At 38.5% G+C, this 72,089-nt stretch overlaps 2 protein-coding genes across 2 annotated transcripts; one reads left to right on the forward strand and one right to left on the reverse strand.

Moving 5' to 3' along the window:
- Window positions 1–16,046: 16,046 nt before the first annotated feature.
- Window positions 16,047–17,662, reverse strand: LOC110901466. Its single transcript, XM_035982312.1, has 3 exons — window positions 17,601–17,662; window positions 17,040–17,120; window positions 16,047–16,366 (listed from the first exon to the last, which is right to left on the reverse strand). Exons 1-3 carry the CDS (start codon window positions 17,660–17,662, stop codon window positions 16,126–16,128), a joined length of 384 nt encoding a protein of 127 aa, XP_035838205.1. The 3' UTR covers window positions 16,047–16,125.
- Window positions 17,663–21,554: 3,892 nt separating this feature from the next.
- LOC110898929 (putative multidrug resistance protein) lies at window positions 21,555–30,046 on the forward strand. Its single transcript, XM_022145777.2, has 7 exons — window positions 21,555–21,897; window positions 22,143–22,197; window positions 22,751–22,938; window positions 24,930–25,387; window positions 26,050–26,590; window positions 27,146–29,085; window positions 29,536–30,046. The coding sequence occupies exons 1-7, from the start codon at window positions 21,700–21,702 to the stop codon at window positions 29,906–29,908; spliced, it is 3,753 nt and encodes a 1,250-aa protein (XP_022001469.1). The 5' UTR covers window positions 21,555–21,699; the 3' UTR covers window positions 29,909–30,046.
- Window positions 30,047–72,089: the final 42,043 nt, after the last annotated feature.

The following is a 72,089-nucleotide window of genomic DNA, read 5'->3' on the forward strand; positions in this document are numbered from 1 at the left end:
TAGGACGAATTCCATTTCGATTCATTACTTTCTTGTTATTTTTCTGATTAGCCCTTGCATGGGCAAGTCATGTTCTTAAGAAGTCCCGTTTAGGGCAACCATATACTTATTTTAAAATTTTTAAAAAGGAACGATTATGTTAAGATATCATTCCTATATTATATAAGATCTACCATTATAATAAGATGGCAAAATCTAAAAAGGACAAGACCTAGCTCATGTGTCATTTTAAGGCAGGGCCAAGATGGTAGTTCCATAATTAGATTCAGATCCTCGTTAACATTCCAATTAAGGATTGTTCTACGTTAATTATTAAATAAAGAATCTTAAGAGTGAAACCTAGCCAGGTGTCATTATAAGACCCGGCCAAGATGGTAAGACCTGATTAAAAGATTCAGATTTCCCAGTTAACCTCTGTAAACATGTTAACGTCTTGGCAGATGTGATTCGTTAAAATCGCACGCGTCATTCTTATATAAGAATCCTTTTAAGGATTCCAAAGCCCAAATTAATGATTTATAAATCATGGGTTAAATCGTCAATAAAGATGATCATTTATTAAACATCCATTAGCGATGTAGTGCCTACGGGCCAAATTTATTAAACATCCATTAGCGATGTAGTGCCTACGGGCCAAATTTATTAAACATCCATTAGCGATGTAGTGCCTACGGGCCAAATTTGTTAAACATCCATTAGCGATGTAGTGCCTACGGGCCAAACTTATTAAACATCCATTAGTGGTGTAGTGCCTACGGGCCATACTTATTGTCATATAAGACTAAAGGCAGTTGTAGTCTATGACTCCCTGTCAAGAAAAGGTATTGCACTTTGATTCGAACCTTAATGCCTCGATTCTCCGAAATCATGGCTTGTAAATTAAACTTGTCTACGTGACTAGGCCTTTTGTGCCAGTATTAACTTATAACATAGGATTATGATAAAGATCCTGAACAATTTTATACTTAACAAATTAACCAAAATGTGTATTAAAAGCATGGTTAATAAATCGTCTAAGAACGATAGTACTGAAAGGGCTTATAAATAAACTTTGCCCTATCTTCTTTTTGTAGCAACGAAGACTACATGGCTGACTCTGATGAGATAAACAGTCATCCTTTGGAAAACCCCCATGATAATGAAAGGGTTAATATAACCAAAAGAGAGCTTCGTTCACTGATTAACACAGCTGTATCTAAAGCTGTGGAAGAACAATTTAAGGAGTATAGTGAGACGCATAGTCGAGCCTCATCTGTACCCCGCTCTAAATCTGTCCCAAAAACTCATTCAGAGCCTCATAACAAGCCGCCCTCTAAAAATGAAGGACCAAAGAAGGATGACGATCGTCATTCATCAAATGAACACAGTGTCCCATCCAAGAAGCCAGTGTTCGATAATGAATCACGTACCAAGTCTTGTACCTATAAGTACTTTGTTTCCTATAAACCCTAAGATTTCACTGGGGAAAAGGGAGCAGTAGATTGTATGACCTGGTTGAATGAAATGGACACGGTGGTGGACATCAGCGGTTGTGCTGAAAGGGATGTAGTAAAGTATGTATCCCAATCGTTCAAAGGAGAGGCATTGGCATGGTGGAAGTCTCTCATTCAAGCTTCTGGGAAGATCCCGCTCTTCAACATGACATGGGAGCAGTTTGTTACTCTCATTATGGAGAACTACTGCCCTCAACATGAGGTCGAAAGAATTGAATCTGACTTCTTGTCATTGGTGATGACAAACTTAGATTGTCAAGCCTATCTTACCAGTTTTAATACCCTGTCCAGACTGGTTCCTTACCTAGTAACACCAGAGCCCAAGCGAATTGCTCGCTTCATTGGGGGTTTAGCCCAGAAATCAAGGCCAGTGTTAAGGCTTCAAGACCTGCTACATTTAGGTCAACAGCTGATCTCTCCTTATCCCTTACCTTAGATGCGGTTAAGTTAAGATCGCTAAAGAAATCTGAAGAAAGTAAGAGGAAGCGTGAGGATGATAACTCACGAGGGTCAGAGAAGAAGCACAAGGGAAACACTGATTCTAAGAAGTTTGGGTCTGGAAGGAACAGTCAGCAGACAGAGGAAAAACCAAAGTGCATGAATTGCCAGAGGCGCCACTTTGGAAAATGCAGACTTAAATCCAATTCTAATTCGGGAGCACCTGCATGTGGGATATGCAAGTCTAAAGAGCACAAGTCGATAGACTGCAAGAAGATAAAAGATGCCACATGCTACAACTGCAATGAGAAAGGGCATATCAAAACCAACTGCCCTAAGTACGCCAAGAAACCTGAAGAGGTCAAGAAGACAAATGCTAGAGTCTTTCGATTGGATGCCAAAGAAGCGATTCTAGACGATATCGTGATCACAGGTACTTTCCTTGTAAATGATGTCTTTGCAAGAGTACTTTTTGATCCAGGCGCTGATAAGTCTTTCGTAGATCATAAATTTTGCAAACTGCTGAATATGCCTGTCAAAACCTTAAATGTAAATTATGAGGTAGAGCTAGATGGCACCATAGAAACCGTCTCCACTGTGTTAGATGGATGTGTGATATCCATTAAGAACCACTCATTTCCTCTATCTCTACTTCCCTTTAAATTAGCCGGTTTTGACATAGTATTGGGTATGGACTGGTTATCTCACAATCAGGCCCAAATCGTCTGCAACAGAAAGCAAGTGGTGATAAAGACTCCGTCTGGTGAATCGCTTACCATTCGGGGAGATACCCAGTACGGACTGCCTGAGCAAGTGACTATGCTCAAGGCTTCAAAATGTTTAAATAAGGGTTGTGTCATCTACATGGCACAAGTCATTATTGAAGAACCAAAACCGAAGATAGAAGACATTCCCGTCATTTCGGAATATCCAGAAGTTTTCCCGGAAGATCTACCTGGTTTGCCACCAGATAGGCAAGTGGAATTCAGGATTGATATCATCCCTGGAGCAGCACCTGTTGCTAGAGCACCGTACAGGTTAGCACCAACCGAAATGAAGGAGTTAAGGACACAACTGGATGAACTGCTAGCTAAAGGTTTCATCAAACCTAGTTCGTCTCCCTGGGGAGCACCAGTCCTGTTTGTCAAGAAGAAAGACGGATCGATGCGTCTGTGCATCGATTATCGCGAGCTTAATAAAGTCACGATAAAGAATAGATATCCTTTGCTGAGGATCGACGATTTGTTCGATCAGTTACAAGGGGCAAGTTATTTCTCGAAAATTGACTTGAGGTCAGGCTACCATCAACTGAAAGTCAGAGATGAAGACGTACATAAAACCGCATTTAGGAATCGTTATGGTCATTATGAGTTCCTAGTGATGCCTTTTGGGCTCACTAATGCACCGGCCGCATTCATGGATCTCATGAATCGCGTTTGCAAGCCATACTTAGACAAATTCATCATCGTTTTCATCAACGATATTCTTATCTACTCTAAGAACCAAGCTGACCATGAGAAACACCTTCGCTGTATTCTCGAACTCCTGCATCATGAGAAACTCTATGCCAAATTCTCTAAGTGCGAATTCTGGCATCAAGAAGTCCAATTCCTAGGACATGTTGTCAGTAAGCGTGGTATCCAAGTGGATCCCGCTAAAGTAGAAGCTGTCATGAATTGGCAAGAGCCAAAGACGCCTACAGAGATTCGTAGTTTCCTGGGGTTAGCAGGATATTACAGGCGTTTCATTGAAAATTTTTCAAGGATTGTTGCGCCCTTAACTTCCTTGACCAAGAAGAAAGTAAAGTTCGTTTGGGGCCCTAAGCAGCAAGAGTCCTTTGATATTCTGAAGCAAAAGCTGAGCAACGCCCCTGTGCTGACATTACCTGAAGGTACCGAAGAGTTTGTAGTTTACTGCGATGCATCACACACTGGCATGGGGTGTGTGCTTATGCAGAAAGGCAAGGTTATTGCCTATGCTTCAAGACAGTTAAAGGTGCATGAAAAGAATTACACCACCCATGACTTGGAGCTGGGTGCCGTTGTGTTCGCACTAAAACAGTGGAGGCATTATCTGTATGGTATCAAGTTTGTGATCTATTCTGATCATAAGAGCCTTCAACATCTGTTTAATCAGAAGGAATTAAACATGAGGCAGCGCCGTTGGATGGAGACTTTAAATGATTATGATTGTGAAATCAGATATCATCCCGGCAAGGCGAATGTAGTCGCTGATGCCTTGAGTCGAAAGGAAAGGGTGAAACCCATCCGAATCAATGCCAAGAGCATTGAAGTGAAGAATAATTTAATTGAAAGGTTGTTAGCTGCACAGAGAGAAGCTGTGTTGGAAGCTAACTATCCTAAAGAAAAGCTAGGAGTAACCGAGGAGCAGTTAACTCTTAGCAAGGACGGAATTTTACAATTAAATGGACGAATATGGGTTCCAATTTATGGAGGACTACGAGATGTTATCCTCCAGGAAGCCCATAGTTCCAAATATTATGTTCACCCTGTAGCTGATAAGATGTATCAGGATCTAAAGGCAAATTATTGGTGGATAGGCTTGAACAAGTCTGTAGCCGCCTATGTAGCCAAATGCTTGACTAGTGCGCAAGTCAAGGCTGAGCATCAAAAGCCGTCAGGCTTTGCTACAACAGCCTGAACTTCCTGAATGGAAGTGGGAATGTGTAACTATGGATTTTATTACCAAGTTACCCAAGACGAAAAAAGGAAATGATACAATATGGGTTATAGTTGATAGACTGACTAAGTCAGCACATTTCTTACCCATCAAGGAGACTTATAGCTCCGATATGTTAGCCCAGTTATACGTTGATAAGATTGTAGCCTTACATGGCATACCTGTGTCTATTATCTCTGACCGAGATACTAGATACACGTCTCATTTCTGGAAAAGCTTCCAGCAATCTTTGGGCACACGTTTGAATTTTAGTACGGCTTACCATCCTCAGATAGACGGTCAGAGTGAGCGTACTATTCAGACGTTGGAAGACATGCTACGTGCATGTGCTATCGATTTGGGTGGTAGTTGGGATAAGAACCTACCATTAATCGAATTCTCCTACAACAATAGCTACCATACCAGCATTAAGGCTGCGCCCTTCGAGGCATTATACGGTAGAAAGTGTAGATCGCCTGTTTGTTGGGCGGAAGTTGGAGATGTCCAATTATCAGGACCAGAGATAGTCTTCGAAACGACGGACAAGATTGTCCAGATTCGAGACCGTCTCAAGGCTGCCCGAGATAGGCAGAAAAGTTACGCAAATCCAAAGCGTAAAGATTTTCATTTCGAAGTAGGTGAAAAAGTGTTGCTTAAGGTATCACCCTGGAAGGGGGTGATGCGTTTCGGTAAGAAAGACAAACTAAGCCCGAGATACATAGGACCTTTCGAGGTTATCGAACGTGTCGGGTCAGTTGCCTACAAGTTAAACTTACCGGAGGAGCTCAATGGAATTCACAATGTGTTCCACATCTGCAATCTAAAGAAGTGCTTTGCTGATGAATCACTGGTAATACCACATACAGATGTGCATATAGATGAGAGCTTAAAATTTGTGGAAAAACCTTTGTCGATTGAAGATCGACAGGTAAAGAAGCTTCGAAGGAAGCATGTACCTATAGTAAAGGTCAAATGGGATGCCCGTAGAGGTCCCGAATTCACGTGGGAGGTTGAATCCACGATGAAAGAAAAATACCCTTATTTATTTCAGTAAATCTCGGGTCGAGATTTATTTTAAGGGGGTGAGGATGTAACACCTCGAAATTTTGTGTCCAATAATGTGTTGACACGTGTCATGAGTTTACACGTGGTATTAAATACTAAATAAAGGACTAAAGTTGACAAACCTTGAAAGTATGTAAATTCGAGGGTTAAAAATGTCAACGAGGGGTAAATATACTGTATAATAGCCCTAAGTGATGCTCGTACCTTCAAACGAATAAATCATGGATCGTACGGAGCGAAACGCGGAAGAAAGTGAGAGATTACAAGCTACAGGGGTTAATTGTGTCAACATGTTTAATTTATACCTCTGAGTGACCCTTTGACGAACCCGAGGCTTTGTAACAGTAAAATACGCTCACTAGAATATACGATATAAATTTCGCGAAGTTCCGTTTTAAAACGAGAAAGTTATGATCAAATTCATATGCGAGGGGTTAAAAGCGTCAACAATAAAAGTTAAGGCCTTCCGGATAGTAATTAAACTAACCGGGGACTTAACAATGCGGGTAAAAGTCACGAGGCCCTTATTCGTAAATAATCGAGGGCCAAATTGCAAAGTTACCCCTTCGAAACCGAAAGGTCAGGCTCATCATGGCAAAAAATTTGAAAATCTTGATTTACAGGCCTCAGGCGGGCCGCGTTCATGAAACTAGTAAACTAATGCAGGCCGCGAGCCACCTGAGGATTCGTTTTCTGACTTAAGGATTCAGGCGGCCCGCGTCTGAGCTGCTTGATCCTTAATGCGGGCCGCGTGAAGGTCACAGATGCAGAAAAATGTTTAACTTGCCTGATCAACCTTCTAAGCGTCATGAAATGCATTTAAAACCTTCCAAGTGACCCCTAAACAACCCCTAAGCATTAGGGAAACATGTTGATGAGTTGTGGTCAGTGGTAGAGTTGTGTGTCAACTTCTTATGGTGAGAAATTCACTATAAAAGGCCATAAGTTGCAATCCATTGATTCACACCTTCATCTGCATTCTTGGATCACTTCTGGAGCTCAAACCTTCTCTCAAGTGGTCACATTTCCTGCATAGGACTTCAGTAAGTGTTCTACTCCTTTCTTATTTGAGTTATCACTTAGTTTTAGCTTAGAAGTCACACCGTCGTAACTAACGGTTGACTTTGCGATAAATCACAAATGGTCCAATGGTTTATCGAATCAAAGGTAGTTATGTGTTGGTAATCATGTGGGCATTAAACCCCTAAAAGGGCACCCTCTGATTCCCACTCTAACTAGTCCGAATGTCGAGTCAAACGTGCATAGAAAAAGTCAACATAAATGCTATTTTGCGATATTATGCATAATCAGTAATGTAGATGGCGTGCAACCTGTTTTGACACTCATAAAACATGATAACAAGTATATTAACTAGTCTAAGCTTGTTTGATCCGACCATTTACCGTTTTGACCCGGTTCGGAGCCGAAAGTCGCAAAAACTTTGACTTTTGCTTTGACTTCAGTTCTGACCTGTTAAAGTATGATTTAGATATGCCTTAGCACTCTCTTAGGACCAGGTTACATGATGGTATAACCCTCTGTGACCGGTTCGTTGTTTGTCCGAGTCTTTTACACATTTCCGTTAAATGCTTAAAAGTTGACCGTAACGCCCTTTTTAATTTAAAACGAGAATTTCGGACATGTGAAAGGACCATAACCTTAGTTACTGATTTCTAAGCATGTCCCTAAAATTTCACGTCAATCCGAGGTCCAGAATAGGAGTTATGCTAAATAGCGCAAATTACGGAAACTTAGTAATTAAATAGCGCAATTAGCATAACGCCTATCTAAACCCGGATTTCGACACCAAACCTTTTACACACTGATGTAAACTAATATTTTGGGATTTTTAAAGATTTTTAATTATTTTTAACCTGCTGATAACCTGCGGTTATGGCAACGGTTCGGTAAATACCGAATATACCCTTTTCGACCATAACTTGAGTTCTACAAGGTCTTTTGACCCGATTCTAGTTGCTACTAATTTAAAATAATAAATAAAGCATTTTGGACTTTATTAACTATTCGAGAAACTCAGATTTCCTGTAGAACTCAGAAACCTCTTTTATAATCTTTAAAAAGACCGAAATACCCCTACGGGGCATAAAATGGATTTAAACTCGTTACGGGCATTATGGAAGGTATCCTACTGATACCACAACCTCTTTAAGGCATATTGACTTAGGGAACTTGTGTAGGACTCCTACGGATTAACCGTTACGCCTTTTGCGCGCACGGTTCGGCTTATGTAACTAGTTTACATAAACTAGCCGAAACGGGTCAAACCATATTGTTTTGACCCCAAAATCCAGAGTGTGGTTACATTACCCACATAAAACAAGTCTTCAAACTTGTTGGGTCCAAATCACATTCCATTCCCGGTTTTCGCCTTTCACGCGATTAAACCATAGTTATCCTTTGAAACTGACTGGTCTAAGCTAAGGCTAAATTAAAGACCCGTTAGGATTTTAATAGGTTATTATAAACCTTCGTTCCAGATTAGGAGCCCAGTAAAAGTACTTGCATTTGCTGTATTTGATTGATACTTTGCTCAGGTAAATACTCTTAACTTATTTCCCTATACGGGCTTGGGATACGGTACTATAAAAGTACCGCTTGGTCGGGTATGTAGTCATTTAAATCGGATTGTGATTAATGTATTTACATGACCCGCTTTGTTCTGTATTATTTGATGTATGGCCCTTGGGGTTAAATGACCATGTCCCGGATATCCTTGGCATCATTTTACGAAATGGCCACGACCTAAGCACGGGGTGTAGGCGTACACCTGACAGATGCATTATGAAAAAAAACTGGTAATCCACTAAAGGAATCTACCTTGTGGGCATTATACCGGTGGCGTGTCAGATAACTTAAACCGGCTCTTCTAACCGGTACTAATGGACGGCAAATAAGTAAATCTGTATACAAGATTATATACAAATAATTGTCCCAAGTTATAAAGATAGTTTTGCCGAAGTGCATTCAAATCAATTTACAAACTCTTTTCAAAACGAGTCAGTTGAGTTGTATTTACCAGTGTAAACTGACGTATTTTCCAAAAAGGTTAAGTGCAGGTGCTAGACGTAATAGGCTGGCTACTCCAGACATCATTACTCAAGTTTCGCAAGCTCTAGATGTCAAAGTCTGTTGAACTATTGTTTCTGTTTTATTACCGACCCGCCTGTGGATCTTTTACTCTCCGTTGTAATACTGGATATTACTTATATTCGAATTGTAATATATTTTACCTTTTGCTTCCGCTGTGCATTCATATAATTGTGTTGTTTGACTATTATGTTGCCAACCACGTCACGGTAATCCCCCACCGGGCCCACCGGTGAGACACGTGGAAATCGGGGTGTGGCATTTTCTTACAAAACTTTTTCTAAAATTTGATCAAAACCTTTGTGTAAAATGAGATTATCTTGTAACGATGGTGTGACAATCGACTTAAGTTACTGCCGCGTGACGAGAAAATTTCGTAAAACGAGCTTTAAACACCATAAAATCTTTTATTAACTTGATAAAACCTCACTCATAGCGCTGGTGTGAACATCGAAACAGTTTGACACCGTGCTGTGGGAAGACTTTTCATAAACAAATTTCTTCAAACCTTTTCAAATTAATCAACTTTTCGAGAATTCATATACTTTTGGATCGCTTTCCTTGTGTTGCCATCTTTTGTGTTTGAATCATCTTACTCGCTGCCATCGCCAGTCATCGCAATGCTCTTCCTCGTCAATCTTCAACCGATCGCTCGCTTATTCTTGACGCATTTAATCGTTACTCCCACTCGCATCGATCCTCGCAACCCTTCTTATGGATTAATTTCGGGACGAAATTTCCTAAAGCAGGGGAGACTGTAATCATGAAGTTCTTATGAACTTCAAGTGTTGGCCTCATTCCACCAAGAACAACTCAGATCCGAAGGATTTCCACAAGAATAAACAACGTTTTCACACAAGATCTACACATAATCATGAACAAAAGGATTGAAAGATGGTTTTCCAACTTTCTTTCAACTCTTTTACACTCAATGCACTCAAGATCGACAGAATCGGAGCTTGTACCGACCTTCTACTCATTCTTAGTGTCGTGTTGGCTCAAGATCTGGTTTCTAACAAAGAGACGACCGATTTCGGGTTAACCAAGAACTACCGTCACGAATCAATAAACCGGTCAGATTTGGGTGATTCCTGTCCGATCGGGTCCCTTGGTCTGAGATGGGGTTTCTCTTGTTTAGCACGTCACAACACCGTCTCGATCAAAACCGCCAAAAACCTTCAAAGTTAGTCAAGTGCCAAGGACGACTAGATCGCTTGGACGGATTGCCGTCCGATCAGACAGTCATCCAATCGGACAGGCAGTCATCCGAACGGACATGACATCCATCCGATCGGATAACCATCCAACGCTTGGTTCACTCGCCACCATTTAACCATCCAATGTTGTCGGATTTGTATTGTTCGAGAGGATAAGAAATATGTGATGACTTATGTGAATGTATTATTTTCTAGTATGGTATAACAAGTGCAATAAATACTGTCGCAATTTAGTTGTTATGGATTCTCTTGAGCAATCTGATTCGCCTAGTGCCGCGCCCCGATGATTCCGCCATCGGTTGGGGTGTGACAGAAAGGTTGTGGAAGGATTAGTGATTGTGGATTGGATGATGATGATGATAATGTTGGTAGATTAGGGTTAGGATCGAGGTCGATGATAGTGGATGATTTGGAGAGGTTAGAGGTGAAGAGGGTTCTCCAAAAAGGCTCCAAGAATGTTGTGTGATCTTCAAGTTGCGTCAGTCCCCGTGTACCCGATTGATCCTGATCGCTCCGTAAAGCTCCCGAATAACTCCCACTACAAGAAAATGGGGCTAATGCAATCCCTATAAAAAGTTGCATCAGGCCATAAAAAAATTGCATTAGGCCTAATGCAACCTTTTATCGAAGGCTGCATTAGACGCAGTTGCATTAGGCTAATTACAACCTTTTAAAGGCCTAATGCAACTTTTCTTAAAAGTGTTGCATTTACTATTCAAATGCAACCTTTTTAATAACAACATTTTTACATTCTAATGCAACTTTTTCTCTTTTGAAATGCAACTTTTTAAATACTCAAATGCAACGTTTATTACAAATTAGTTACAAAATCCCAACTTCCCTCCAATTCATCCTAAAAATTCAATTTTGCCTCAAAATTCAATTTCTAACTCTAACTCTATCTACCCGCTAATCTCCAGATCACGAGCACAATCAAGACCTCTTTTTCCTCCAACCTAAGAAGTTTAGATTTCCCTCTCAATCCCGAACACAATTAGACCATCTCCCTCACCAGAATGATCACCTCCTCCAATTACCCCAAAGAAAAGGTAAAAACGAATGGACGTTCAATCCATACATCCAATTTACAAGCTACTCAATTCTTCGTTTCGCTCTTTGTCTTTTTTTATATCTTAATTTAGTGGTATGGTATGTATATTGATCAATCTAAAACTTGTTCAAGGAATAACAAATTTTATTTTGTGCTGCTTATTGCATCCACTTATGATTCGTTTTTATTTTGCTGATTACGATAGGGATTTGTTTATTTCTTCTTATAGTTCAATTGCAAAGAGAGATGTATTATTAGTTTATAGTCATTAAATGCGCGAGTGTTTTTTCTCCCGTCTGGCTTATACGTGTGATATTCAACAAGATATGATACATATTCAAGAAGTGAATTCTATTAAGAAATTTGATCCATTTGATTTAGATGATTAGTTATCGTGATTAACTGATCTAGACAACTTTTTGGTAACTAGTTTTAAAGAAGAATAATCAGGTAACTAGTTAACTTACACCTTGATTTGATATCTTCATGGAATAATCAGGTAACTTGTTAACTTAAACCTTAGATTAAAATAATAGTTGCATCTAACTTCTAACATTGCAACATTTAATAAAAGGAGTTCCTATTTAACTTTTGACAATGCAACCTTTTAAAACAAGAGTTGCAAATTATAATAAGATTTGCAACCATTTCAAGAAAAAGGTTGAAAATTTTATTTTATTACTATAAAGAAGCAACAAATATAGGCATCAAGAGTTGTAACTTGTGCTTAGGGCATTTTTCAAAAAAAAACTTGAATTTTTACTTTTAACCCAAAAGGTTTTTACCTTTTTCATTTTAACCCTACATAATTTGTTTTTTTAACTTTAACCCAAAACTTTTCATTATTTGCAATTTAACTTCAAAACTTTTGTTACTTATACTTTTCATCTTTCGCAGATTTTCGTTTTGCGTATAGTTCTAAATTTTTCGAGTTAATACGACGCAACGTGCATGTGTGGTTCAACGTTTTTACCTCTATTTTTCCATGTTTGATAGGTTCGTCGCAACACGCATATCCTAGGTCGAGTCAGTGTTGGTGGTCGATGACGGTTTTTGACACCGTTTTACGCCCCGCCGCAACGCGGGGTGTGCTTTGGGGGTTTTTCAAAGAAAAAATGGTTATGCATATGGTTGTCGTAATGTTGGCTTTAGGAGTTTTAAAAAAAATTGATTTTTTTTACTTTTTACCAAAAAGTATTTAATAAATTATACTTTTAACCCAAAACTATTTGTTTGTTTACTTTTAACCCAAAACTTTTTATCTTTTGCAATCTATTCTCATAACTTTTTTTACTTTCAACTTTGGTCCTTTATAGTTTTCATTTTACGCAAATTTTTCGCTATATGCTTGGTTCTAAATTTTGTGACTTAACACATCGCAACGTGCGTATTTGGTTTAACGTTTTTACGTTTCGTTCTAAATTTTGCGAGTTAACATGACGCAACGTGTGTGTGTAGGTGAACGTTTTTTACATCGTCTTTTTTCCCCGTTTGACAGGTTTAACATAACGTGCGGGTCCGAGATCGACTTAGTTATAACTAAAGAATCCCCGCCGCATTGCGGCGGGTCTCAATCCTAGTTCAATATTAATTTGCAACCTTTTATGAAAAAGGTTGCATTAGAAGTTCTAATGCAACCTTTATGTTCAAGGGAATTGCATAAGAGGCAAATGCAACTAATTTGAAAAAGGTTGCTTCTAAAGGTTGCATTAGGCTTATTTTCTAGTAGTGTCCTTAAACTCCGTTAGACCTGCAAAATACAATTCTAATCAAAGTAGGCTATTCGAAACCAAAATTTACGTTAAAACATACACTTAAAACGATAAAGTAATGGGTTTTCAACCACGTATCATGTATATAGTCAATTTTTAAATTATACATATGTGTATATTATGAAAAATATATCCTTAACCTAAGAAGTGTAGGAACGGGGTTAAACGAAAGCCGGTTGAGCTCATTCCAGCGGCATTGAGTCTGGCTCGTCGAACACTAACCAAAAACTATAAACCCTAAACACTAAGGCTAAACCCTATGCTCAAACCTAAAAACTAAACGCTAAAGCTAAACTCTAAAGCTAAAGCCTAAACCTAAACCCTAAAATACTAATGCTAAACACTAAAACTGAACCCTAATACTAATGCTAAACACTAAGACTAATCCCTAATGCTAAAACCAAAACACTACTGATAAACCCTAAAGCTAAAACTAAATCATTCCCCTTAATCATAGATGTACAATACTCATTTTTCAATTTTAAACACGTATATACATATATGTATAGTTAAAAGAATGAAAATATACACGTGTATAAATCCCTAAAAAACTTGAAAGAAAAGCTCCGCTTTTTCAAAAAAAAAAAAAAAAAATACTTGCATTTTTGCTTAGTGAAAATGTGTGATTCAAAATATTTCTTAAGTTTCTCAATTAGCCTATTGCTTCTTCCTAACCCTACATATACACACACATCGTTGTATTCGAGACTTGAACTAAAATGTCTCTTTTTATATGTATCGACGGAACTACTAACAGTTTGCTTACAGTGAAATTTTACCGTGTAAGTTTGTTTGTTCGTTCGGTTGCTTGTATCGATAAAATGAGAGCCATATAAAACTTTTTTAGGATAACCGGATAATTTTGTGGGCCCAAATTAAGGAGACTTAACAACCATACATAATAATAATAATAATAATAATAATAATAATAATAATAATAATAATAATAATAATAATAATAATAATAATAATAATAATAATAATAATAATAATAATAATAATAATAATAATAATATCGATTTTGATAAGAGACAATTTATTATGAAAAAGAGAATTGATAATGATCCTTAATGTGTTTGAGAAACATGGCAACAAATTCCTTTGTAGAACCTTTCCACGTTTGACACCTCTCCTCTTTTTCTTTTAGCAAATATAAGAATTGCAAGTAATAGAAGTCCCACTTGATAAACTATCGGTTTAACGTTTGGTGGGTTCGGGAACCATTTCTGGCTTCTTTATAAACCTTTTTTCAATCACAATCTTCCCCCGTTTTAACATGACCAAGTAGTAGTAGCATCGGAGGTGTTAGAACTGTAAGGGATGAGCACGGTACCTGGTCAGTACCGAACCGGTACTAGTACCGAAAGTACCGGTACTGAAAAACGGGAAAAGTAGGTATTGGTACCGAATACACCGGTACGGTACCAATATTTATCGGCGTTTTACTCGTAAATACCGGTACGGTACCGAAAAACGGGGAAAGTGAGTACCGGTACCGAATATACCTGGTACGATTCAGCACCGATACGGTAACGGTACCCGAAACCAAATGCTCATCCCTAGTTAGAAGGGTAGAATAGAAGCTAAATCGTGTGAAATGATATCCTTTATCATTTTCGTACACGCTTGTCAAAAATCTTGATGAGGTGCATATTTTTCTTGAACTTGACAAGTATTAAAGATTTGAGTATTTTTTTTAATTTAAAAGAAAAACATGTCATTTTTTAATAACTTGATTTAAATAATGGAAACTTTTTATTCAAGTAGATGAAAACCTTCTAATATAAATTCATAATCTAAAAAAAAGATGACTTAAGGTATCAAAAAGAATAACATGTCATTTTTAATAACTTGATAACAACATGGTAACAAAATTCGATCAGTATGGTATAGTTCAATATCGATATTTTTCGGTATGAGTACTGAATAACTCATCCCTAAATTCCATCTTCAAGTATAATATATGTTCTTGTTTTTGGTAGATGTTACCTATTTTAGTGCTAAAAAGATACGTAGGAAAGGCCTAGGTTTTCTTTATATGTAGTCCCGCCTAAAAATATATAACCTATAAAATTACAAAACATGTCAAAGTAACAGTTACATCATTTCTTGTCTCGAGAAAGATGAATGAAATACAAAAACACCTTTCACTCTAATAATTTTTAACGGTAAGAGTGTCAAACGAATACATATTATCCGTTCTTAATACATATGAATGCACCTTTGTGTGAAGCCTAAACACGGTAAAACAAGAGGTTCTCACATGAACTAATCACTCTCCCCTCAACTGTTTGATAGTTTTAGCTAGCGTTTCACTCATTTGTCGTTCCAAGGAACCGAGTTCCACATACTTACATAAGGTATTAGTCATCGACACAGGTCAAATGATCCTTACGAAAGGTCGTAACGTGAAACGGGTGGGATAACGAATGGGCTAATTTTGGGTTCAAAACAATGATCATAACTTTTATCCTATCAAGTAATTTATTATTCTTTCTCAAGGCTTTAAAACAGCCAATTTCATGGAAAGGTTGGTGAAATGAAGTATCAAGTCAAGCGTAGAATTGAATGAACCATATTGTTAGGTTACTTGTTTCAAGAATTTTATATAACTATGTGATTTACTGATTAGGTAGTTGCATAAGTGAATTCAAACACAACATAGAAACATGCTAAGTTAAAAATGCAGTACATTATTTAAATAATCATAGATTTATATTTACTTTTTTTGTCTCTTTATATTTTTGATAGATTTTTATGTCTCTTTATATAACACACATATCACGTATTATTCTATATCAGATACATAAATGTATACATGCACGTAAATAATGTAAAGACATCATTTAAAGTATTATACATATATAGAGTATATTGTCATTTTAGTCCCTCTGATTTGGTCAGAAATGTCACTTTAGTCTAAGGTGCTGTTTGTTTTTTCAGAGGTAAAATGTCTGCAGTCTGCGGACCACATCTGCAAACATCTGTAGCAGAAGAGGTGGACCAAACCTCTGCAGTCTGCAAGAAGAAGACTGTTTGTTTTTTAAGTTCTGCAAACTGCTGAACATAATAGGCACAAATAATAAAAAAAATCTTGTAATGAACATCAAGCAATCCTAATAATCATTATATCAAAACATCTTGTAAACAAACAACAAATAATCATAACCATTTAAGCGTAATGAACACCTTAATTCAAATAATCTTGTAATGAACACCATTACAAGAAACGCATTAACAACAAGTATGGCGTTTCGGTCTTGTGCGCATGTATACAGCATAAGAAACACATTTCGTTTAGCCTATTGATCAGCTTCGGTTGTTAACATTTTCTCGATCATTTCGGGTGCATCAACCAAAAGGTTATCCCCTTGCGGAAGCTTGTAAATCGCATTAACAGCAAGTATGGCGTTTCGCCTTACGTATGGAGCATCATCATTTGAAGCATCATCGTTTCCTTCGAGAGCTTCTTTATCTCGTTGGCTAGTGTTGGTGTTCCTTTGTCGAAATGAATAAGTAGAGAGCAAGATTTCTCCATATTTTCTGTTTCAAATAACCAGATTTCTTTTGGTTAAGATCATATGTTGAAAATTTTTAAAGTTCAGCAACATGATTTGTAATTTTCTCTATTATCTCAATTAGGATTTCCCATATTCATTTCTAGTATTCTAAAGTATCCAATTTTTGGTCTCTAAATGTGCCTCCTTTGCGATAATCACAGTTGAGATGAATAAGTTCATAATTATATTAAGTTGTTAATGTTAATGTTAATATCCAGTGAAGAACAACAAAGCCATGAAATTCCATGTCAGTATCCTAGTTGTTACATACCATCTGACTGATATGCAATTCAATAAGAAATCTGACTTTGAGAATTCACAATCAGATGATCAGATCTATGCCAGAAAGCGGGTGTACAAAACACAAACATAGTCCTAAATCATGATATCAGTCACTTGCAAAAAAAAAAAAAAAAAAGAAACAATGGAGAAGCAATAGCTTTCTGGCACAACATCATAATAATCAACAATAAGATTATTACAAAAAAGCCTAGAGCCCTAGAATAATCAAGAGACCTTTGGCACAATATTACCAACCGAATTTAATATTCAACTCAGTTGATCAAACTCATATAACAAACAATCTCTAATCGAACAACACACATCTCAATTGTAAAAATAAATAGCAGATCTCAAACTGAAAAAAATAAATTCACCTGATATGCGGCTGAGTCACCGTTTGATGTGTCGGCAATAGGGATCCGGCGGGGAAGGGTGGCCGGAGTTGTTGGTGGCGGCTGGGAGGAGGATTGGGTTTGAGGAGAAGGGTGGCTCTAGGGTTTTGTCATTTTGAGATGGAGGGGAGAAGGGAGAAGGAGAAGAAACGATGAGAAGAGGTTTGAAGACATGAGTCCACATCTGTTCCAGGAAGAGGACGCGTAAACCTTTTTTAATGAAAGGTCTTCGAGAAAACAAACAGTCTTCAGACCCAAATGTCTGCGCGTGGTCTGCGCGGCGGGAAGCACTTCTTGAGAAAAACAAACAGCCCCTAAATAGTTTTCTTTTTCTCATTTGGGTCGCTGATGTTTGCATATTTCTTTTGTCATTTTCGTCCAACCCATACTACGTAAAAAAATGTCATTTAACTAAGAGATATTTTGGTCAGATTACATATATGTTTTTGTTTTTATCATTTCCATCCAAAACTCTTTTTACATTTTTCTTTTTTTAAATCCATTTATATATTGTGGTTGTTGTTGTATGACATATGAACACACATGCTACACACCATTGCACATATTCCTTCACCAAGCTCCTCTCCCTCAACCACCACTGCCATCACCAACATGAGCCACCACCTCTACCAACCACTGCCATAACCACCTCTCACCACCACTTTCCCCACCAATCGACCACCATCACCACCTGCCACCACCAATCAACCACAATTTTAGATCTGATGACGAAGAAGACCATGAATAGAGGATGCCGGGGAAGGTAAGGTGATTCGGGTTTCAAAGGCTCCGGAGCTGACTCGTAGTGGTCACAGGTAGCCAAATCTAGGTTGTAACCAAGGTCTACTGGTTGGACTTCACGGCTGGTAAGGGGTGGGTCAAGCGACAAAGGGTAGGGAGAAGTTAGGGAGTGAGAGTTTGTATAGGCGGTCGTTGTTGCAGGTGAGGCCTAATAAAGAACTTGTATGGTTGAAAGCTTTTTTGGAGGAGTTAGGGAAGAATCAAGCTGACTACTCGCTATATTGTGACAATGAAAACAATAAAACTTGCAAAGAATCTTGTTTATCATAGGAAGACGAAGCACATATGGATGAGGTATCATTCTATCAGAGGATTGATCAGTGAAGGATCAATCTGTTTGAAGAACGTTCCAGGTGCTAAGAATCCATCAAATATGTTTACCAAGGTTGTGGTGTTGGATAAGCTGAAGCTATAGCTTCAGCTGGCCTTCAGGAATAATGTTGAGGCGGGGTAACTAGGGAGATTTGAAGATCAGGGGGATTTTCATTTTCAGAAGTACAGAAGAGATGGTAAAGTTCGAGGTCCGAAGACACCAAGTGGGAGATTTTTGGAGATGTTGTCTTCAGCCCAGCCCATTAAGACTTGCTAAGAATTAGAGAGAGGAAGGGAAAGAGTTCGGTCGGCCCTAACCCTCATGGGCTCTAAGTGTTTTAGGCCCAGATGTTTAGTTTCTTGTTTAGCAAGGGACTAACCCTCATTCTAGCCTATAAATATATCTCTTGTACTTGTAATCATTATCACTAAATAAAATACAAACCCTAGTTATCCCCGTGGACGTAGGTTACACACTGTGACCGAACCACGTAAATCTCGTGTCTACTTTTCTTATTGCTTTCATTTATTGATCGTGTGTGTGCTCTAAATCCTAACACCTTATATAGGAGACATGGGCTACCCTAACCTCAACAGGCCAGACTCAGTTAGGGGTTGTCTCTACAAGCCCACAACCTAGTGTAGTGTAAACTACAACGCGCTAGGCTTCACGGGTTAGTACGCAATAATAAATATAATAATGAAATGTGATAAAGGAAATGACAGTTGTTTGAGTCGGGTCCAATACCATACCTTTACAAGTCCCTCCGTCTAGTGGTGCTCCCACGTGCAAGCGCTAGGAGGAGTACTAGACTTATTAGGAATGCCAAGAAGTGATTATTAATTCTAGGCTTACCTATCGCCGAGGCGTTGGAGCTTTGCTGGCCTTGCTTGTTGCGTCTGTCTTCAACTGTGAATGGAGATCACGTAGCGGTGAGAAGAGCACAATTGTTCATCGTGGTAATTGGCTGGGCAGATGTTGGTTGCTGCCTTTTTTACTGGCTCACTCTCATTAGCTGTCAGCGTTACGCGTATGCGTATTTGTCCCGCACATGGACCTTGAAATAGGCGCTGAGTGTTTTGTCCGTTGAGTGTGGGTATGGCCATACGCGCATATGGCTTGCGCGACATTTGGAACCATACATCTTTACATGACACGATTATTACAATAAATCTAACCACATCAATAAAACAAGAACGTGCATACGTTTGTCTAAAAGCTCATGCATAAATAAACAACTAGGCATTTGCCTAAGCATATGCTACTTTTGAATTTCCTTATGTTCTTTCGAGGTGTTGATGTCGACTAATTTACAATGAGTTGGTGATGAGTAAGTTTTATTTAATTTAGTTAAAAAAACATAGATCAAAAGAAGTCAAACTAAAGTTAATTTCACGCCTACAAGGCTAGCTACAACTTTCAACCTAAACTGATGATACAAAAAATCACATGACTGTTAAATAATATTATACCTTTTTAAATTATATCTAAAACACTAGCTCATGTTTAAAAAAAAGATTACAAGAATGAATAATTTTGTTGTTGCCGACTTGCCGGCCAAAGGATTTTTGTACGTCATGATATAGGGCTTGGATATGCACCTGATCAATGATGGCAAGTAGAGTAAGTAGGGGAACACCATCATATTGCCAAACCGATATATATATATGTATATTAATCTTTATGCAACTTTTTATGATTATAAACCACACTAAAAAATTTCTTTTTTATTTGGGATGTTTCTATTTGTATGACAAAAATCAAAGTGGTCTGTGTATCATGTCAATGAGATAGATATGTGTATAACCGTAAGCTTCGATTGTTGATGGTTTTTAATCACGGTTTTTTGTCATGTGATAACACCTCCAAGAGAGTTGATCCAGTGACAAAAGATGGGTTAAAACCGCCTAATGACCAATATTATTGAGCAGTGTTTTCGCAATCATTGAAAACAGTTAAAAGATCAATATTAATAAACTTGGATGGTCCCTAAGATAATGAAACTTGATGACATATTATCCATAACGATCATAATCTTGAATTAGTCGAACCTGAATCAGTCATGCATACATGTCATGATAATTTCCAATTATGTTAACTAAATCACAATCATCTGTTTGTTTTATGCCATTTGGCATGTTTACATGTCCTGGAGTTGGTCAAAAGAATGATAATGCGACATTGGAATATAAAACTACACTAAAAAATAAGACATGATTTATTGGTTTATTTTAATTTACTATAATATAGTTTTTAATTCCAACAAGTACAATCAATAGTTTATTCTTAATAATACAAATATCAATGCTTCATTTAGAATCACACAAGTTTATATATATAATAACGATTTTTGGCTGAAATGTTCGGCCCCAAAAGTTTGAAATTTATATTGACCTAGGTAGCAATTATTCTAATTTCTAAGACCCATTCTAAATTACCATATACATGTTTAAAAATAAATAGGAATAGACCCGAAAGTCTATGGTACGAAACTCATACACGAGATGAAAAATCATAGTAAACATGGTATAAACGGCCAAGCAGGCTACTTAAAGATATGGTATAACTTGAATTATGTATAGAGTAATGGCCATATGTGGTTGACAAAACCGTCCTTACAATGCGACTCTCAATTGTCAAACAACGATTCATCATTTTCGAGTCCTGATATCAACATTGATGATTTTCTAAAAAACTAGGGATTTTTATTATATTGTTTTTAACGTAAAAACAACTGAATCTATGAATTGATCAACTCTAATGTTATTACCCTAAAAACACTTGAATTTGTGAATTTATCAACTCACATGTTTATTTACACTTAATTTCAATCATAGACTGTCAGTTTTGAATATCAAGGTCTCGTCAAATCTATCAAAAGTAATTTTCCTGAACATAACGTAAGAGTGGAAAACATTCTATAATATTTTAATTTTCCTCTTAAAGAGCTATTTTATTTTGTTATGTTTTCGATTTAACGTCACTTTACATATTTCATATTTCATATTTGTGCAACATGTATTAAAGACCTGTATTATGGTGTAGTACGATATAATACATCTTTTTTACATCTTTTTGTACACCGTAAGTAAACATGTAACTTTTTTTAAGATGAAAACATGTTAGCAAAGGTAAACTTTGTTTGTAGTGATTTGTAAGACTTTGTTTCTAGCCATTCATTAGACGGTAAGATTCGATTAAAAGTTTAAGACAACAATCCAAATAATAAAGGACAACTGCCAACATGTCTCTCATATAAAAAGACATATACATACATGCATAACATATTGCAAGAAAATATTAAACAGAGAGACGTTTCAATCGAGGATAAAGTTGAGATATTAACTAAGATCCAATAGCACCAATTACACCATTATCAGCCAATGCCGGCTTTCAACATGAGTACAAGACAGAATGGGATATACCATCGTTACTAGCAACTCATATATTTCCTTATTTAACATCCACAACATTCTTTTTAAATCCTTGTGATCTAAGTTAAACAACTCATTCGGGTGGAATCGAAAAATGGAAGAGAGTGGTGGAGATAAGAAAGATGGGCTTTTTAGATATGCCGAAGGGTACGATAAGCTTCTTATGTTTTTTGGGACGTTAGGGAGCATCGGAGATGGGTTGCAGATCCCGTTAATGATGTATGTGCTTAGCGATGTCATTAACATTTATGGAAACCGGGATGCCAAGGTCACTAACTCTACCGTTGATAAGGTAACTAACGACAACATCGTCACTTCACTATGTATTTTTAGCGATATATATCAAAGATAAAATAACTAGTATTTTTTGTAAATATCTCTAGAAGATATGATTTAATTAGTTTTTTTCTCTTAGAAAACAGGCTCCAACCCTGAGTTTTATTAACGTAAACAAATTCAAACCAATATATATATCTAATATGTATCAAGTATCAACTCATGGTTATTAAATCTATCCATTTGTTCTTTTTATTTCAGTATTCTCTCAGGTTGCTCTATGTTGCAATATTAGTTGGCCTATCTGCTTTTGTTGGTAAGTTTATTATTATCATTTCTTGGATGATTCTTGGCATGATAATTTCAAGATTTTTAGTTAGAACAAATAAAAAAATAATTAACTAAATGGTAAATATAATTAGAAGTCCTTAGAAGTTTATTTTGTATGTATACAACATATTGAAATTGTTTCTTCTTACAGTCACAATTTCAATAGTAGTAACTAAGTTTGTTTCTTCTTACTACAGTCACAACTTTAATAGTAGTAACTAAGTTTGTTTCTTCTTACGCCGGATTCTGATCCCAACTAAACCAGCTTTGATCATGTTTCCTAACCTTCCTATTTTGTCATCATATTGTTATGGATTTACATGCATGTTTTATTAGTATCTGATTTCGATGCCATAAACCAAAAAAACCTAGTGTTTGGCTGATACTATGTCAAAATGTGAAATCTTACCACAACTCTAGTAATAACTTGTATTTATATGAACAATATTACAAAGTAAATACAAGAGAAATAAACAATTACAATAAATACACCAAAGCTTAGTTTGTTGTAATATTTGTGTCTGTGTTTGTGTTTGCAGAAGGACTATGTTGGGCTAGGACCGCCGAGAGACAAACTTCTCGAATGAGATTAGAGTACCTGAAATCTGTCCTTAAACAAGATGTAGCTTTCTTTGACACCCAAGAAGCTGGATCATCTACAACATACCAAGTTGTTTCAACTATCTCAGCTGATTCCAACACAATCCAAATCACAATTGGAGAAAAGGTTTTAGTTTCACTAACTTACTAGGCCTTTATAATGCAACAATCATAATCAATTTCAGACATTTTGTGAGTAATATGATTACGCCTTAATACATTACCAATAGCGATTAAGCGTGTCGCGATTTATTAAACATTCACAAAATGTTCCACTTAAGTCACTCAAAGTTTTTTTTTAAATTACTAAAATAGACATTTGACCCATCAAAATTACCAAAATAGTCAAACACAAGCTAAGCCATCAAATTTGGGGTAAGCCGGAAAAAAAAAAAACACAGGTTAAGCTTCAATCAATGTCTATTTTGTAAAGTGATGGTGAATTTTGCCTATTTCTTTAATTTTTAGTTTTTTTTTACTCTAAAGTCAATCAACTTCCATTAGTTGTTTCAATTTTGAATTTTTTTAAGTATTAGATTCGAAAAATTAAGTAACCTAAATGGAATATATATGAATCATAATTACTATTTTTTAAAAAAACTAAATTGAAGTAGGAGGTAATTAGTAGTGAAAATCATCAATAAAGAATAACCTAGTTTCATAATTATTTAGTTTAAATATTTATTTGGAAACTAAATGAAAAAAAAGCCACTAACCAAGATTCACATATGCTCCGATTACCTATATATTAAAAACATAAGCAAATAAATAGTAACACCATATAGGGATAACTAAATGGTACTGGTACCGGTACCAGATTTACCAAACTGGGTATATTTTCGGTACCGATTCGGTACCGACTTTTGACATTTTTGATACTAGTTTTTACTCTCAAATACCGGTGTCGTACCAGGTATATTCGGTACCGGTACCCAATTTTGGGGGTTTTCGCTACCGAGCTCATCCCTAACATCACCTTTGAGCTCATGCCACGTAGCAACACAAGTAATTGCATCGTTTAGATTGCTTTTCATACACGTGGTAAGTAAATTGTATTTCGTTTGAATGAGGTTTTATGTACACAACTTTTTTTGTTTTCTTTTTTGTCTTTTTCTGTAATGAATGAATTGCAACATGTAAAATTAACTTGGATATTTAAATTATTGATGAGCAAATGATATAAAATCCTGTAATCAAACCGGTATCATATCGGTACCAAATTTACTATACCAAATCATTTTCGGTACCAATTTGGTACCCACCTTTTGGCGTTTTCAGAATCGTTACTTTCGATTCGACACCGGTCTAGCACCATACCTGTATTTACTTATTTTTACCTTAAAATACCATACTGTATAGTACCAAGCATTTTCGGTGCCGGTACCTAATTTCAATTATTTTTGATATCGATACTTTCGGTGCCATTACCGGTACCGAGCTCATCCATATTTTAATGTGTTAGTAACGTCATAACTGAACTGAAAACAACCGAATTTCCAACGTGTAGGACGTGTGGGTCCTACTATTATATATTAGATTATTTAAAATCGTTTTTAGGACGGCGTAACTATCGTCACTACGTCATTTTTATATATGTTTTGATATTCGGTATCCGCTTGCCGTTGTCGGCACGCGTTTTGTAGACATTGGATCCCTGCCGCAACGCGGGGTCGGAAAATCAACTAGTTTGCTTAAATATTTATCTATTGTTCAAAAAAGTTAACACTTAAAAAACATTTAATTAGAACACAATGAAAATTGAGTAACTTAAAAAAAATATACAGGTGACTTTAAAAAAAAACAATTGGGAATATTTGTTACCATTTTATGAAGTTGTCCCTCTACCAAAATACAAAAATATAGGAAACATTGCTAGTTTACATAGATTTTATTTTCATTCATTATTCTTTATAGATATTTATGCATAAGAACACTTTTTTATTTCTGCACAGTGATTACCATGAAGTAACTATTTTTAAAAACTTGCAATGTTGAACAATCTTTATTAACTTTACCTATTTTATGAACCATGAGGAAGTAAGCTACTTGTTGTAGTATGAATGTGAAAAAGATATCATTTTTGTTGGTCTAATTGGAGTTCTTGTTTTGTATTTATAGATACCGAATTGTATTGCCTACTTGTCATCCTTCTTCTTCTGCCACGCGTTCGCATTCGCTCTATCGTGGCGGCTTACACTGGCGGCTCTTCCATTCTCTGTCATGTTTCTTGTTCCGGCTCTCGGATTTGGTAAACACATGATGGATGTAGCAATGGCTATGGTTGCATCATATGGCACTGCTGGTAGTATTGCAGAACAAGCAATTTCCTCCATAAGAACTGTTTATTCTTATGTTGGAGAGAATCAAACCCTTTATCAGTTCAGCAAGGCCCTGCAAAAGACCATGGAGTTAGGAATCAAACAAGGTTTGGCTAGAGGACTAATGCTTGGAAGCATGGGAATAATATATGTTAGTTGGGCTTTTCAGGCTTGGGTTGGATCTCTTCTTGTCACTAAACATAATGAAAAGGGTGGAGATGTATTTGTGGCGGGATTTAATGTGCTCATGGGAGGATTGTAAGTTCTTTTCTTTCATTCTCATACCTAGAAGGGATGCCAAATAAAATAAACGAACTCAATGTGAAAACTTAAAACATCCGGGACGGTTATTCAGGTATGGAATTGGGTGTAAGATTGATAAATAAAATCATGGGTTCGCGTATGGTATTAGATGTTACCCGGCCTCATTACCTTAAGAAATATACTTGGTTACTGAACCATATACTTGAAAATTTTCAATTTCTATTTTTATTTCTATTTCCTTTGACGGTTCTCTAGTAATGCTTCATTCTAGTAGCTTCATCACGTTGAAAATGAATTATTTTTCAAGATATGAATTTGATGATATTATTTATATCATGTATGTTATGAAGTATGAGCTTATATTTTAGGATTTATATAATCATGAAAATTAAATATTTTAGATATTTCAAATATTCTATGGTAATAATGATATGTGTGTAATTTATCACAATTTAATCTGTTTTGGTACATAAAAACATAAAATATACAAAAATTAGAATGGTACAAAAAACAACTTACTTGGAAATTCCAAAGGATATTTTTCTAATAAGAAAATGTGTATGCCCGATACTCTACGAGTGTGTCCGATACACAACAGGTGATTACCCGAATTGGGAATGTGTAGATCGAGCTCAAAAGTCTTTTGATCCTTGTAGGAATGTCTTGACAATACTTCCAAATCTTACTGCCATAACGGAGTCGCAAGGGGCTGCTACTAGAATCAATGAAATGATCAACAGAAATCCAACTATAGATTCTGAAGACAAGAAAGGAAAGGCATTGTCATACGTAAGAGGCGAAATCGAATTCAAGGGGATCTATTTTAGCTACCCATCAAGGCCAGATACTACAATTCTACAAGGTTTAAATCTACGAGTACCAGCCGGGAAAACTGTTGGTCTAGTTGGAGGCAGTGGTTCAGGAAAATCGACCATTGTGTCGCTGATCCAACGGTTTTATGATCCGCAAGAGGGTGAAATTATCTTGGATGGATACAAGATAAAGAAACTTCATCTCAAATGGTTAAGATCACAAATGGGTTTGGTTAATCAAGAGCCCATTCTATTTGCAACATCTATTAAAGAGAATATATTGTTTGGGAAAGAAGGAGCATCCATGGATGATGTTGTAGCAGCAGCCAAGGATGCGAATGCACACGAATTCATTGTTAAGTTGCCAGACGGATATGAAACCAATGTAAGTCGATATTTGCAAGAACTTTTTAGCATTGCGTTTTTGAACTGATTATCTTATTATTGTGACTTCAAGCTATAAATATATTTGACGTAGAGCGGAAACACGAAAGTATATAAGTAGAAAAAAATTTGTGGTTGAATACTAAATATCTAAAACGTTGAGATTTTCTAAATTTGGCAGGGATTGCCAAAGTTTCGAAATTACAAAACGGAAATAGAATATTGAAGTTAACGACTAAAATAAACGCGTAAATTATGTCAAATTTTTTATGCGTGTTTTAGATTAAAAACGAAAGAATTTAGTGAAAGTCTCTAGTGATGAAATTAGAGCCCGAATCAGTGGAATTTAGATTTGACAGCCGGCTAAACCACCTATGGTCGTTTGTCACATGATCCGGCTTATTGAGATCTTTACGTCCATTGGTTACTGGCCTCGTAACACCGCTCGTATCCCAAGTTATTCTCTTTTTTTAGGTTTGGGACTCATCTACCATGATTTCTTGGTATAGGTATGAGTCTGCTAACTAATACCATCTTTCATTGCTTGTCTTTACAGGTTGGACAATTTGGATTCCAGCTATCAGGTGGGCAAAAGCAACGAATCGCGATCGCTCGTGCTCTAATAAGAGATCCAAAAATCCTGCTACTTGATGAAGCTACAAGTGCGCTCGATACACAATCCGAAAGAGTCGTGCAAGAAGCCATAGATCAAGCATCGGTTGGGAGGACGACAATAACAATTGCACATCGCCTCTCAACAATTAGGAAGGCTAATCTAATCTACGTGCTTCAATCAGGGAAAGTAATTGAATCGGGTTCACATGATGAGCTAATGCAAATGAACAATGAGTATTTCAAAATGGTTCAGTTGCAGCAATCTGCTCCAGAAACTCAATTCATTGAGAGATCTAGCAATCACACTAGTCATCATAGAGCCATGGTTGCACCAAGTCCGGTAAGTACAATGTCAAGTGCACCAGGAACCCCATCTCTAAACCCATTCAGTCCGGCATTCTCTCTTAGCGCACCTTATTCTGTCCAATTTGATGCGTCATATGATAGCGAAGACGAAGATAGTTACTCAAACAAACGATCTTACCAAGCTCCTTCCCAGTTGCGGTTACTGCAAATGAATGCACCCGAATGGCGACAAGCCTTGTATGGGTGCTTTGGAGCTTTAGCTTCCGGTGCAGTCCAACCAATTAACGCTTACTGTGTAGGCGCAATGATTAATGTTTACTTCAGGCCTGACAAATCTACCATTGTGCGCCATGCAAGAAACTACTCATTTGTGTTCTTAGGACTTGGAGTTTTCAACTTCTTAACTAGTGTCATCCAACACTATTATTTCGCGGTAATGGGAGAAAAGTTAACCACAAGAATAAGAGAGAAACTACTCGAAAAACTCTTGACTTTCGAGATTGGATGGTATGATCTAGATGAAAACACGAGTGCAGCTATTTGTGCGCGTTTGTCAACTGAAGCTAACATGGTTCGTTCACTCGTTGGAGACCGTTTATCTTTACTAACTCAAGCGGTTTTTGGCGCATTTTTTGCGTATGGACTAGGACTTATACTCTCATGGAGGCTAGCCTTGGTGTTAATGGCTGCACAACCCTTTCTCATTGGTAGTTTCTATGCTAGAAGTGTTCTAATGAAAAGTTTATCTGAAAAGGCTCAAAAGGCCCAAAAAGAAGGTAGTCAGTTAGCGAGTGAAGCAGTGGTTAACCATCGAACGATAACCGCATTCTCTTCACAGAAACGAGTAGTTGGACTGTTTAAGGACACCTTAGAAGGTCCTAGGAAAGAAAGCATAAGGCAATCTTATTACTCAGGTATCGGTCTATTTAGTTCTCAGTTTCTTGCAGCAGCATCAACAGCATTGGCATATTGGTATGGTGGTAGGTTATTAACAGAAAGATTAATAGCTCCAGAGAAGCTTTTTCAAGCATTTCTATTATTGTTGTTCACCGCATACACAATAGCCGACGCCGGAAGCATGACTAAAGACATCTCAAGAGGAAGCAACGCGGTTGGTGCTGTCTTCGCAGTTCTTGACAAAAAAAGCGAAATCGACCCAGATACTTCATGGGGCCGTGATATTATCAAAGGCTCCATTCGGGGTCGTGTTGAGTTAAAAAATGTGTTCTTTGCATACCCGTCTAGACCGGATCAAATGGTGTTCAAAGGACTAAACCTTAAAATAAGACAAGGTACTTCAATGGCGCTTGTTGGCCCGAGTGGATCTGGGAAGTCTACCATCATAGGGTTGATCGAAAGGTTCTACGACCCGTTGAAAGGTGGTGTATTTATCGATGAACGGGATATAAAAGACTATAACTTACGAGCTTTAAGGTCACATATCGCGTTAGTGAGTCAAGAACCAACCCTTTTTGCTGGCACTATCCATGAAAACATTGCCTATGGGAAACCAGATGCTACAGAATCTGAGATCAGGAAGGCTGCAATGAAAGCCAATGCTCATGAATTCATAAGGTACTAAACTCCATCATATCCAGTCATTAAAGTTTATAAATGTGTCCCATTTGACCATTTTTAGAAAAAAGCAATTGACCATAACACTACCAGGGGGTCATTCCATATAAATTAATCAGGTTTTAGGTTGATATATTTAACATGGGTTATGTATGGGTTAACTTGTTTAATCTAGATAATATAACATGTCGTGTTCGAGTTAACTTGTTTAATCCATATAATTAATTAGGTGTAACTGTCAACTCGTTATGGTTTATTTAATACGTTTACAAGTACCTAATTACAACCCATTTACAGGATGTCAATCTGTTTACAAATTAAAAACCTACCAGCCCATTTGACCCGTTTATATAAATTAGTTAAACGGTTGATTTTGGTTACACAATTTTATCTGTGTCTAGGTTAGAATTGATATCTTAACCCGAATATATGCTTTTGATCTTTCAACAGTGGAATGAAAGATGGTTATGACACATACTGTGGAGAAAGGGGAGTGCAACTCTCCGGTGGTCAAAAACAAAGAATAGCATTGGCTCGTGCAATGCTCAAGAACCCGAGTATTCTATTGTTGGACGAGGCAACAAGTGCTCTTGATACAGTGTCTGAGAGTCTTGTTCAAGAAGCATTGGAGAAAATGATGAATGGGAGGACATGCATTGTGGTGGCTCACCGTCTTTCCACCATACAAAACTCTGACTCCATCGCGGTGATTCAAGATGGTAAGGTGGCAGAGCAAGGGTCTCATTCTGATTTGCTCTCTGTTCGTGGGGGGGCATACTCGAACCTCGTGAAAATGCAAGGAGCTAACTCGCCTTACCGGTGATTCAACACCATGGTTCAGTGAGTTTGGTACTTCATTGTTTTGTAAATTAGTGTGGAATGGATTGTATTTGAGATGTATCCTTTATATATTTTTTAATGAATAACTACCAAAATTGAAGTACTAGAATTTACATGTTAATGATCCTATTTAATTATGTGTTCACATTCTGTTTGTTGGTCTAGTTATTAATATATTTAGTGAACTTTTGTTGATACATGATACGATTGAAACAAGAATACAGAAAGAAGAGTTTAACGATCAATCAAGCAATCTCATTTAGTTCATTAATACTATTACTTATACAGTTCCAACGACTATCAGCCTATATTACTATTAACATCCTTGACTTCTAACTATTGACTTCTCAACCCTCCTTATTATATTCAGACAATTATTACACTTTACCCCCTATATTATAACAATTGTAACAATACTCCCCCATTAACACAAATTTTGACCTCAAAATTCAAAATTGGGGAAGTGTTTTGGTCAAAAATTACCTAAGCAATTTAGTAATCAAATTAGTTAAGTGAGGGAGTGTGCTAACAATGTGTGTTGAAAATATTCTGATTATCTTGTTAACAAAAACAGTTTTCAGGATATAGCTCAGGATATCGAGCTATATCTACAATCAAACAATGAGCAAAAAAAAGTAAAGGGTGACTCGAGATGTACGAGGAAAGCCCTTGATCAATCTAGATTGCCGGCACAAAACCTCGGGAGCTGACAATCGCAGCTGCCTTGTTCTTCTTATTACTTCAAACGTCAGGATACAGTGCAGGATATGATACAGATCAACTAAGTGTTACAATGAAATTTCGAGTACAAGTGTAAGTGTTTGTGAGTGATTATAGCTGGTAGAGAGCAGAAGTGTATGTGAAAAGTTGTGTATTCCTACTGATCTGATCATTCCTATATATCGCAAAGGAAATAACAACCTATCCTAAAAATGGGGGACGCTTCGAATATTCCCCTATGAACGTTGGAGACCCTTTCTTTGCGGCTTCAACGTTCTCTTCTCAACCATATAGTCCGAGTCTTCAGGAGAAGCAGTCTTCTTGACCGTTATAAGCATGCCTTGCTAATCTGCGCGTGAACAATTAGTCATTACCAGGATACTGCATCAGGATGTTCCCAATATCCTGATCCGGTATCATGATCACAATCAAAAGTAACAGAGTCAGAATATAATCCAAGATATATGTTCAGAAAACCACCCATAACAATTGTCCCCAAAATATATCTGTTAGAATCCTAAATTCAAACGGATATATTTTAAATCTTATCTCTTGGATCGAGGCAATTAAGTTGAAGAGACGGTTGAAGTGACAGCGTGCAACTTCCAACGCGATTTATACTCGATGGCTATCTATCTCGCCCCTATATCTTCTCATTTCCTCTTTGATAATCAACCATCTTCCTCAGAATTCTCATGTATTTTCTCTCTTCTTCTTCTTTGTTTTTTCTCTGTAATACCTCATTGTTCCTTATGGCTAGTCGAACAAGATCACACACTACTGATTCGATTCCGACTTTCGAAGACCAGAATCTTCTCAAAGAACCTGAAAAAGAAGTCTGTTCGTTCGATAATGCCGATATCGCCGCCCTACGAACCTCTGGTGCTTTCCCTGCTGACGCGATCATTCGTCCGTTCGACCGAGAGGTCCGATAGGACGTATCTTCCGATGGGTGCGTGTGCTTCCTGGCTTACCCTTTTTCCATAGGGCTCCGGTATCCTTTTCTGGCTTTCATTTCCCGTTTCTTTGAACTTACCGGCCTCAGTTATATCCAAACCATGCATATGGTTTGGCGTGTGCTAGTTACCTTGGACCAAATCAGATCTCGTCACATTTCTGATCTTTGCATCGAGGATCTCCCCGTCGCCTATCGTCTTCGTTCTCATGGCAACAGTCGTTTTCTTTTTTTTTCAACCTCCAAAAATCCCCTTATCCTCAAGGCCACAAAGAATGAGGATAAGTGGCAACGAAAGTTCTTTTTTGTAAAAAGGGATTCTATTGCTAAGGGTTTTGACCTCCCGGTGAAGTGGTTGACCTCTGGTAAGAATTAGGGTCTTAGGAATATCCCCAAATGTATCCTAAAACCATATCCTAAACTGATATCTTCATTTCATGTGCAGCAAACTTCAAAGACCTAGCCCCTCCGAGTGCAGAATTAGAGCAGAGGATCAAGGATATTTACTGTCTCCCGGAGAGTGAAAGAACTTTTTCTCTATCCTTTTCAAGTTCAAGCCAAAGATCTAGTTCCGACATGTCTGGTAAGTACATTCGTATATATAAAACAAATTTTAATTTATAAATATTCAAAAGTTAAGTATTTCTCCCTTTTATGTAGCACCAGCCAAAGTTCCAGAAGTCTTTGATCTCGATGAATTGGACAGCTATTCTGCTCCTATCCAGGTGAAGAAGGAGCCAAGCCCACCGGTTCGAAAGCTACCACCACCCTGAAGCCTCCTCCAGCTACCAAGACACGTGCTTCCAGTGCCCGGAAGAGGAAGTAAATGGACTCTCCTGCAACCTCTGAGACCTTTCCTTACGAGAACCACAGATTCTGTTGGTGCATAGATGTCTATTAACTTTGTCTTTATCGAGTCTTGTATCTAGATAGGTTAAACCAGTGCTCAGATGTCGGAAAATTAGGTTTTATATGTTTAGTGGCCATTTCGCACGAAATGGAGATGTGTCCATTTCATACGAAATGAGGTGTTTCCATTTCGCACGAAATGGTTTTGCCATTTTGTACGAAATGACCATTCCGTGTGAACCTTTTCATGCGGAATGGCTGGCTTATAAATACCTGAGCTTGGTTTCTCATTTGTAACGATCCGGATTTCAGAGCCGAGGTGCTGCCGAACTGTCAACTGATCTGTATTGCTTTGAAATCAATTAAAAACAAGATAATTAAGAAGAATCAAGCTGTAATCAAGTTCGTATCATTGATTCCGCCTTTGATATGGATTAAAACTCTTCTGATCGACTCGTATAGGTCGTACAACGATCCAACAAGTGGTATCAGAGCCTCAGGAGGAAGAGTTCATACCGATTCAGCTTGTTTTCACCAGAATTTCTCACTTCTACTCGTTCTTCTTCACAATTTTCAAAATTAATCAGGATTTAACGGTTAAAATGGTTTGAATTTCACATGTATCACGTAAAATATAGTTTTAACAAATCCTTGAAAGAATTGGACCTAAAATCGACCTAAAACCAGATCAATTTGACAAAAATGTGGCTGATTGGATGATGTCATCATCATTTCGCACGGAATAAACGAGCTTCATTTCGCACGGAATCAATATATTGATCTTCATTTCGCACGAAATCAACATATTGATCTTCATTTCGCACGGAATCAATCTTGTGGATTTCATTTCGTACGAAATAGACTCCCATTTCGCGTCAAGTTGCCATTTCGCACCAAAAAGACCATTTCGTGTGAAAGTTTCATTCCGTTTGAAAGACCATTTCGTGTGAAAGTTCATTTCGCGTGAAGTTCATTTCGCTTGAAGACTGTCCATTTCGCTTGGAATCCATTTCGTTTGAGTTGTGTTTTAAAATTCACAATAAGTTGTCTAAGTGTTTGTTGATTGTTTCAGGTACTTAAAAGTTGGACGATTTTCTAAATCCGTTTAGTGATGGTTTTGCTTACACTGGAAGCACAGGAGATGGCACAACAAGCCACACAAATGAAAACACACCAAACCCGAGTCCGAAGAAAACCATTGCTGATTCTTTGAGTGTTGATAATGCCTACGGCACCTATAACAAACCGCCCAAGCTAATGGCCATAGAGGATTACAACAGATGGGCTAGCAGATTTGAAGAATGGCTACAGGCATTTGCATATCAAAGTTGGAAGAGTATGAAAAATGGTTTTAACATCGGAAGAACTGATTATGAAAATTTAATTGATACTCCACAAGGAATTTCATTGTAGAACAAAAATGCATCGCTTTACTTCATCAATCAGTGAGAGATGATATTATATCATTGATTGAATACAAAGATTCCAGAGATCTATGGGAGAAATTAAAGATGAAATGTGGGGTGGTGCTGGAATTGTTAAAAATAAGAAAAAATTGTTGAAAAAAAATTCGATCTCTTTGGGTGTCTGAAAAATGAGTCTATGTAAAAGATGATAGAGAGATTCGGGCATTTAAAGTTGGAACTTGCAAGATATGAAATTGTGTATACTCAGGAAGAGTTGGTTGATAAGCTATTTTACTCACTGCCTGATGAGAAAGACTGGCAGTATTTTGCTTTAATGCTGAAAAACACAGTGAAGCCGACTGATCTGTGTGACATATGTGCTTGTAATCATTGTAAACAATTCAGTTATCAATGAAATAAAGTTATTTGATCCCAATGTTTGTTTGTTTATGTTTGATGTTTTTCATGTTTTGACTTTTATTCGATTTTAAACTCTATATCGCTTTCTGGAGAATTATACGCAAACTGGTGCGTAAACGTAATCAGTTTAATGCGAAAAATACTCCGGAACATCGATTTATGCTTAAAATACCTTAAATAACCTTTACATAACTTAGAAATAAGTTTTGAAGGCTTTGGTATGGCAAAATCAAGTTTATTCGCTTAGAGGGACTAAAATTGACAAACTGCGAAAGTATGCCGATTTGAACTGTAACGAACATTCCGGAACATGGTCATAAGTGAAACACACCCTAAATATCCTTTACGTAGCTTAGAAATAGGCTTTGAGGGGTTCGGTGTGCTAAAATAAACTTTATGCTCATTCAGGGACTAAAAGCGTCAAAAAGTGCATAAGTTTGCATTTTCGCGCATAACTTACGTTCTGAATATATCCGGACACCCAAAAATTTATGCAAGCATTAAAATATTTTATTTTAGTGTTTGGCATGAGAAAAATCCATTCGTCGCGCAATTTGGATCGTTTTTCGCGCTTATGCGCATTCCGTCGTAATTAAGCGAACATCGCGATCATACGACCAAACGAACCGACATCCAGCATATTCTTGAGCATGTTCCATGTACACAATGTTTAAGCATCATTTTAGGGCCTTAAATTTGGCTTAACGGGCCTTAAACATGTCGAAATGGCTTTAAAACACAACAGGGACTGAAACTGTCAATTCTGCAAAGCTGTTTGCTGATCTGAACACCCAGGCGGGCCGCGTAAGGTTCTATGCAGGTGTTACGCGGACCGCGAGGCCCTCCCAGATATGCAGAAACTATTTTTCCAGCTGTTAACAGCTGTTATGTACTCAAAACCCACTTGCAAATGGTATTTTTGAAAACTATGGGCCATTCTAGGGGTGCCCAAGGTTTCCCAAAACAAGGGGCACACATGTACGGTTGAGATCGAGGCACGTTATTCGATGAACGATCCTAACGGTGGTCCATTTCTTATAAATACCCCCACCCCTTTTGTTGCAACCCACTTGATTTCTGAGATTTTCTCTAAGTTAAAGTGTAAACACTTCATACCTGAGAAATACTTGGAAAATCAATCTTGCGGGGACCTTCTGTAAGTATTCTTTCATGCTTTTCATTCGTTTTTAGCGTTAAAGTCAAACTGCGTTTGACTTTCTGCATTGACCAGTTTATGGTCAATGCGAAGTTCGTTTGAACTTCATAACGTGAGCGTAATCACGATGGTTATAGTCCCTAGTGACTATACCTACTGATTATCACGTTATCTAGGCTCAGTGACGAGTCGTAGTTTCGGCCAAAATGCGTATTCTTGCGTATTTTGTAACCAAACTACTTGTGGGTATCAAGACCCTTTGTCTTGATACCAAACCTGTTTTCAAACCTCGTTAAACATGTTTCAACATGTTTAGCTCGTTACTTTTAGATTTGTGCTTGTCTAGGGTCGTAAAGGTAAGCGATCTAAACAATCGCTTATGCTTTCGAACCCGACCCATTTGGTCGATCATTAGGACCCGACCGAATACTTTAGGTGACCATAGTTGTATAGGGAATAACCTTCCGAGGTTATACCTTATGGTCACGTTGTTTAAGTAGTTGTATGATAAGTAGTTCTTATGCCTTAGGAAAATTACCAAAATGCCCTTTTCGCGCCAAAATTCATTTTAAGCCTATGAAACGTAATTTTTGACATCTGAACTGATTTGGCAACAATATTAAACATGTTAAGGCATATCTTGCTTGTCATAGGGCTAGTTAGGCGTTCCGAATGCGTTTTACGCAAACGACACGTTAAAGTAGCATAAGCTACCTAAACGGGTCATAACGGGTCAAAAGCACTTACGATAGGTTTCGTTTTAGTATGTAGGCTTTGTCAAACCATATTACATAAGTTCCCACACTTATTTGGTTTACAAACCCTCGTGCTACCCGATCCTCCGAATAGGTCCGTTTATTAATGTAGATACCTATATTAGGTGTCGTTTGAATCCGTGTTCTTCTAGCTTTGCTTGGTGGATATCTAAAGTCTATTGAGCAATCTCAAGTGAGTACATAGACCCCTCTGTACTGTTTTGCAAACATTTTGGGGTGAAACACATGTGCCTACTTGTTACTTTCGTGCTTTCCTGTTTTCACATCATATACTTGCTATGTTCATTAGTACATTTATAGTACATGATTTCATTACATTGTTTTGCTATGTATGTTAACTTAGCATGCTAGTGAATGTTGACTGAGCATGCTAGCACATTGATTTACATGATTTTTCTGCTTTGTATGTTAACTTAGCATACTAAGTACATTGTTTTACTTTACATTTCTGGTATGTATGTTGACTGAGCATGCTAGCACATTGTTTTACATGACTTTTCTGCTTTGTATGTTAACTTTGCATACTTAGTACATTGCTTTCATATAACATGTTTACATTTGGTATGACATTTGGTTTGTACAAACGGGACTTATATACATTCATTAACATTAGCTACGCCGCTCGGTAGTAAGTAATGGTACCATATGACTTGACAAATCCCGTTCCTGACATCCTAGGTTTGTTTGTTTGGATGAAATGAATGACTGAATCCGAAAACATTTCTTTTGATAACCTTGATTTAGGGTTATCCGTCTGTCTCAAGGCTTGAATGTATACGTTAACTTACCATATAAATGTCTGTATCATTAAAACATGCATTTACTTTGCAAAACACAACTTTTTGATATATTCAAAATACCTTGTTTTGTACATTTTTACATTTGGTTTAAATGATTACACTTTACCTACCATACATAACATTGGTTACACATTACATAACTACATTTTGGACTTTTAAACATTTGACTTTGGTTTATACAAGAACATTTGATGGTTGGTTTAAACATGAACATTATACATTGATGGTTGGTTTAAACATGAACATTATACATTGGTGGTTTGTTTAAGTGACTTAAGTAACGAGACGCGTGTAGTAAAATACAAACATGGTGGATACGACGCTGGTACTTCCTATATATAAGTGTTTGTATTGTATTACATGTCGTAGCGGTACTTAAATTATTCAATTTGAACTTATACATTTTATGCAAATAACATATTTTTCACAAGACCTTGTTTTACAAAACAGTTTGTTTTATACAACTTATTTTACTTGGTTATTCATTTAACCCTACAATATTCTTTTATTTATACATATCATCTGATTTAATATCGCTTTTCAAATGATTTATACAAACAAACACTTAAACAAGGTTCATGACAAATTTTTATTAAACATTTCTTTAAAACTAAGTCATGAATCCCATTTTCATAAAACCTATGTTACTCACAGGCATTTTTATGCTGACATACCTATTTTCACATGTGTTTTCAGGAGCTATTGCTTAGGATGATGATCTTGACACTAGGGCGGACCTGTGCCTTAGAGACTTAAAATGAAGATAGACTTAGTTTAATTATGTTATGTACTTTTTGGTTCTTGTTTTGAAACAATGTATTCCACCTTTGGTTGATGAATAAAATGTTATTTTAATTACCATGGTTGTGGAACAATAATTTTGTTACAACACTACCCGACGTTTCCGCCACGATTTGATGTTTTACATGGTCGGGGTGTGACAATCTAATAGTTGATCTACTGATCGAAAGGTTGGAGAGTCATGAATTGGAGATCAGGAAAACGAACAAAGTCAACAATTCCTCGTATCAGCAAAATGTTGACTTATATTATCGAGGAAGTATGATTCCGAAAACTGTGTCCCCGAAGACTGCCTTCTCAGTAGAAAATTCAAACATGTCAAATCAAGAAAGTCCAAGCAGTGGTTATCATGGAGGATCATCCTCAACTGCTTCAAGACAACAACAACAGTCAATTTCGAAAAACATGTTCCAATGAAATATTGCTGTAGATCTAAAAAATGCACAAAACTTTAGTGAAGAATCTGCCAAGCAGCAAATGGTGTTTTTAGCATCTGTCTTGGAATCATATGAGAGCCTTGTTGCTGGAAAGATTAGAAACACAAACCTCACCAAGGAAGATTATGATCAAATCGACCCCGAAGAGATGAAGTTGATTGATATTAGATGGTGTATGGCGAGTGCTGTCAGAAGGGCTCAAAGATTCATGGAGATAACAGGCAGACACTCCATTGACGGACCTTCAACAAAGCTAGGTTTGGATAAATCGAAGGTTACATGCTTTAAATGCAAGCAAAAGGGGCATTTTAAATGTGAATGTCGAAATGCAGCCGCTAATGAAACTGCAAACCCATTCCGTGAGGATTATTACAAAAAAGCCATCTATCATCAAAACAAATCCGAACCTCCACGAATGAAACAGATGGAAGAAAATCCCAGAGAAAAATCAAGAGCATTAGCTGTCATCCATGATGATGAGGGATTCGATTGGAGTGATGTGCTACCGGAAGAAGACGCAGTGGGTTATGCCTTTATGGCGAAGATCGTTCCTTTCAAGGATACACGAACAGCGGAAGAAAAATATGTCAATAGGAAGAGTTTAGCCCTAACCATGAAAGACAGACATTATCGTGCATGGAAAGAGGCTAAAAGCGCGAAGAGATGGGATGCTGACAGAGAATGCTATTTGGATCCTAAGGGAAATATACTTGTAGAACCATCAACACTTCTTGTCGAGACTCTGATCGAGCAAATTACAGAAGAGGAAGAAGCAAATCAGAGAATGTGGTGGGGAGGAGAAGCTGATGAAAAAGAGAAAGAAAAAGAGCTACAGTCGTAAAAGGTCGATGATGGGATAATCGACACGACAAAAGAGTTCACAGCAGAAAATTTGAAGAAAAATGGCTGACAAAGTTCTTCAGCGAAGGAGTTAGAGGTAGAGTCTAAGTCCAGAACTGAGTCAAAGAGCAAGGTCAGTTCTAATGATTCAACCAATGAGTCAGGTAAGACTGATAAAGCCAAAAGTGAAAGTGACTGCAAAAATTGCATGAAAGACTGCAAGGTTTGTAGCACACTTACTTACCTTAGTGGTAAAAAGAATGAAGAACTGACAGAAAGAGTCAGAGAAGTTGAAAACCAGATTTTAAGTCGTGACAAGTTGGTAAAAGCTTCAAGTGATAGAATAAAAGAATTAACTGATAAACTTGAAAAAGACAAAATTGATGTAGAATGAATCAAGAAAGAAAACGAAAAGTTAATTCATGAAAACCGTCAACTTTCAGAAAATTATGAGAAGCTAAAAAGAACGACAAAAGATTCTGATGAAAGAAACAGTAAAATAGTCAAAGAAAATTTTCAACTATCAGGAGTACTTCAGTCGAAAGAAAAGCAAATCAATCAACAGTTGGATGGGATTGCTAATCTGAAGCTTCAGTTTTAGGAAGCTAAAATTGAGAATGAACGTATCAATCTGAAACTCAACAATTACAACTCCGCAAGTTTTGTTCTTCAACATATCGTTCCTAAACCAATTGGAAAGAACAAAGCTGGCGAAGATGTTTACTCGGATGGAACTGGGGTTGGGTATCATTGATGTGCTGAAAATGGGTCAAATAAAACTAAATAAAAATACCCTAATTCTAGACTCTCTAAGCTTTAAATTTATAAACTAAGACTTGACCTAAACCCTAAACACACAATCGGCAAGTGAACCGATCGAATGTAGCAAAGCTAAAGTAAGTCCGAGTATCGAACCCACGAGACTCTACTGACTACGCTACGACTCTATCTAGACTCGGACTGACACGACATACTAATTTGTTTATTAATTTGGGGGGGGGGGGTTCTAAAAATCCTATATAAAATAATAAAATAATACTAGCAAGCAAAACACGAACACAAGCAAAGGGGTCTGATCAGTGAGAATGAAGACTACCTAGGCTAGACGCAGGCTAAACTCGGAATGGATTCCTAAATGATAATGATGTGGTGTGAAACCGGGATCTTGAAATTCTCACCTCTAGGGAGATCTAAGGACCCCTAATCCCTCTCAAGAGCACACTAAGATTCCCTAGAGGTTGTTAAACTACCGGTTTTCTAGATTTCTTGTCCGTCCTCTAGTTTCTTGAAAGTGCTTATGTAAGACGCTCTACTTTGCCGCGCGAACGTCTAAAGCAACTATGGGTTTAAACTTGGCTTGATAGACAATGGGCAATTAATTCCTTTTAACTACTCCTAGACCTACCAATATCCTCGAGCCTTTCCGCGACGAGTCTAGCAGCACACTTGATTTTAATTAATTACCGAATATTGTTCCTAAGGTTACTAGTGCACTTTTCACCCTAGAGAATTAATGACCTATTATGTGATATAGACACTCACCTAAGTCAAAAACCCTAATTCAACTCTATTACGTGATAAAGACCGTCACCAAGAATTGAATGGAACAGATAAACGATTAACTAAGAAATCACAAGCATACAAACGCACCAAGACAAACTAACATAGTGTTTACAATGCAAGAAAAATCACAACCACATCAATAATCATATAAAAATCCAATCTTCGTTATGCCATAGTCATCGCCTAGGTAGTTTATGAGTTTTAGCCGGAAAACATAATCAGAAACAAAGTCAAAATCAAGGTATCAACTGAATTCATCGTTAACAAAGTCTAAACAAACAAAGAATGCAAGAAATAGGTGTATAAAACCCGAATCTTCACTCCCGAATGCTCAAGAATGCTTTCCCGATGATTCCTAGCTTCCGGTATGCCTCAGACACGATCAAGACCTTCAATCAGCAGCCAAAACAGCCCCAAGAATGCCCTAGTTCGTCAATAATCCGCTGCTGATGCGAACATGTGTTTTTATAACCGAAAACCCTAACTTGCCATGCAATCCTCGTAAGTCTGCCGACATAACAACTTTAGGCGGCCCGCATGAAGTATTAGCTTGATCTTTCGCGGGTCGCCTAAGCTAATAACTCCTGAGTTGTTTTACAAGATGCTCGCGGCCCGCCTCACGTTTCTGTTCAAGTTTACGCGGGGCGCGAGAGGGTGTATTTCTTCTGTTCCTTCTTTAAGTCAAAGCGGCCCGCCTCAGAATGCATGTTTAGTCAACGCGGGCCGCCTGGAAGCTCCAGAACTGCAAATTTTATTCGTTTCAGCTCCCGACTTCCTCGGTTTCCGTGCCAGCCTTTTGCCATTCAAGATTCCGGCTCGTTTTCGCTCCTTTTGGCTGGAAAAACCTGAAAACATAAATAAATCAATAGTATGTACATTCTAAACTAAATCGACACTAAAACTAACTAACTAACGACTAAAACCGACGCGAATACCGATGTATTTTGCAATACATCAAATATCCCCACACTTATCTTTTTTTCGTCCTCGAAAAAGAATAATGCAAACGGAATCATAGTCAAGATAGTCGATCGGGACAAAAGCTTAGATTATTTTATTAAATCGATACTCGTGTTAGCCGCGATTGCAAGTATAATGATCCTCTTAAACCCAACCCGGTTTCAAGCCCTTATCATGCAATTTAGGTTCAAGTTCGGTCAATCCACCTAGGGTCTCACGCTACGAATTGCAAGTCCACCTACTCCCCCCTCAAGCTTATAGGACAAAAGGAACCACCACTGGGTTATTTCCTAACCGCCTTATACCAAGATCAAGAGAGTTTAAAATCAAATCTATTTTTCCATTTTTTTTTTCATTTTTTTTTTTCATTTACGAGCATAGACGTTGCTTTCCCTAATCCTAGAGGTATTCCGGCTGTAGAGTCGCTATCCCCAACCACAGATTACATAGGCCTCGGTACTTTTTATTTATTTTGCAAAGTCGATTTCACCCATTCTAGCGGTATTCCGGCTGTAGAGTCGCTATCCCCAACCACAGATTACATAGAATGGCTACTTTCATTTAGTTTCTAGCTCGCTTATTTATTTATTATTTTTTTTTTCAACGAGATAATGACCAAAAACTCTAACGATCTTAGCTTATAACGGCATCCCTTATACTATTATTGGCGGTTTCAATTTCCCCACTTTCCCTAGATGAGAACCCACTAGTAGACCGACAATTAGGTATATTTAATATCAAAGGAACCCAGAACCGAATCGAGCCTACCCGCGCATCCCAAACTAGACACAAGCTCAATTAAATTATCTCATATTATTATTATTTGAACCCGAACAAAAATCCAACTTTTCTATCATTTTCCGCTTTGTAATTTTGCAAACTTCTTATTTCAAAAGACATTTTCTGATTTTTTTCAATTTTTTGGATTTTTCAATTTTTTAATTTTTTTGTATTTTTTCATTTTTTATGACTCGACTAACTATACTTACGACACTAAACGATAGTTTCCCATCCCCACACTTAAACTCTACATTGCCCTCAATGTAGGATGGAAACCGACTCAAAAGACTAAAAATAAATAAGAAATAAAAAATAACGGGCAAATCGGAAAGGACTTAGCTGGTGATATGACGCATAAGCTCCAAAACTCTCGTCCAATCCAGCTCGATCGTATAGCATTTCGTTCGCGATCGGCTTTTGACTCAACTGGTATACTCGATAAATGCCTGATCTCTGATAAGCAGCTTCAAAATCACCCGAATGGAGATTGAGTACGGGTGGTACATATTCAAACCTGCATAACAAAAACAAGCAAACACCAAAGCAATACCGACTCTACACAAACTGACTCAAAAACTACTAACTTAGACTCAATATACAAAAACTACGACTCTATACAAATTCTACAAAAACCTCCCCACACTTGAACTTAATCAGGAGGTTTCTCTTTGATCTGAACCCGGTCTAACCCATTTAATTCCACCCGTTCCTCATAAATAGTTAAAAATTTTGCAGTGGAATTATAAAATGATTTTAAAATTTTTAATGGGTTAGAACACCAAAATTTGAACTTACCTGGCATGAGCCGCTGAAACACGATCCCAGGTGTTCTTCGCATTGCCTTCTCCCGTGGTTTTGATCTTTTACTCGCATTCGTTATTAGTACCACGGGCCAGCTGTGGTGTTCTTCCTCTTCCACCACCACTTCTTCTTGTTTAAGGTCCGTCATAGGGTTTCCTGCAAGTAAAGCTTCTAAGTATGCAAGGTCCCCCTCTGGATCAAACGTACCTACTTCTTCATCTACCGGCAAACCCTCTAGCTCATCCGCAAATTCTCTCTCCCAAAGCAGATCCTCTTCACTTTCCTCATCCTCTTCATCTGACAAATCCCATATTGGTACGGTGGGATAGGACTCATCATCAGAGACATCCAGGTCCATAGGATTACCTGCCATTAAGAGAGTAGAAAGAGCAGAACAAAGTAGAGAGAAAAAAAAAACTAACTAAAAAAAAAAATTACACAACTATACAACTAGCACAGATTTGTCAGTTAGGTCTAATAAAAGCTAATAAACGCAATCGCCAAGAGTCCCCGGCAACGGCGCCAAAAACTTGATGTGCTGAAAATGGGTCAAATAAAACTAAATAAAAATACCCTAATTCTAGACTCTCTAAGCTTTAAATTTATAAACTAAGACTTGACCTAAACCCTAAACACACAATCGGCAAGTGAACCGATCGAATGTAGCAAAGCTAAAGTAAGTCCGAGTATCGAACCCACGAGACTCTACTGACTACGCTACGACTCTATCTAGACTCGGACTGACACGACATACTAATTTGTTTATTAATTTGGGGGGGGGGGTTTCTAAAAATCCTATATAAAATAATAAAATAATACTAGCAAGCAAAACACGAACACAAGCAAAGGGGTCTGATCAGTGAGAATGAAGACTACCTAGGCTAGACGCAGGCTAAACTCGGAATGGATTCCTAAATGATAATGATGTGGTGTGAAACCGGGATCTTGAAATTCTCACCTCTAGGGAGATCTAAGGACCCCTAATCCCTCTCAAGAGCACACTAAGATTCCCTAGAGGTTGTTAAACTACCGGTTTTCTAGATTTCTTGTCCGTCCTCTAGTTTCTTGAAAGTGCTTATGTAAGACGCTCTACTTTGCCGCGCGAACGTCTAAAGCAACTATGGGTTTAAACTTGGCTTGATAGACAATGGGCAATTAATTCCTTTTAACTACTCCTAGACCTACCAATATCCTCGAGCCTTTCCGCGACGAGTCTAGCAGCACACTTGATTTTAATTAATTACCGAATATTGTTCCTAAGGTTACTAGTGCACTTTTCACCCTAGAGAATTAATGACCTATTATGTGATATAGACACTCACCTAAGTCAAAAACCCTAATTCAACTCTATTACGTGATAAAGACCGTCACCAAGAATTGAATGGAACAGATAAACGATTAACTAAGAAATCACAAGCATACAAACGCACCAAGACAAACTAACATAGTGTTTACAATGCAAGAAAAATCACAACCACATCAATAATCATATAAAAATCCAATCTTCGTTATGCCATAGTCATCGCCTAGGTAGTTTATGAGTTTTAGCCGGAAAACATAATCAGAAACAAAGTCAAAATCAAGGTATCAACTGAATTCATCGTTAACAAAGTCTAAACAAACAAAGAATGCAAGAAATAGGTGTATAAAACCCGAATCTTCACTCCCGAATGCTCAAGAATGCTTTCCCGATGATTCCTAGCTTCCGGTATGCCTCAGACACGATCAAGACCTTCAATCAGCAGCCAAAACAGCCCCAAGAATGCCCTAGTTCGTCAATAATCCGCTGCTGATGCGAACATGTGTTTTTATAACCGAAAACCCTAACTTGCCATGCAATCCTCGTAAGTCTGCCGACATAACAACTTTAGGCGGCCCGCATGAAGTATTAGCTTGATCTTTCGCGGGTCGCCTAAGCTAATAACTCCTGAGTTGTTTTACAAGATGCTCGCGGCCCGCCTCACGTTTCTGTTCAAGTTTACGCGGGGCGCGAGAGGGTGTATTTCTTCTGTTCCTTCTTTAAGTCAAAGCGGCCCGCCTCAGAATGCATGTTTAGTCAACGCGGGCCGCCTGGAAGCTCCAGAACTGCAAATTTTATTCGTTTCAGCTCCCGACTTCCTCGGTTTCCGTGCCAACCTTTTGCCATTCAAGATTCCGGCTCGTTTTCGCTCCTTTTGGCTGGAAAAACCTGAAAACATAAATAAATCAATAGTATGTACATTCTAAACTAAATCGACACTAAAACTAACTAACTAACGACTAAAACCGACGCGAATACCGATGTATTTTGCAATACATCAATCATCAGGTTCAACCACCAGTTTTAAATAATTTTTCAAAGAAAAAGTCTGGGTAGGTTAACGATGAAGAAACAATTGAAGTTAAACTTCCAGAAACAATTGATGTCACATTCACTTCATCATCCGATGAAGACAGTGTTCAGTCCGAAGTTGTTAAAAGCATGGTTGAAAATGTTTTGAAATCTGAAAGTGACTCAACTAAGGATGAAGAATGTTTTTGGACAAATATATTCCCAAATCAACATCCAAAAACAACTTAAATGAAGAACCTAATCTTGTGATGTACAAGATGTCGGGATCAGATAAGTTGTATTCGGATCTTGAATTTCCTTTGGAGAATGTGAATGTTGACAAATTGAAAAATGTGTTCAAGTTGATTGAGATCGATGTTAATGAAATTAAAGGTTTGAAATGTTCCAAGAGGCAATTAAACTTTGAAAAAGACAAATCTTACTACAAAAAACCTGTTCTATCACCACGTTTTTCTAACAACAAACAAAACAAATGGTCGGGTGGATATAAGGGTGGTAAAAATTATCAAAGAAGGAACTTTCAAAACAAGAAGTTTGTCGAGAAAAAGGTGTTTGTAAAAAGCTCAAGTTCACTTTCTGAGCAAGAATCTGATTTTTTTTTCAAAATCAAATGAAGAGTTTTTTTGAAAAGAAGGCCTCACAGTCTCAGACTGAAGGCACAAGTCGGGAAGTTGATACCCGTACATGCTTCAAGTGTAACAAAGTTGGACACATTGCACGAAAGTGTACCAAATTAAAGCCTAAGTCTGAAACTGTTGAGAGTCTGAAAAAGAAAGTTGATACAAAAGGCAAAGCTCCAATGGTTGTTGAGAAGAAAATTTTGAAAAATGAAAACACAAAATTCAAAACTGAACCCATAAAGAATATAGTAACTAAAAATGACAAGTTTTACACACGGGTTGTATCATCTCAACAAACTTAGAAACCAAAATCTGTTGAAAAGAAAGCAAGTTCTCCAAAACCAAAGGTTTATGAGATGGAAAAACAATCATCCTCTACCATTTCGGTGAAGATGAATGTTCCTTTGGATTACTATGAGAAACTTGAAAAACAAATGTCCACTTCTGGAAAGAAGGATGTTCCAAAGAAAGACCAATCATGTGGTCAACCTCCGAAAAATGATTTCTTTTTATACAAAGAGGTTGAGATTGGATCTGAAGAAAGTTTAAAAATGAATGACAAAAATTTTCCACCGTTGTACACAAAGGCCACACACATCAAGCTACCTGAGTCGAAAGAGGCTTGGGTTGCTTCAAAATCTCACTGAATGTTTTTGAAATGTGCAGGAGCTTACGAGATCTATCTCGCGTTGGATAATGGATAGTGGAGCTTCTCGGCACATGACGGGGAAGAAAACCTTACTGTACGGTGTTCGAGGGTTTAATGGAGGATATGTGGGATTTGCAGGCAATCAAGGTGGTCGAGTAGTTGGAGAAGGAACTCTATCTAATGGTATTGTCACGTTTGAAAGAGTAAACTACATCGCCGAGCTTGAAAACAATCTTCTGAGTATATCTCAGATCTGTGACCGCATGTATACAACGCACTTTACAGATAAGGAATGTTTGATTTTGAAACCAGGATTTGTTGTTCCTGAAGAGTGGATTATTATGAGAGCACCAAGAGTCAATGATCTGTACGTGTTGGATATGAGCGTAGCCACTACTACCACGGGTCAGGCTCATTGTTTTATGTCAAGAGCAACGGAAAAAGAATCACAATTGTGGCATCGAAAGATGGGCTACATTCACCTGCGAAAAATGAATCACTTGGTACACAATGACTTAGTAAATGGTGTTCACCTAAAAGGTTTTCATCTGGAAGGGGAGTGCATTAGTTGCATCAAAGGCAAGCAAAAGAAGAAATCACATCCTCAAAAGAAAGTTAACTCAGTCTCAAGACCGCTAGAGAGACTTCATATGGATCTTTGTGAACGTCAAAAGCATAACTGGTGATCTCTACTGTCTAGTAGTAACTGACGACTACTCCAGATTTTCATGGGTATCATTTCTAAAGACAAAAGATGAGACATTCGAAAGTTTGATGGCGTTGTTCAGAAAAATTTGTACCAAACTCGAATCAGAAGAATCAGAAGTGACAACGGTACAGAGTTTAAGAACAACAAAATGGAAGAGTATTGTGATGAGAGAGGTATATTGCAAGCATTTAGTGCTCCTTACACTCCACAGCAAAATGGAGTAGCAGAACGAAAGAACAGGACGCTAATCGAAACGGCCAGGACAATGCTTGCTGATTCAAAGTTACCTGTCAATTTTTGGGCAGAAGCAGTGTCAGCCACTTGCTATACTCTCAACCGGGTTCTTACAGTGAAGATATTCAACAAGACGTGTTTCGAGTTGATAAATAATCGCAAACCAAACCTGAAGTATCTGGAACCGTTTGGGTCTCCCTACACAGTTTTAGAGCCTTTTGGAAAATTTGGTCCAAAGAGCATCGAAGGAATATTCGTGGGTTACTCAAGTCCACTAAAAAGAGTCTTTGTTCCAAGCTTAAAGCAGATTATTGAAGCACATAATGTTGAATGCCAAGGTTACACAATGCCACCACAGAATCCCGGCGACTCATGGCGTTTCAATTATGATACTCTGTGGGATTCGTTTGACATGGAAGAAGAACCAGAGTTCTTTGATGAGTTGGATATTCTAAGAGAGTATGAGTCATCACAAGAAAGGTTTCCAGCAGAGTCTTCTAGGCGTCAATGGCAAACTTCAAATGATGATGAAGCAGGTCCAAGCAATGCTGGAGAACATGATGATATTCAGCAATCGTTAGAACGTGAACATGCTCCTGACAATCAGACGGCGGTGAATGATAATCTAGAATCTCATAGGCCAATATTCGATCGTGGTGATTCAGATTCTGAGGGGGAGCAAATCCAGATTTCAAGTCAAATAATTCCAGTCAGTGAACAAGATGCAAATCAGAATGTCACAAATTTGGAAGGCAAGGTAGATGTTCCAGGCGAGGTGATGTTGAGAACTCTTTCATATCATCAGAAGAGTTGATTATTGGAGAATTACAATCAGGCGTCCGCACAAGACGTCAAATTGACCAAGGGCTTACTTGTTTTTATTCTACAGTTGCTCCGTTACAAACTGAGTTTTCACTTAGTTGTTTTATTTCGCAGATTGAACCACAGACATATAAAGAGGCGCTAACTGAAGATTCGTGGGTCAACGCTATGCAAGAGGAGCTAAACCAGATTGAGAAATTAGGAGTGTGGAAATTGGTAGACTTGCCTGATGATCATAGGAAGATCAACACCAAGTGGGTGTTTAAGTGTAAAAGAGACGACTGAGTGGTTATTATTTGCAACAAAGCTTGACTCATAGTCTAGGGTTTCAGTCAGCAGGAGGATATAGATTTCACTGAAGTATATGCTCTCGTTGCTAGACTTGAAGCGATTAGAATCTTCCTAGCATTTGCATTGTGGAAAGGATTTAAAGTATATTAGCTAGATGTTAAATTGGCTTTTCTTTACGGGAAGGTAAAAGAGGAGGTATATGTCGGACAGTCACCGGGCTTCACCGACCCAATCCACAAAGACAAGGTCTATTTACTGGATAAGGCGTTGTATGTTTTACACCAGGCCCCGAGAGCCTCGTACGAGACATTGTCTCAACATTTGATTGCCAACAACTTCATCCGAGGAAAAGTGGATGCCACTCTCTTCACCAAAGAAGTCGACGGACATCTTCTGATAGTTCAGATATACGTGGACGACATCATATTTGGGTCAACAAATGAAGATCTGTGCAAAGATTTTGAAAAAGTTATGAAGCAAAAATTTGAAATGTCATCAATGGGTGAGATGAAATTCTTCTTGGGTTTTCAGGTTGAGTAACTGCCGAGGGAATATTCATACATCAGACGAAGTATGTTCATGATATCTTAGAGAAATTTGGGATGTCCGGGACTACTCCAGCTTCCACCCCGTTAGCGACGAATCATGGGATAAACCCTGATCTCACCAGAGAGAAGGTAGATTAAACGATGTATCGTTCCATGATCTGATCGCTGTTGTATTTGACAGCTTCAAGACCCGATATCATGTATCCTACCTGCCTCGCAGCACGGTTTCAGTCAAACCTGAGAGCTTCGCATATGGTAATTGTGAAACGGATATTACGCTACCTGAAAGGAACTCCATCACTGGGGTTGTGGTATCCAAAAGAAGGCGATTTCACACTCGAAGGGTATTCTGACTCCGACTTCGGATGCTGCAAAGTGAACGCTAAATCAACAACAGCGGGATGTCAGTTTTTCGGACCACGATTGGTCACCTGGCAATGTAAGAAGCAGACCTCTGTAGCTCTATCCACATGTGAAGCTGAATATGTATCTGCCAGCAGTTGTTGTTCTCAGATCTTGTGGATCCAGCAACAGATGCGCGACTACGGTTTGCAATTTCTTACTACCCCTATCTTTGTTGATAATGAGGCAGCGATAAACATAACGAAAAATCCTGTTCATCACGCTAAAACGAAACACATTGAAATTCGTCATCACTTCATTCGAGATTGTTTCGAGAAGAAGTTGATACGAATTGAGAAAATCCACACTGACGAACAAAAAGCTGATTTACATACCAAAGCGTTTGATAAAACTCGATTTAAATACCTTTTAAAACTGAATGGTATGAAGCTTTTATTGGTGTCGGAAGGGATTCTTGGCGTAGATGAAGGTACCACTGTAGATGATGTTGAAAAGCAATCTACAATGGTTTGTCGATTTTTTACTTGTTTTGGTATTTAGGGGGAGTTATATTTTCAGAAAATATAAAAACAGTAAAAAAATTCAAAAATTAAAAAACATGAGATATTTCAAAAATCCAAAAACAATAGAAAACTGAAAAAGAACTTGTGTAAAAAGGGAAAATGATAGTACACCAGCTTGACAGTTACAGTATGCTAAAGAATTGTAAAGTTTAAAAAGTGTTAAACAGTCTCGCTGATGATATGCCGGTAGGTTTTTACACATTTAGTAAGTTTATTCGGGATATAAACCTAAATCATCACTTGCTTATTTCGTGGGGAACATCTCTCGGATATATAGGTAACCCCTGAAATTCTGTTTGAAAGGCTCTATTTCTGACATACTAGGTCTTTGTACGTGATGATATCTGGGGTATTATACCAGGACTTCTGATTTTGTGAAAGCAATAGCCTAGTCGAGCCATCATCTCTCAGTACGAACGGAAGTTCTAGCCTGAGCCCTCATGGCCTCGCATTCACCCATTACAGATATCATTAGTGTGCACTCACCTGTAAGACTGAATATAGTAGTCTGGATACGGGAGTATATTCTGAGATGGTACACGCGTATAAGTTAAGATCTTAAAACACTAAATTAGTATCCTGATCAGATTGAAATTTGTGTAAAAATTTAAGTGGATCAGTATATTGGCAATCTAAGTGAATTGTTTAATTCTGTGTATGAAATCAAAGCTTAACGATACTCGTAGCTTGTCAACAGCTAATATGATTCTCTAACATGCTCACCAAAAATATGTTTGTAAATAGTTTACATTTATTGCATTTCATTTCTGGTAATCATTCAAAAACTCAAAAAGATTTCATAGCTTTCTAGTCTAAAAACTTTCTTAAAAATCCAAAAAGATTTTACTTTTCTGCTTTGTTTTTATCGACAAATCAAAGTGGAAAGCTGATCTTCAGATTCGCAGTTTGAAGTAGACGCAGGAAGTTTTTTAAGCTGGAAGATGAGTTGGGAGCTTATTATGATAAAACCTGAAAGCTAAAATGTCAACACAAGATCATTAATTTGAAACTTGTAATTTTTAAAATAATGTTTTGAAAAATGTTGAACAAAAGTCAGTTTTTGTTTTGTCTCAGGTCAACCAAGGTCATTAAGTTGGACTTGGTAGGTAAATTAAGTACCCAGGTCATTAATTTGAACCCAGTTACTTAAGTGGATTTCTAAAAACTGATAAAAGCAACAAAAGAAGTTAAAAAGTGAATAGATTGTAATGTCAGATTTCTGAGAAGCAGGTAACAGTTGTGAACGTGTGAAAGCAGCAAAACAAGATCCCCATGGCTAAGTCTGAACAAAGTTTGAGCCAGAATACATCCCAGCTTGCTGAAAAGGGGAGTCTGAAGACGTAAGAGTCAGATAAAGATTCTGGATCAACATTTAAAGGGGAGTTTGTAGATTGTCAAAGCCAAGTTCAAGTGCTAGCTGTTGCTGCTGATAGAAGAAGAAAAGAATTTGAGGAAGCTTACAGTCAGACAATTTGAAAAAGAGTAAGAAGATAGATCAAGACTGAAGACTATTGAAGACTCGATGCCGAAGACTTCGTCAACATCCAAGGGGGAGTCTGTTGGTGCATAGATGTCTGTTAACTTTGTCTTTATCGAGTCTTGTATCTAGATAGGTTAAACCAGTCATCAGATGTCGGAAAATTAGGTTTTATATGTTTAGTGGCCATTTCGCACAAAATGGTTTTGCCATTTCGTACAAAATGACCATTCCGTGTGAACCGTTTCGTGCGGAATGGCTGGCCTATAAATACCTGAGCTTGGTTTCTCATTTGTAACGATCCGGATTTCAGAGCCGAGGTGCTGACGAACTGTTAACTGATCTGTATTGCTTTGAAATCAATAAAAAACAAGATAATTAAGGAGAATCAAGCTATAATCAAGTTCGTATCATTGATTCCGCCTTTGATATGGATTAAAACTCTTCTGATCGACTCGAATAGGTCGTACAACGATCCAACAGATTCAATGAAGCCAGCGTGTTCATGACTTCATTCCTCAAGCAAGTAAAAACTTCCATCTGGTATCCTGTACATATATGTTGAACTATTATCCTGAACAGCCTATATATATTGATACCTGTATTCCTGATTGCAGGGCCTTAAGCGTCTCCTGCACTTATACGAGGAAGCTTGTGGGCTCAACAAAATGCTGGAGGTCAAGCTAAAGAAGGCCAAAGTCACCATCGCTGATCAAGGAATGATTGCTGCCGCCAAATCCCAACATTATGAAGACAAATTCAAGGCGATGACCCAGGAGCATCAAGCTGCTATCAACAAGGCTAACCAAGATGCTCAAGCCAAGCTAGACGTCGCCCATCTCCAATACCAGCAGGATATGAATACCTACTGGGAAGGCCTTAAAGGATCCGTTGTAATTTCCCTTCTTCAAGCCAGGTTAAAGATGGCCTATGAGGCCAAAGCCTTGGGCTTTGAATGCCCCTCCTGGAGTGTCAACGCTTGGGAGGCGAAATTAAAGGATCTCGGAGGTAATCCCGTGGAATATCCTGCGAAACCTACTGGTGAAGAGCCTCCCAAGGCAGCAGAGGAGGCGGCTGATGCTGGTGGTGATGCTGAGAAGAATCCTGACGGTGATGCTGGTACGGGTGCTGGAGGAGATACTGCGGTTGAAGAAGGTGGTGCTCCTTGAAAGCATCGAAGTGGGCGATGATGGATATTCATGCCTAGGCCGGAGCCCACTTTTTAATTTCTGATGGTTGTGGTAGTCGTCGAACAATTTACTTTCCTTGTCTGTTAAACAATTTACTATCCTGCACTTAGACAATATGATGGCCAAAGGTAGAGAGATCCTGAGTTTCAGGATGAAGCCCTTGGTCATCAATTAGTATGCTTTATTTTGAACAGTTTAACAATTGGGGGTGGAGGGATCTTGAGTTTCAAGACGAAGCCTTCAATTGTTAAGTAAATATGGTTAAGACTAATTGTGTTTTTGGTAGATGGATCTTGTTTTGAGATGAAGCCAGAAACACAATCTTTTGCTATGTTAATAATGAACTAACCCTTTTTTGGCCTTATCCATTGTTGTCCATTTTTACTTGTCATATGTTGTTTGGTTTGAATGTAGTTTCAATTTTTTTAATCTTAGTATAATATTTCAAATATTCTGACCAAATATCCTGAGAATGTATCCTGGTCAGGATACTCATATAGTTTCAACAACTTAAACAATTTAGATAAGGCTTTTAAAAAATAAAAAAGGAGAGATCATAGCAGAAATAGAATACATCTCAATCCTTAGACCTCAATTCTTTTGCAACCTTTCCATCGAAGATGTCCCCAGTCTGGGAAACTTAGTAAACCAAGTCCAAACTCGATCCTTTAAGCTTTCCACAATGCCTTGAGAGGAATGTCCTCTGTGCATGTTGTTTTTAAGTACTTAGGAATTTTTGTGCATCAATCGCAACTAATTTTACACTTATGTATAACTTTAGTATTACAGGGGATAAACCCTAAATATCCTAGAGATAGATCCTCAATATTCTAGGGATAAACCCTAAGTATACTGGGGAAAATCCCAAATTTTTGTGCGCTACAGGTGGGAGTGTATAAACTCCAAGACTTAGAAAGGCGAAAACCTTTAAACCTTAGAGAGTATGAAAATACCCTTTCGCGAGTAAGAGAGTGATCAATCCTCATATACCTTTAGGATCCAGGATATAGCCAATAATAACAAAATTGTCAGCCACTTTTACATGGACTGGTCCCGCTATCTTGAACTATCCTCGGATAACTTGCGCTCCAGGGGGGGTGTTTAAACCCAATTCGATAGAAAGGTGAATACCTTTAAACCTTTGAAGGGATTAGAATCGCTTAGTCGTGAGAGAGGGGTCCAATCCTCTAATCTTTTGAATTATCCTGAGTGGATATCCTGGAGCTATATCCTGAAGCATATTCTACAAAACAATCTTGAACTAAGGTGGGTGTTAGCTTGGCTAACACCCCTCCGATGCTTAAGTCAGTATTGGGTTCAAAAGGAATAAAATAAAATTATATTTAAAAGAGATAGAACTCATACCATCCTGAGTTAGAAATTCAATTCTAAACTCACTTGAAATAGGCTTTTAGGTGTATAGCATTCCAGGATCTTGGCAATATATTTCCCTCCATATCCTTAAGCCGATATGCTCCTTTCCCAGATTCTGATTCAATCTCATATGGTCCTTCCCATTTTGGAGCTAACTTTCCATCAGCTGGATTAGTAGTATTCTGAAAAGTTTTCCTTAATACCCAATCTCCAACTTAAAACCATCTCGTCCTTAGGTTTTTGTTGTATGCTCTGATATCCTCTGTTGATATGCTGCCATTCTTAATTTTGCTGCATCCCTTGTCTCATCGACAGTATCCAACTCTTGGAATAGAGCTTCAGGATTCTTCTCAGGATCCCGGAGGTTGGGTCTTGCAGTAGGTATCACCATCTCTGTTGGGATTACTGCTTCTGCTCCAAATACTAAGGAAAATGGGCTTTGCCCAGTTGCATTCTTTACTGTTGTCCTATCAGCCCATAAAACAAAGGGTAACTCTTCTGCCCATCTTCCCTTCTTACCTCCTAGTTTTTTCTTCAAATTGTTGACAATTATCTTTTTCGAGGATTCTGCTTGTCCATTTGCTTGAGGATGTACCGGTGTGGATGTGATCATTTTGATTCCCCAACTCTTGCAAAAGTCGGTAGTCCTCTTACTAATAAACTGAGAGCCATTGTCACAAATTATCTCAGCTGGTATCCCAAACCTTGTCAGGATATTTCTTTTTATGAAGGATACTACTTCTTGGTATCTGACTTGAACAAACGCCCCAGCTTCAACCCATTTAGAGAAATAATCCGTCATTTCCAGCATAAAAACTTTTCCTCCTGGAGCTTTTGGCAACTTTCTCACTATTATACCCCACTTCATGAATGGCCAAGGGGAAGCAATAGGATATAGTGGTTCAGCAGGTTGATGCAGTATATTGCTGTGCCTTTGACACGCATCACATCTTCGAGCATATTCTGCAGCATCTTTCCTCATCGTCGGCCAATAGTATCCTGTTCTTAACACCTTTGAGAATAATTGATCTGCCCCCAGTATGGTTACCACAATCCCCTTCGTGTATATCCTGAAGTACTTCTTTAGTTTCGGGATCCTCCAAGCACTTTAGGTATGGTCCTGCAAGAGATTTCTTATATAGAACGTTATAATGATAGTGAATTGAGATACCTTCATCCTAAAAGCCTTAGGATTCTCATCCTTTGGGATGTGTCCTTCTCTGAGGTATTTCATGATTGGGGTCGTCCAGGACTTAGGATCCTCCTCAGGATACTCATCATTAGGATCCTGGATACTTGCTACTTCCTTATCCTTAGATTTGAAAAGATCCACCGCAGGATATAGGATATGTAGTATTGGTATCTGAGTTCCTTTTGGTATTCTGACTGAAGATCCTAAGTTTGCCAAGGCATCTGCTTCAGCATTATCCTCTCTTGGTACCTGTTCAAGTGTAAAAACATCGAAATATCCTGCTAATTTTTTGAGAATTTCAAGATACTTGATTAACCTTTCACCTCTGACTGCATATGATCCATTAAAATGGTTAGTGATTAACAAGGAATCAACATATACTTGCAAACTTCTAATATTCATACTCCTGGCCAACTCTAATCCTACAATTAAAGCTTCGTATTCTGCTTCATTATTAGTGACAGGAAATTCACACCTAATAGCCTGGGATAATATGTCCCCATGTGGCGATTTTAGTAGTATACCCAATCCTACACCTCTCACAATAGATGCACCATCGGTATATAATATCCAGGATTCTAAGGTTTCTCCTAGTTGTTGTACCTCTAAGTCTACTTCATTTTGAATATCACTACTCAAATCAGCCACAAAGTCTGCTAGAGCCTGAGACTTTATAGCATTTCTAGATTCATATACTAGATCATAGGCACTTAATTTTACTGACCACTTAGCCATTCTACCCGACATCTCAGGTTTCCTAAGCACATTTTTAACAGGATTATTACTTTAACATGGATCCTATGTGTCTCAAAATAATGTCTAAGCTTTTTCGATACCATAACAAGGGCCAATATCAATTTTTCTAAATGAGAATATCTAGTTTCAGCATCTAATAAACTCTTACTAACATAATAGACAGGATACTGCTGACCTTCGTGATCCTTTACCAGAACAACACTTACTGCATTCCCTGATACTGCAAGATACAGGGATAATGGTCCACCATCCTCGGGCTTCATCAATAGAGGTGCAGTTGAAAGATATTGCTTCAATTCCTGCAAGGCTGCCTCATGCTTCTCTCCCCATTCAAAATTCTTATTCTTCTTCAGGATATCGTAGAATTCCTTGCATTTTTCCGAGAATCTCGATATAAACCTGTTTAATGCTTCTACTCGCCCTGTTCATCTTTGTACATCTTTCATGTTGGAAGGTGACTTGATATCCAAGATAACTTTGATCTGTTCCGGGCTTGCTTTTATCCCCCTTTTAGTCACCATATATCCCAAGAATTTTCCTGCCCCCACTCCAAAATGGCATTTGGGAGGATTTAGTTTCATATTGTACTGGTCTAGGATATCAATTGCTCCTTCAATATCCCGGAGATGATCCTCAGCCTTCTTGGATTTTACCACCATATCATCAATGTACACCTCCATGGTGTCCGCCAGTTTGTCTTTAAACATCATGTTCACCAATCTTTTAGATGTTGCACCTGCATTGTTCAGACCAAAAGGCATAGCAGTATAACAATAAATACATGTTGGTGTCATAAAAGCAGTATCCTCCTGGTCCGAAGGTTCCATTTGTATCTGCTGGAATCCTGAGGATGCATCCATGAAGGTTAACATTTCATGACCGGCAGTGGCATCCACCATTGAGTCTATATGAGGCAGCGGGAACGGGTCTTTAGGACATGCTTTGTTCAAGTCTGTGTAATCTACACAAACTCTCCATTTCCCATTTTTCTTTTGAACTACAACTACATTTGCTAGTCATTTGGGGAATTTGACTTCCCTAATCATCTTGGACTTTAATAATCTTTCAACCTCTTCCTGAATTATCGCGTTTTGTTCAGGAGCAAACTTCCTTCGTTTTTGCTGGACAGGCTTGAAAGACCTGTCAATTCCAAGCTTGTGAGTTATAATATCCTTGGAAATACCTGTCATATCCTCATGCTTCCTTGCGAATGTCGATATCCTGCATTTCAAGAAGTTAGTCAATTTATTTTCAATATCCTGAGGGATATTGGTTCCTACGAGCACCGAGATATCTGGATTATCCTGATCCATGATAATTTTCTTAACATCCTGCTCTGAAGCCTCCGCGATATCCTGGGCTCGCATCTTTAGTTGCTATCTTGCTTTGGGCTTTGTTGAAGATTTCATCGAGCAAGTGTAACATTCCTTTGCCTCCTGTTGATCACTTTCCACCTTGACAACCCCCCAAGGGGTAGGGATCTTGATACACTGATGATAGGTTGATGGCACATCTTTCATATCATGGATCCACGGCCTACCCAATATAATATTGTAGCAGGATAAGGAGTCCATGACACAGAAGCGTTGCATTGAGTTGACTCCTTCAACATATACTGGCAACTTTATTTCTCCCACAGTATTCTTGGCCTCTCCACTGAACCCGACAAGTAAAATGGATTTTGAAGTGATGTCCATCGGGGAAACATTCACCCTTTTCAGCGTTTTTAGCTAAATAATGTTGACGGAGCTGCCATTATCCACCAGTATCCTGCGCACAAAGTGATTAGCAACATATAAAGTTATTTCCAAACCATCATGATGGGGATCCTGGACAGTATCCCTGTCATCACTGTCAAACGATATCATTTTATCGGTTGTGAGGGTTATCATCTTGGTTGGCTTGTCTCCCCGTTCTGCCTTAGCCTCCTTTGCATGTCTTTTTTGCTGCAGAATAATAGGTTCCACAGATGTCGGATCCTCCTGAAATAAAGTTAATTATCTTGGCATCTGCAGGAGGTGATGCTGCTCGTTCAGGATCCTTCTCAGTATCTTGACCCTTATTCTTCTTTCTGCCCAGAAGTTCCTTTAGATATCCTTTGCTTAGCAGGTAGCTTATTTCCTTCCTCAAGGCTATGCAATCCTCCGTAACACGTCCAAAATCCTCATGAAAGGCACACCACTTGGATTTATCCTTCCAGTCGGCTTTTTGTTGGTTTTTCCTAGGCCACCTCGCTTTGTCTCCCAAACCCTGCATAGCATACATTAGTTCAGGTATATTAACAGAAAAACGATATTCTGACAATTCAGGATACTCCTCAAGATCCTCGTCTTCAACAGCATTCACGTTCTTGTTGTCATTCTTGCCATATGGCTTAGAGCGATATGGTTTGTATAAGGATTCTGACTTCCTGTTAGTTGATTCATAAGTTGAGGATGAATTCATCCTCTCTTGCATCTTTTTATCATCTTCCAGTCGAATGTATCTTAAGGCCCTATTTCTAGCTTCATCCAGGTTCCTGCAAGAATTCATTACAAGATCCTGATAAAATTGGGAATCTTTTTGCAACCCCATTTTGAATGCCTGCACAGCTGTTGCAGCATCAAGATGTGGGATATCCAGAGATTTCCTGCTAAACTTGTTCACATAATCCCTCAAGGATTCCTGAGGCCCTTGAGTTATCCTGTAGAGATCACTGGTTAGTTTCTCAAAACTTCGACTACAAGAAAATTAACTGTTAAATAAATTGACTAAGTGAGCAAATGATGTAATTGAATGAGGTGGAACGTTTAGGAGCCATTTTAAGGCTAATCCTGTTAGAGTAGTGCCAAAACCCTTGCAGAGGCATGCTTCCTTGAGATCCGAAGGGATAGGGTTAATTTCCATACTTTCCCGATACTGAGCAATATGCTCTTCAGGATCTGTGGTTCCGTCATAGAGCTTCATGTTGGGGGTTTGAAATCTTTTCGGGATTTCAGCATCACAAATAGGATATGCAAAGCGGGATATCCTGTGACTATCCTAGGACACTTCTGGAATTGGTTTGACCACCCCAGGTACACTGGATATCATATCCTTTAACTTCTGAAGCTCCCTAGAGAATGCTGACGTCATACCTGCATCCTGCAAAGATCCAATACCATTAGTAGCAAGAGTATTAGTATTATTAGACACATTACCAGTCTGAGGGTTCTGGCCATATCCCGGAGCATATCCTGAACTTCTCACAGTTGATACCCTAACTGATGAGGGTATCTGTAACACCTCGTAAAATCACGTCCAATGATGTATTGACACGTGTAATAAACCCTAATAAAGTCAAACGTTGAATTTAAGGGACTAATTTTTTGAAAAATCGAAAACTCTGATTATAGAAGGACTGGAAGTGTCAACATACTAAACATAAGCCTCTGAATAACGTTACATGGTAATCATACTCACAAATGAGCCACTTGCGAATCAGGTGTAGCCGTTTGCGTAATAAACTGAAAGTTTGCGCGATGAAGGGTTAAAAGCGTCAACATGTAAATTCATACCTCTGAGTGACCTTTTAACAGACCGGGAACTTCATGACATTTGATTATACTCTCAGGAATGCCAAATATTGGCCGTGTAAGGTTTTTATGCCTTTAAGTGACGTTACGCACAACTTTGCAAGTTTAAGGGGTTAAAAGCGTCAATATGTTTAATTATACCTCTGAATGACCTTCAACAAACCCGAAGCATTATGATGTTTTATAATACTCTCAAGAATGCCTAATATGGATTAGATAAGGCTTCGATGCTATTAAACGATGATATGCGCAAGTTTGCGCATTAAAGGGACTATTTGCGTTAAACTGCAAAAGTATACCGATTCGTATGGTATCGAACCTTCCGGAATATGATCATAAGTTAAACATGCCCTAAATATCCTTTATATAGCTTATAAATAGGCTTTGAGGTGTTTGGTGCGCAATAATAGACTTATTTGATCAACAGGGACTTAAAGCGTCAAAAAGTGCGTTAGTTTGCATTTCCGCGCATACCTTACGTTCTAAATATATCCGGACATCTAAAAATTTATGTAATCATTAAAATATTTTATTTTAGTGATTGGCTTGATAAAATTCCATTCGTCACGTAATTTGGTTCGTTTTTCTCGTCCGTTCGTGTTTCGTCGTAATTAGCCGAACGACGTGACCATACGACCAAACGAACCGACATCCGGCATATTTTTGAGCATGTTTCATGTTCCCTATGTTTAGGCATCATTGCAGAGCCTTAAAAATGGTTTAACGGGCCTTAAATGTGTCGGAAATGGCATTTATCAAGTGAAGGGACCAAAAGTGACAACAATTGAAACTTATTGTAAGCTGGTTAGGTACTTACGGACCGTATGAGGACCCTTACGGTCCGAATAGCAATGCTCAGCAATAGAAAACTAGAAACCAGCCTTGGTTTGCCTCCTTGTCTCATATATTCGAATCTATGGGCTTGTTGCTTGTTTTGGACAGCTGTTGAGACACTTGTACTGATCCTAGAAGCCCCATAACACCTGTTGATCATCCATAAACCCATCAAACACTATAAATAGACTTTGTTCTTCATTTGATCAACTTGCTCTTTTGCCTCTAATCTCCTATCTTCTCACTTTGGGAGCTCCTGAGCTATAAGGAGCAAACCATTGAACTATCTTCTGTCCCTTGGACCTTTGGTAAGTGTCCCTTGGCTAGCTCATTTTATTTGGCTCTTAAAGCCGAAAAGTCAAACGTTTCGATAAACGCATTGACTTTTAGTTAGACCTTGTATGGTCAAGCCATGGATCGCAACGAACATGGCTACGTGATCGTAATTAGGTAGGTGTTAAACGCTCTTAAGGGCACCTCCTAATTACCACGTTTACTTAGTTAATTGTCGGGTCAAAGTAATTAAAATAAAAGTCAAACGGGTTAGTTTTTAAATAAAATTCATAACTGATAATATAGAAGCTATAAAGTCAGTTTTGTCACCTTAATAACTTGGTAAATATTAAATGAACATGTCTAGGCATGTTGAACCCGACAATTCTAAGTTTAGAATCGGTTCGCAACCCAAAGTCGCAAAGTTGACTTTTGCTTTGACTTTCAGTTCTGACCCGAATTAGCTTAGTTTAATTATGCCTTAGGGTTCCTTTGTGATCATATTATATGTTAGTATAACCCTCTGAGATTATACTACATGATCCTTTAGAATTAGAGTTCATATGCATGTTTCCGTTATATGCTTAAAAGTTGACCATTATGCCCTTTTGACATTAAAACGAGATTTTTGAAAATGTGAGAGGACAAAAACCTTTATTACTAATTTATAAACATGTCCTAAAAATTTGACATCAGTTTGAGGTCTAAATTAGGAGTTATGCTCAATATCGTAAATTGAAGCCTTTTTATTAATTAAACGGCATTTTTGGCATAAAACCCATTTAAACCCAAATTTTGACACCAAACCTTTTGCCCACTGATGTAATATAACATTTTGAGAGTTTTGAAGATTTTTGTTGAATTTTAAGCTGATCATAACATAGGGTTCTTGCATTGATTCGATAATTGACAGTTATGCCCTTTTTGCTAATAAAATGAGTTTTACACATCCCTTACATATCAAACCTTTTTCTACTGAATTTATATATTAAATATATTATTTTAAACAGTAAATGCTGTTCAAAATCTCAGATTTACTTATTTATCCCGAATACCGTCAAATACCGACTTTTATACGATTTAGGCGCATAGTATGGTTTAAAACCATATTCGACACCTAAAGCTTGTCACCTACTGATGTTATGAATATTTTTTTTATAATTTAACAGTAAGTAAAAGTTTTGAACTCAGATTTCCAAATTCGACCCTTAAAGCCTATGTGAAATAACCAAAATGCCCTTACGGTGCATAGTATGGTCATAAAATATAAATTTCACATATATATGATATCTTACTAATATAACTTATTAAAATAAATGTATTTACTAATCATTTTAGACCAGAACCTCAGATTGTCATTTAACCTCTTTTATAATCTTTAAAACGACCAAAATACCCCTATGGGGCTTAAAGTGATTTCAAATTCGTTTGGGCATAATGAAAGATATCCTACTAATATCACCAACATATTTAAGGCATATTAACTTGTGGAACATGTTCATGACTCATTTGGTTACCCGTTATGCATTTTTCGCGTTCGATGTGTTTTATGTAACTAGTTTGCATAAGTTGACCAAAACGGGTCAAACATTATCATTTTCACTTCAAAATTCAGAATGTGTTTAGTTTACCCATATTATACAAGTCTCCATACTTGTCGGGTCTAAATCACATTCTAATCTGGTCTTCGCTTAATCTTGCGTTTTGAACTGTAAACCTTTCATTAAAACTAACCGGTCTAAGTTACAACTTAAATAAGACCCATTAGGAGTCTAGTAGGTTAATAAAACCTTCGTTCCAGATTGAGAGCCCCATTAGAGGTACTTGTGCTTGCTGATTTGAATATACGGCTGAGAATAAAATTACATTTTAGCTCAGGTAAATACTTTAAACTTATTTTCCCTATACGGGCTTGGAATACAATATTATAATAATAACGCTTGGTCGGGTATTGAATGTTTAATCGAATATGGTTAAATTATTGAGGTAACCCGTCTTAATCTGTCTTGTTTGAAATAAAGCCTTTGGGGGTTAATGACCATCTCCCGGATATCCTTGGCATCATTATTAAGAAAATGGCCATGTCTTAAGCACGGGGTGTAGGCATACACCTGACAGTTGCGTAAGAAAAACGGTATCTCACTCTCTTATGGGCCTATACTTGTGGTGTGTCTGTTAATATTTACTTGGTTTCTACATCGGGCCCTGAATGTATATGTGACAACTCGAGTTTCCACGATTTCCATCTTCGCATTAATTTACGCGTTGATTGTTTGAGTTGATTGTTAAAACGACTTGTTTGTTTCACAACGGTACACGTTTGTAATAAGTTAAATCGTATTGTGGTTGTTATGATATATATGGTGTGCCTTATATGTGAGTATGTTAATATATGGTTTATATTAATATGGTTGTTTAATTAATAAAATGGAACTTTGTCTAATACCCGAAACACCCACCTACTATTCTAATATTATATGTTTCATAAATTAGTTAATGTTGACTCACACCCGAAATCCCTATCCTCACGAAAACACTTTTGGATGAAAACACTTCATGTGTTTTCGTCCACCATGAGGCCAACGAAAATAACAGTGGGCTTGGCCAAGTATCGATTACATAGAGTTTGGTTATAACTTGTACGAGTATTGAGCATTCGGCAGAAACCCTAATCGCACCTTCTATCTCTCTCTCGATACCCTTTGTAACCGATGGCAGTCCCACTTCTTGAAGCCCTATCGCCACACACACAATCCTTGGACTATCCTTTGAATCGGTTAGTTTACAGTTCATGTTTATTTGTTCTGAATTGATTATAAATGCATGATCTATGAGTAAATGTTGTTGTAGGATCATAGGAATGGTTGTAACTTGTGAAAATCCTAGACATAATGATTGTGAATATTTATTTTCTTCTGAAGTTGCACATGATTTTATAGGTGCACATGAGTTCACAGATTGAACATACCCTACGGTTTGCATGTGACTCATTATCAACATAACCTTAGTCAAACCCACCTAAACTAATTGGTCTAATAATCTCTTGAGGTGGTTAACAAATGTCGGCCATGTTTGTTAAATAATAAGATTTTCATGTATTGCATGTTATGTTGGGATTAGATCTGATGTTGTGATGGTATAGATATTGTCGGCTAGTTACATGTGATCACCTCATCATATTTGACTAATGATTCTTGTTAGCATGTGATTGTCAGTGGGACATGGGGGGAGCTTGTATGTGTGCCACTAATTATAATTGGATAATATCATATATGTGTGCCGCAAAGTAATGACTCGCATGAATATTTAGGATTCTGTATTATTGTTGTAACTGTTATGTTTGCGAGGAAACAAATGCATCGGCGAAACACTTGATGACGAAACCGACATGGCGAAACAAATGTGTTTCGCCGAGACCATTTACGACGAAACAAACATGACGAAACAGAGGTGTTTCGTCGAAGGGGATTCACGGCGAAACAGGGGTGTTTCGCCGGATGGGTAAACTGTCCAGTAACTTAGTTTAATTCTGTTAAGAGTTAACCTGGTTAGTTAACTGCCGTTAAATGTTAAGGATGACTTGTATGATTTGGAATACGTGCTTTGTGCTATTCGGTGATCATTGATTCAGTATCCACTGTGATTATACTTATACGTGAACTTCTTGAATATAAATTGATTATGTACACGTGCGTACTTTAGGACTTGACTGATTGTTGTGAGCACATACCTTAGCAAACCGAGCAAGCCAAGGTGAGTTCACACTCTTACCAAGGCATGGGATTCCCGGGGTTGGGAATGGGGTTGTATGATTACTTGTACTTACGTCACTAAGGAAATACGTACCACTGACCTCGTTAGGTGTAGGACACCTATAGATACAACTAGACTAGTAAAACACGGGAAGCCCCCACTAATCTTCGCACACATGCCTAGGAGGCCGCGATACAAACACTAATCTTCGCACACATGCCTAAGAGGCCGCGATACGAATACTAATCTTCGCATACATGTCTGGGAGACCGCGATACAAATACATCTAGTCTAGAATACATGGGAAACCCCCACTAATCTTCGCAAACATGTCTGGGAGACCGCGATACGAAATTAATACGATACTTGATACAGAACGATCAAACGATACACGAAACGAATACTATAACTAAGCTTCCAATTGTGAACTCGCTCAACTAGTTTGTTGACTCGTTGTTACATGCCTTTCAGGTCGTTAGGTACTCTTGGAGCTTGCACAGGGAGGCGCAGTCGTTGTGGACATGGATCGTAGATGCCATGTTAAACATTTAAGATATTTCAAACTTTTACTTAATACTTATGTTGGGCATGGTTGCAAAAGTCGCTAGGCGCTCCCTAGTCGGATTGGGGAGTACTTGGGAAGTACTCGGCTTTGGCGGAGATTACTCGGGGAGTAATTGGCCTGGGAGAGCAGTACTCGTGGCTCGGCAGCTTACCTTGTAGCGAGTACTCGGAGGGTACTCGGAGTCTAGGCGGGACTTTTACAACCATGATGTTGGGTTTTACATTATGCTTCCGCTAAACATTGATATTATACTTATGTTTTGAACACCTTTTCATATTGTTGGTTGAATTACATTTATTATTTACATTGTTCAATATGATTGGTGGCTTGATCCTGGTCATGTCACGCCTCCATGCAGTGGTATTCCGCGTGCGAATGTTGGGGGTGTGACGGATTGGTATCAGAGCCATTGGTTATAGTGAACATGGTTTTGATAAGGGGAAAAAGTTTTTGTTAAAACCAGACTATAACCTGTACAGTGCTCAACGATCCACAACGACGCTTCGCTCCACGTGCAAGAGTCAACACACTAGGTACTACTGTTCATGTTTACATTGCCTACTTGCTAGATTACGTAGAACTTTGCTCATGGTATGCTTAGATATACGTAACACTTATTGCCTGAGAACACTTGTGTGCTTACTCTCTTCTGTCATCGCACTTTCCGCGAACCTCTCTCACTTATGTTGCCTTTGATATGAAGATCATGGCTGGACGCATTAACATGACTCAAGCCGAATTGACGGCTCTGATTAACAAACAAGTTGCTGCGGCACTTGCAGCCACACAAGCAGGAGGTATACCGTGCAGTCGTAACCCACTCTAGGATCTTTAGATCCTACGCTTCTAAACCAACTCTTGTGTTTAAGCTTGTCCTGTTTTTTTTATACACAACAGGTCAGCACGCTCAGCAACCTGTTTGCACTTTCAAAACTTTCATGGACTGTCGTCCTAGCACATTCAGTGGCACTGAAGGAGCAGTTGGACTCATTGGTTCGAAAAGCTCGAGTCCGTATTTGAGATGTGTGAATGCCCTGAGGCTCGCAGGGTGAAGTACGCCACTGGTACTCTTGAAGGCATTGCGCTGACTTGGTGGAATGCGCAAGTCCAGATGTTAGGGTTGGCAGCTGCTAACGCCACCCCTTGGAATGATTTCAAGGAACTAATCAAGCGAGAATACTGCACACGAGATGACATCCACAAGTTAGAAGTGGAGTTCTTCAATCTGAAAATGACGGGGTCAGAGATTGAGGCATATACTAAAAGGTCAAACGAGCTGGCCATCTTGTGTCCAACTATGGTGGACCCTCCTATCAAGCGTATTGAGTTGTATCTCAAAGGGCTAGCACCAGAAATTCAAAGTCATGTGACATCGGCCAACCTTGATAATATCCAGGATATTACACGTCTTGCTCATCGCCTCACAGATCAGGCAGTGGAACAGAACAGGCTGCCTAAACGTATCAGTGCTACTAATGCTACTACTCCTGCTACTCCTAGTGACAACAAGCGAAAATGGGAGGGGGATTCCAGCAAGGGTTCAGCTACAGCTCAGTCTCAGGCACAGCAATGAAAGACTGATAACTACCAGAGCCCTGGTCAGCAATTTTCTGGTAGTCAAAGACAGGGTGGATATCGAGGAAATCTCCCAAGGTGCAACACATGCAACAAGCACCACAACGGCCAGTGCAACGAGGGTCGTTGTCAGAGGTGTCTCAAGATGGGTCATGAGGCTAAAGATTGTAGGAGTTCACGACCTGCGAATCAGAATCAGCAACAACAACCACCCGCTCCACGAAACCAGCAGCAACGAGGCAATAGGGGATGCTTTAAGTGTGGTGCTGAAGGCCACTTCAAGCGGGATTGCCCTCAGTTAAACCAGAACCAGAATAACCACGACAATAATCAGGGCAATGGGAACAACAACGGGGGAAACAATGATGGAAATAATGGCGCCAGAGGTCGAGCGTTTGTGCTGGGTCAGGGTGACGCAAGGAATGATCCTAACGTGGTTATGGGTAAGTTTCTTCTCGACGACTTTTATGTTACTGTATTATTTGATTCGGGTGCGGATACCAATTATATGTCTCTGAAAGTTAGTCAAATGCTCAAGCGCACCCCAACACTTTTGAACACTAAGCATGTCGTAGAGTTAGCGAACGGTAAGAGTCTAGAGGCCACACACATAGTTCAGGGTTGTAATCTTATCCTCGCTGGTCAGACTTTCTCTATCGATCTCATTCCCATAGCTCTGGGTAGTTTCGACATCGTTATTAGTATGGATTTGTTATCCCAACAACAAGCAGAGATCTTATGCAAGGAGAAGATTGTTCGTATTCCCCGTTCTGGTAAAGAACCTCTCGAAGTTCAAGGCGACAAGAGTGGTGTCGTGGTTGGCATCATCTCCTTCCTGAAGGCCCAGAAGTGTTTGCGAAAGGGGCATACTGCCATTTTGGCACTTGTTATAGACGCATCAACGAAAGAGAAGAAGCTAGAGGATATTCCAGTTGTACGCGACTTTCCTCAAGTGTTTCCTGAGGAATTACCGGGGCTACCGCCTCATCGCCAGGTCGAGTTCCAGATCGAGCTAGCTCCAGGAGCAGCACCAATAGCTCGTGCACCGTATCGCTTAGCTCCAACTGAATTGGAAGAACTATCCAAACAACTGCAAGAACTCTTGGATAAGGGTTTCATTCGTCCTAGCTCTTCGCCTTGGGGAGCTCCAGTACTATTTGTGAGAAAGAAAGACGGTACCTTCAGGTTGTGCATCGACTACCGTGAGCTCAACAAGGTGACCGTGAAGAATCGCTATCCTCTTCCACGCATCGACGACCTGTTCGAACAATTGCAAGGGTCGAGCTATTATTCGAAGATAGATCTGAGGTCAGGCTACCATCAACTGAGAGTCCGGGATGAGGACGTCTCCAAAACAGCATTCAGAACTCGCTACGGCCACTACAAGTTTCTAGTTATGCCATTCGGGTTAACAAACGCGCCTGTGGTCTTCATGGATCTTATGAACAGAGTATGCAAGCCTTACCTAGACAAGTTTGTCAATGTTTTCATTGATGACATCCTGATCTATTCTAAGAGTCAGGAGGAACATGAGTAGCATTTATGAATCATTTTGAAACTACTTCGAGTAGAACAACTGTATGCCAAGTTTTTGAAATGCGACTTCTGGCTTCGTGAAGTCCATTTTCTCGGCCACGTGGTAAACAAGGATGGGATTCATGTTGATCCATCCAAGGTAGATTCGATTAAAAACTGGCCTGCACCACGTACACCAACGGAAATACGCCAATTCTTGGGTTTGGCGGGTTATTACAGGCGGTTCATCAAAGATTTCTCAAAGATTGCACAGCCGCTTACGCTATTGACTCAGAAAGGTGTTACTTATCGTTGGGGTAATACACAGGAAACAGCTTTTCAACACTTAAAGGATAGACTCTGCAGCGCACTTATTCTCTCATTGCCAGAGGGCACAGACGATTTCGTGGTTTATTGTGACGCATCAATTAAGGGTCTCGGTTGCGTATTGATGCAACGGGATAAGGTCATTGCCTACGCTTCACGCCAACTTAAAGTTCATGAACGGAACTACACTACACACGATTTAGAGCTGGGAACTGTCGTTTTCACGCTTAACATATGGCGACATTACATGTACGGTACCAAGTGCACCATCTACACCGATCACAGGAGTCTCGAGCATATCTTCAAGCAAAAGGAACTGAACATGCGTCAACGTCGATGGGTCGAGTTACTAAACGATTACGAATGCGCCATCAAGTACCATCCGGGCAAAGCCAATGTTGTGGCCGACGCCCTCAGTCGAAAGGATACCGCACCTAGACGCGTACGAGCACTACAACTTACCATCCAGTCTAGTCTTCCGGCGCAGATACGAGATGCTTAGGTAGAAGCATTGAAACCAGAAAATGTTAGGGCTGAAGCCCTACGCGGCTCAAGGCAACGGTTAGAACAAAAGGAAGACGGTGCCTACTACGTAACAGGACGCATCTGGGTCCCATAAGTCTCGCTACTCGGTACATCCGGGTTCGGATAAAATGTACCACGATCTCAGAACTACGTATTGGTGGCCCAGCATGAAAGCCCACATAGCAACCTACGTCGGCAAATGTTTGAGTTGTGCGAGAGTCAAGACAGAATATCAGAAACCATCGGGCCTACTTCAGCAACCCAAGATACCACAATGGAAATGGGAGGAAATTTCCATGGATTTTGTTACTGGCCTACCTAGATCCCAGCGTGGGAACGATACTATTTGGGTGATCGTGGATCGACTCACTAAGTCTGCACACTTCTTGGCTATCAAGGAAACAGAAAAGTTCTCTACCTTAGCAGACATCTACTTGAAAGAAGTGGTTTCAAGGCACTGGGTGCCAACCTCTATCATTTCTGATCGTGATGCACGATTTACTTCAGAACTGTGGCAGGCAATGCACAAATCTTTTGGCTCTCGGTTAGACATGAGCACAGCTTATCACCCTCAGACGGATGGGCAGTCTGAGCGCACTATCCAGACTCTAGAAGACATGCTTCGGGCATGTGTTATCGATTTCGGTAACAGCTGGGAAAAACATCTCCCGTTAGTGGAGTTTTCGTATAACAACAGTTACCACACCAGCATTCAAGCCGCTCCATTCGAGGCATTATACGGGCGTAAATGCCGATCACCTCTCTGTTGGGCAGAGGTGGGCGATAGTCAGATCACAGGTCCAGAACTTGTAGTTGATGCTACTGAACGGATTGCACAGATACGACAACGCATGGCGGCAGCTCGTGACCGTCAGAAAAGCTACGCTGATAAGCGCAGGAAACCACTCGAGTTCCAGGTTGGGGATCGAGCGCTACTCAAAGTCTCGCCCTGGAGGGGTGTAGTTCGTTTTGGCAAATGAGGCAAACTCAATCCACGTTACGTTGGACCATTCGAAATCTTAGAAAGAATAGGCAAAGTGGCCTACAAACTGAACTTACCAGCAGAACTCGGTGCAGTTGACAACGTTTTCCACGTGTCGAATCTGAAGAAGTGTCTGTCAGATGAGACCCTTGTAGTTCCTTTGAAGGAACTCACTATCGACGAACAGTTACATTTCGTCGAAGAACCAATTGAAATCACGGACCGGGATGTTAAGGTCCTCAAGCACACCAGAATACCTCTTGTTCGAGTTCGTTGGAACTCCCGTCATGGCCCAGAGTTCACATGGGAACGAGAAGACCAAATGAAACTCAAGTATCCCCAACTGTTCGGAAACAGCGCAACCACTACTGAGACTGAAGCTACTATAGAATTTCGGGACGAAATTCCAAACCAACGGGGGGATGATGTGACACCCCAGGAAAACCAGTAAACTATACAACACAACTAGCTTCCTCAGTAACCACGTGCTAAATTTCGGGACGAAATTTCATTCAAGTTGGGGATAATGTGACAACTCGAGTTTCCACGATTTCCATCTACGCATTAATTTACGCGTTGATTGTTTGAGTTGATTGTTAAAACGACTTGTTTGTTTCACAACGGTACACGTTTGTAATACATTAAATCATATTGTGGTTGTTATGATATATATGGTGTGCCTTATAAGTGAGTATGTTAATATATGGTTTATATTAATATGGTTGTTTAATTAATAAAATGGAACTTTGTCTAATACCCGAAACACCCACCTACTATTCTAATATTATATGTTTCATAAGCTAGTTAATGTTGACTCACACCCGAAATCCCTATCCTCACGAAAACACTTTTGGATGAAAACACTTCATGTGTTTTCGTCCACCATGAGGCCAACGAAAATAAAAGTGGGCTTGGCCCATTATCGATTACATAGAGTTTGGTTATAACTTGTACGTGTATTGAGCATTCGGCAGAAACCCTAATCGCACCTTCTATCTCTCTCTCGATACCCTTTGTAACCGACGACAGTCCCACTTCTTGAAGCCCTATCGCCACACACACAATCCTTGGACTATCCTTTGAATCGGTTAGTTTACAGTTCACGTTTATTTGTTCTGAATTGATTATAAATGCATGATCTATGAGTAAATGTTGCTGTAGGATCATCATAGGAATGGTTGTAACTTGTGAAAATCCTAGACATAATGATTGTGAATATTTATTTTCTTCTGAAGTTGCACATGATTTTATAGGTGCACATGAGTTCACAGATTGAACATACCCTACGGTTTGCATGTGACTCATTATTCAACATAACCTTAGTCAAACCCACCTAAACTAATTGGTCCAATAATCTCTTGAGGTGGTTAACAAATGTCAGCCATGTTTGTTAAATAATAAGATTTTCATGTATTGCATGTTATGTTGGGATTAGATCGGATGTTGTGATGGTATAGATATTGTCGGCTAGTTACATGTGATCACCTCATCATATTTGACTAATGGTTCTTGTTAGCATGTGATTGTCAGTGGGACATGGGGGGAGCTTGTATGTGTGCCACTAATTGTAATTGGATAATATCATATATGTGTGCCGCAAAGTAATGACTCGCATGAATATTTAGGATTCTGTATTATTGCTGTAACTGTTATGTTTGCGAGGAAACAAATGCATCGGCGAAACACTTGATGACGAAACCGACATGGCGAAACAAATGTGTTTCGCCGAGACCATTTACGACGAAACAAACATGACGAAACAGAGGTGTTTCGTCGAAGGGGATTCACGGAGAAACAGGGGTGTTTCGCCGGATGGGTAAACTGTCCAGTAACTTAGTTTAATTATGTTAAGAGTTAACCTTGTTAGTTAACTGCCG

The sequence above is a fragment of the Helianthus annuus genome, chromosome 13 (genome assembly GCF_002127325.2).
Source record: "Helianthus annuus cultivar XRQ/B chromosome 13, HanXRQr2.0-SUNRISE, whole genome shotgun sequence".
Classification (NCBI taxonomy): Eukaryota; Viridiplantae; Streptophyta; class Magnoliopsida; order Asterales; family Asteraceae; genus Helianthus; species Helianthus annuus.

Excerpts from the sequence above, each read along its gene's own strand:
- LOC110901466 (XM_035982312.1), bottom strand. The coding sequence starts at position 17,662 with ATGGCAGTGGTGGTTGAGGGAGAGGAGCTTGGTGAAGGAATATGTGCA. Across the intron at positions 17,121-17,600 it reads TGTGCAATGGTGTGTAGCAT|CCGCCACCAACAACTCCGGC; the intron begins GTGTGTTCATAT and ends TCCTCCTCCCAG. Across the intron at positions 16,367-17,039 it reads GTGACTCAGCCGCATATCAG|AAAATATGGAGAAATCTTGC; the intron begins GTGAATTTATTT and ends TATTTGAAACAG.
- LOC110898929 (XM_022145777.2), top strand. The coding sequence starts at position 21,700 with ATGGAAGAGAGTGGTGGAGATAAGAAAGATGGGCTTTTTAGATATGCC. Across the intron at positions 21,898-22,142 it reads CTAACTCTACCGTTGATAAG|TATTCTCTCAGGTTGCTCTA; the intron begins GTAACTAACGAC and ends TTTTTATTTCAG. Across the intron at positions 25,388-26,049 it reads AATGTGCTCATGGGAGGATT|GAATGTCTTGACAATACTTC; the intron begins GTAAGTTCTTTT and ends TGATCCTTGTAG.